This window comes from Perissodus microlepis, chromosome 22 (genome assembly GCF_051167445.1).
Source record: "Perissodus microlepis isolate ML-2025 ecotype Zambia chromosome 22, ASM5116744v1, whole genome shotgun sequence".
Lineage (NCBI taxonomy): Eukaryota > Metazoa > Chordata > Actinopteri > Cichliformes > Cichlidae > Perissodus > Perissodus microlepis.
Window position 1 is genome coordinate 10,070,205 of NC_140481.1, and position 71,482 is coordinate 10,141,686.

A 71,482-nucleotide genomic window follows, 5' to 3' on the forward strand; every position below is an offset into this window, starting at 1 on the left:
GGGTTAGCTGAACGTCCGGTCCGAGGAAGGATAGCATGTGCGCCATCAGTTCGAGAGCCGTACCGCCACCCAGGCCTGAGAGGGAGAGGAGCTTTTCGGCTCGCTTTGTGTCGGAGAGGGCATAGCGCCAACGAAGCAGCTCCCTTGGGTGGGTGGGTCCCGGAGGACAGTCAACGCACGGTGGCTAGCGGGTCGAGAGAGGCCACCACATTGTGATAATTCGTGTCGTCAGCCAAGATGCCGCGAAGGGCAAACTGAGCCTCAATGTGCACGAACCACGAGGGGGGATCGTGAAGCCAAAAGTCCAGCAGCTCAAGCACCACAGCAAACGTAGCTGCAGCAGGAGGCAGAGGGCTGGCGGCCGCTGATGCATCCAGAGTGGAGCCGGTGCCACCATCGGGCACCGGCTCCGCATGTTCGAGCATGTTCGAGTCGGGAGTCACCAATGTGGAGGTAAACACAGACGACACGATTAACACTCCTTGTTTATTACTCATCACCACACAACTGAATACTTTTCCCTCCAAAACACAGCAATAACACTTCCTGAGAACTGGGTGTGAGTGGAGCCCTCCAGCGGTCGACCACAGAGCAATTTTTTTATTTATTTTTTTGCCGATGCCCGAGATTCCGACCCCCACCACGATGCCGCCCTGGGCAACCACCCATGTCGCCCATATCAAAAACCGCTTCTGACGTCAGAGTCAAAGACCGGATAGTGCTGGTCTACCAAGTTGTAACCAGGTCACTAAAAGGCAAGTTAATTAATACCGTTGCTACACTTTAAAAAACAAAACAGGTTAGCTGAACGAAAGCACCTATACTGAGAACAACCAATACATGTCATCGTCCCAGAATGCATTGTGTGCAAAAAAACACGGCCGCTCCCACGGCTCCAAAATAGTTTTAAACAACAAAGATTTAATGAATAACAAAAAAATTGTAGTTATTTTCAAGTATGTTTTTATGTAGTGGAGATAATTTGTAAGATATTTAGAGTAACTTGTCATATTAGTTGGGGTTCCTTTTAAAAACATGTTTAGCATCAGCTTCTGCCACGTGACGGCATCAGGTTGGTAGGCTGGTTGCGGTAAGAAGAGGCGGAGCCAGACATTTTATACACCCGGGGCTTAGCCCTAAAGGGTAGTATCCATGTGGGATGGGGTTAGAAATGACTGAAAGATTTATTTGGCTGTGTTTTGTTTAAAAAAGAATAACTTCATGTAGGAAAAAATATATATATCACATATGCAGGACACCTTAAACTAGTTTTTTAATTAAGCAGCAAGGCAGAACAAAATCAGGGCTGTATCAAGACACAGGGACTAAACCCCAATTCAACCAGACCCAGAACTGATTGGGAATTAAAACAGGACTACAATAGTTCAAAATCAGGATTACTTTAGGACTTAACCAATACAGAACCAGACTCAAAACACCAAAAATCATCATAGACCTGCACTACACTTATTTTTTAATTCTACCAAAGTACACTATTTAGATTCAGAAAAGTTTGGCTCTCGGCGAAGGCGGTCGCACTTTTCTCCTCTCCTCCGTCCCCTTATCTTCCCTGCTTAGCCTCTTGTGTCCTTGTCCTGTCTCGTGTATATTACTTTCCCTGGAACAGTCTCTCACTGTCGTTCTCTAAAACCTAAAAGAGAATTATGGATTTGATCAACTGGTCTCTGAATGCTATTGATACCCTTTTCTCAACGAGAAGTCTGGGCTCGGGAGAGCCCGAGTGCCCTGGAGGGACTTTCCCTGCCGGATACACAATGGACGGGTGGCAGAAATGGAGGGTCGTGTGCATGGCAGGACTGTCGATCGAGGACGCTGAAGATATCTACCTATTCGGAACCATGATAACAGGGTTCTTGCTGATCAGAGCTGGCTTGGCCCTGGCTTATCGGAGAATTAAGAGAGCGGAACCGGCTGTTCAAACCCCCCAAAGGCTGCCCGCTGGGATTGAAACGATGGGACGAGGCGCGACTTCAGCGAAAGCAGCATGGTTAAGACCTTGGAGACGCTTACAGCTGCCGTGAAGACTCAAAATAACACCATTGAGCGTATATTGGGATACATCAAGGAGAGGCCTGCTCAAAATGACACCCTTGAGCGAAAGTTGGATCACATCGCAGAATGGCTCACTGCAGTTGTGGGGTCTCAGAATCAAAAGAATGACAACACCACGGAACGGAAGTTTGATACCATCATGGGGAGGCTCGCGGTTCTCCAACGGGAGATTGAGAGACCAGTGTCGGAGTGTTAAAGAACAGCTTTGAAATTCTCCTGAGCTGCTCGCATAAAAGAAAAATCAACAACATCAACATGCGGATACCTCGGCGCCAGCTGCGGGCCCAAGGCTGGAGCCGAACAAAAACTCCCAGATAACGACTGTGTGTTGACTATTCTTCCCATTCCATGCAAGGCCACCTGGGTTGGCTGGCAGACTGTTTACTTAGCCTGATAGGGCGGAGGACACTGTCTCAGCTGAACTCTGGACACGCACACACATACACTTACACTGATATGCACGCACTCATCCCCCTCCCTTTCCAAACGCCTTCGATGCTTGTTTCCTGCGGGGGAACACGGCGGGTCTGTGTGCCGCGCTGGAATGGTAGCGCTGTGCAGGGCGGCTGCTGTGTTCGCTTCGGATTACTCCTCACCCCCCACCCAATCCTGTGGCTTGTCATGTCTTTCACAAAGTTGTGCTGTGGACATTTATGTGCTTTTTGTGCAGAGGAGTTTTTTTGTTTCCTGTTCTCATGCTGTCCTACCATGGAAACACAGCATGAGTAGAGGTCTCTTTTTTTCCTCTTGTACTTTCCCATTGTTGTGTATATTTTAGTGTTTTTCTGTAACGCTACCGATCTCCGACTTGTATCCCTGTGTAATGTCTGTGTTGTGTCTGTAAGGTCGGGGGGGGGGGGGTCCCATTTCACTGCAGGGCAACCTGCATGTGGCGAATAAAGCTTTGATTGATTGATTGATTGATTGATTGATATAACTATTTAGCCTTGTTATGCAAACAAGCCTGCATAAGTTAATAAATATAGAATTTGAAAAATAACAAACCTAAAAAGATCCACTAGGTACTAGATACATGTTCTGATGAGTTTTTGCAAACAACCATTTGAGTAACACCTGGCTCTTGTTCCATCTCTGTTCTGTCCTCATTCTCATTCTCCTCTCCATCTCCCTCTCTGTTCCTTTCTCTCCCCTCTCCCAATCAAGCCAAACACCAACATCATCAAATATACAGTTGAAGCCAGATATTTACATACTCTTCAGAAAAAAATGGCAATTACATACATACAATACATACAAAAATTGAGCCACACTTATGGAGGTCCACAATTCTTTTCCTGGTGTTTTGTTTGATATCTCTGGATTTTCCCATTTCAAAGAAACAGGCTCTGTGTTTTGCCTTATATGCATCCACAGGTGTGCCACTAATTTACTCAAATGGACTCTACTAACCTATCAGAAGCTTCTTAAGCTCAGAATGGAATCGTCTAGAGTTTTCTTATTAATTAAAGACACAATAAACTTAGTGTATATATACTCCGAAATTTGATTAAAAGTGATAAAAAAAATAGACAGCTCTCTCTCTCTTTACTCTGACATTTAACTAATTCAAAAGATATTTTAATATTTATTTATCTAAAACAGTTTACTCTAAAAGTTTACTCTGAATGGATGTTTAACAGTAAAAAAATGTTTTTATTTTTTCCCTAAAGTGTATGTAAATATCTGGTTTCAACTGTGAATATACTGCTGTGTATTGAAATTCGTCTTGTTTTGCATATTGAACAGCATTCAAAGCACAAGGTAAAATAACATTTACCAGAGTCTTTTCTTTTAAAGAAGCCCCTTATGCCCATTGTTATGTTCATCATAACTAAAACCGATTTAGAGTGCTTTATTTAGCTGTGTAGGGTAATAACTGAAAATATGAAATAAACACACATGTAAGCTAAGACTCTAAAAAAACAGCATTGTTGTTCGGCTTTTCATTTCGCCATTTGTTCATTCACTCGAAGAGCAAGTAACATAATATGGGTCAAGTGATCAGTTTGATATCAATCTTTTGTGATACACCGTCATATTTACATTATTTGTACAGTATGAAAAATTTGCTTTGGTACCTGGTCAAACTCAAGCTCTCTTCTCTCTGCCTGTGCACTTCTCCTACAGCAAACTCGCAGGCAGCAGCTTCTCTCCCCGCTTCTCGCTCACATGTGTAAGTGTTCAGAGTTCATCTTTCCCAGCCAAGAACAAGACACCGTCCTCCAAGAGAAGTGGACTCAATGGCTGAGCAGTTGTCCAGCTTTGATCCAAGGTTGTCCCTGGTTAAAATTCTGCACCTGGAATTAAAATCCCTGAGGGAATCGTGGAGTTGTGTCAGCAGCAGGTGGAAACTGAACAGGCCTGATCCGTCTGAACACTGAACCTGAAGTCTCTGTGGCCACAGTCAGAGCTAGTTAAGTTCTCTCAAAAGGAAATGTGCTTCAGTGCTACCTTTATTACCTCTTTTTGCAGAGGAGACACTAAAGCATCCTTTATTAGAGGAAGTAATTACATTCCATAATTCATAGCGATGCATTATCAAACCATTAATGAAAACCATCGACAAAAGTGATTCACATCATATCAATGTTGATTATCATTATTCCTGTTTTTCATTTCAGTGAAGTGCTGATATGCTTTAAATTTTGAACATCATGCTGATGGAATGAAATCGGATTTGTGTGTGGCTTTGCATGAACAACACAGATTTATAAACTCTTTGAATCCAAATTATAAGATCTATTAAACGGATCAAAGTGTGTTTAGGGTCCGCTCCAGTTTACTTTGTATCATTAACATCTGCATTATCATATATTATTCACCACACTTCTCCTTTCTTCTTTATAAATTCTCATTCACATCAGAAAGTAGGCATTTTTTTTATTCAAACATTCCTTGATACTTAACTTTCACAATGTGTGGAATCTGTGGAATCCTTTAAAAAACAGTTAAAAACTTTACTGTTTAAACAAGCTTTCTGTTGACCAATGCTTTTTACATTTTTATATTTTTAATTTACATTTAAACTCTATATTGTGTATATTGTGCATTTTGCTATTTATCGTACTGTTTATTTTAATCTCTGTGTGCAGCGCTTTGTGACTACCTGTCTATGAAAAGCGCTTAATAAATAAACTTACTTACTTACTACTTACTTAAAGCTTTAGTCTGTATCATACTGTGTGTGTGCTATGTGAAATATTTTAATCTAAACAAAAAAAAACTCTTTACAAAAAGTTTTCTCATATTTATTAAAAAGCATTATCACTCAGAGGCTGTGGAGAAAGAAATGTGAACACCTGGAACCCCGCGGGCACTGACACAGCTGACCTGAATGACTTGTCTGACTCCGCCCCCAACAGAACTTCTCCAAGTTACACTGAAAATGAATCACAGTGGACACTCAGGTGGCATGCTTTATTTTGAAAGGACTTGAGTGGTTCTTCCCTGAGGTGTCAGTTTATTTTTACCAGGACAGTGACTCTGCGTCTCTTCAAACGCCGACAAAGTCCAGGAAGTCGTCTGAAGATGTTTTCCTTGACAGCTGAGGCGATGTTTGAAGCATTTACCTGAGAGATGACAGAAATATTAAAGGTGTCTTATTCTGCTTCATATTCCATGTTTTTTAATCAGAGACTCTGTTAGTGTATCTTGGCATGATTCACAGGACAAAGTAATGATTCTTTATCTTATTCTAGGACTTGGTGCAGCCCCTCAGTTCATACTCTGTCTAAATAACAAGTTTTAGCTCTGCCTCTTCAATCCAATCCAGTTATAAACCACATTTAAAAACAATAAAGTTCGCAAAAGTGCTGTACATAAATATAGGGAGGTCACACAATGAGAATATAATAAAAATACAAAATGTAAAAAAGTTGACACACCTACATAACAAACACCAACACATGACTGTAAATACAAGCAGAAACAATCTAATTAAGTATTCATCTTTCACACTGTGCTAAAAGTAAAACTAGAGACAATTTTTTCCTGGTTGGTGAGCTTCAGATAGCCAGCAGAGGGGCAGCCAATTGGTGCTAAAACCAATTATGGAGACGACGTTGACCATAAAAGGAAATCTGTTACAAATTGATGTCAGCGTGCAATTAAAGTAGAAAAATGTTTGGATCAAATCTATTACTTATTGATTTCTTTATCTTATTTGAAACTGTGCTTAATCAGCGGTGGAAAGTAACAAAGTACAAATAGTTTTCTTGCTGTACTTGACTAAAATTCTTTCAGGTGTCTGTAGTTTACTTGAGTATTATTTTTTCTGATAACTTTTTACCTTTTCTCCCTTCAGTTTAACACAAATATTTTAACTTTCTGCTTCTGACATTTTCTAAACATGCTTTTATTTACTGTAAGTTTGAGTAATGAGTTTTGTTACATTTTACCATCAGTTTTCCTTCCAGTAAACCAATTCGAGCCTAAATGGAGGAACAATAACACAATCCTAGACAATCCTATTGGTGTATCCATCAATGGTGCTTATCACTGAAGAAGAGATGCAAGAAGCAAATATTTTATGTATAATTTATTGTAATATACTGGTTAAAGTGGACTCTAACAGCATTCAAGGTTCAAAAGAGGATAAAAGGGAATAACACTGGCAAATAATTTTAAAGTTACTATGAGCTCAAGAAATCACAGCAAGCACACAAGCTGTTTATTGTGAATTATTCATTCACTCTCACATTCACACACTGGTGGAGGTAAGCTACAGTTGTAGCCACAGCTTTCAAACTTTTTGATTAAACTGTATTCTGCACACCTGGTAGCCACCTGGAAGCCACCTAAAGTTGGATTGTTAGACCATGTGGCACTAACAAGAATAAAGGACAGAGCCATGAAAGAGGCAGAAATGTTGTTACTGCACGGCATCAACGCGTTAGCGCCGTCCAGTCCCGAGCCTTATCTACTACAGTCTTAGAAACACAAAACTCAGCTTGTTATTTGGTGGTTTTGAAACTAAACTTAAACAGTCCTTTTTAGCTGATACTGAAACTCGGCTCTCACAAAAAGAAATGGCAGTATGGTGTACATTTTAGGACATCCGTCAGGTCTCAGACAAAACTCGTCAGGTGTCAGGTCTCAGATGTCAGGGCCTCAATTGTCAGGACTCAGGTGTCAGCTCTCAGTTGTCAGTTCTCAGGTCTCCGGTGTCAGAACACAAGCTATCAGACAGAGAGAAACCTCCTTCAGGTGGCGCTGTTGTCAGGTCCCAGCCAATGACTGTAGCAAACATGGACGACGTGACAGCGTCAGTAGTTCATACGATGCTGTTTTATGTTCAAGGGGTCTCCTTTCTCATACATTTGATTCTAATTACTACCATAATGCTGTGAAATTGGGGTGTGATGTAATTGTAACAGCTTTGACTGGAAGCTGCAGTCACGCACAAACTTGCGTATCTCTGTTCGGGAATGGGAGATAGAACGGGGGTGCAGACAGGAGCTCCAGCGTTTACGTTACAAAACCATGACTGACTGTTTTAACCTGACAGCCTGAGGTGTTCTTCAGTATACTGGACTACCCGACAGAAGGACCCGGCACCCCGCCGCACTTTTTCGGTAAGTTAAATGTGTTTGTAAGCTTATCCGTAACCACCGTCCTTAGCTAGGTCCTGAGACCTAGCTATAGTGATGTTCGATTCGTGAACGAATCATTCAGTACTCGATAATTACTTTACTGACTCGTGAATCATGATTCACAAGCGCAACTGACTCAATGACTCATCGCTGTTGCTGTTAGCAAACTAATTCCATTAGTAGAAATATATCTAGCTTATAATTAAAATTGTGGGGAGGAAAAACAACAGCCAGTTTCTTAACAAAAACATTTCTGTTCTGAACTGGAAGAAAAAACCCTGAGTAGAAGCTCACATCAAGACAATAGCTCCTCGGTTCACAGTAGCATCTCTCAGCTAACATGCTAACAGCACATTTGAGTTACTCACCCCCTCCCTTGCTGTGCTGAATCATAGCGTAAGCCTACGGTGGCCCCTAGAGACAAAGCACGTACAAACTCCAAAACACTTGCAAACTCCAAAACACTTGCAAAATCCAAAACACTTGCAAACTCCAAAACACTTGCAAACTCCAAAACACATGCAAACTCCAAAACACTTGCAAACTCCAAAACACTTGCAAAATCCAAAACACTTGCAAAATCCAAAACACTTGCAAAATCCAAAACACTTGCAAAATCCAAAACACTTGCAAACTCCAAAACACATGCAAATTCCAAAACACAACGGAAGTGCTCCAGGACGCTAGGGGCAGTGTTGAGCTCGATTTGCAAAATAAACTGCAAGTTTGTCTGTATGGGATGGTCTAGTCTCCGTTGCGCTTCCCAGGTTGCCTAGCAACCATGATACTAACCGCTGGAAACTTGTCATACAACTTTGTTTGACAGAAATGAAGGAGAACATATTTTGTTAATTTGTTTGTTTGTTTCTACAAGAGCTTTGTGTGATTTGATAAGTATCTGAGGCTGAGACCACAGGACAGTAAAACATGATTTTTGGGCTTCATTTCTGTACTGAACAGTCATTTAAGATTAGTTAGTAAATAACAATTAGCTAATGTTGTTCATGAGACTAAAGTCATATCACTTTGGTAATGTAAATATAATATGGCCAATATTATAGTTATTATATTAATCATTATTAGCTATTACAGCAGTGAACATGAACTCTGTGTCAAATACTGAGCCTCAGTACAGATTCAAGTTGCAGTTATTTATATGTCTTATCACCTTAAATCTTCACTCAAAGACAAGTATCTTTGACAGTGCATATATAGGTGTATCATATATAAGAGACAAATGTTGTTCCTTCAGTATGTTGGCATTACTAAATTGGGCTCATTGCTTACATATATTTATAAAAAGAAAATGTACAAGCTGTGATAACTGTTTCTGATAAAATGAAGAGTAGACTGATATACTGAATATTCCTTTATTGGGTGAGAAAATCAGACCATGTCTTAACTGCTTTAAGTCATACAGAAAAGATATCAGAGCCTTAAACAGGCTGACTTCTGCTAAATGGGTCAAACTGGGCAGAAAGTATACAAACACATAACATCCTTATAGAATATGATGTAACACTATAGATCAACTTACCTCAGAATATATAAAGCATATAAACAATTACAGCAATATGATGCAACAAACACAGCAGTGCTACTAATGCAAAATACTCAAAGCTTCATAGAACTGAAACAAACATTTATTTTTAGGTCCATTCTGCTGCTGATACATACTTTAGGTTTCTGAACATTAAACTTGTTACTGCCTTTCATAGTGTGTAACTTGAAGGCCCTGAGTACTTTCTCCCACACTGAAAACACTGGAATGATAAAATTATTTGAACATTACCTAATAAGACTGATTCAGGACAGACAATTAGTTATGTTAAACTTTTCTAGCAGTCCTTCACAAACAGGGAACAGTCTGTCTATTCTCTCCATCTGTCAGCTGCTGCTGGCTCTTCCTCCTCCTCTTCCTCACACACTGCTGAGTTTGTCCTGGTGGATCATCAGGGGTGCAAAGCCTCACAGATGATGTGCAGCAGTGGGTCCCTCAGTCTGTCCTCACTCTGGACACTTGCAGTTGTCACACATGGAAATCAAATGTGTGATAAGCTGCAGGATTCAAACACAAGTGTAACTTATAAATACATGCTCATGCTTTTATTACACAATCAGAGAGAAAGAAAAAGAGAGAGAGTGCAGGACAGACAGACAGGTGACAGTCTCAGGTGTATACATTGCTACAAAACAGCACAAAAGAAGGAGGATTGTGTTATTACGAAACAAGAAGAGTTCCCAGATGGTACAGTGGACACATGTGTGACTCCTGTGATTAAAGCATCTTTCTTTCAGCTTAACGAGTGAACCGTCAGCTCGTTCAAACACACGTTAAAGTCCGTTTGGCTCGACACCACCGAACAGAGGCAGCAATATAACATAGCTAACATTAACAGTGCAGTGAATCCTGCTTGTGCCGTGATATTCAGGACTGCAAACCGAGCAGCATCACTGACTTTCAGCTTGTTGTGTTTGTGGATATATGACTGACTTTAATTATCCATAAAATCATCACATTCTCTGTAAGATTAAAGTCAACTATTGAACGGCGTATATTTTGAAGTAAAGGCTTTAAAACCAAGTTAGTACAAACATCGCTAATGTCACATAACTTTCCCGACATGTGGCCAACAGTAATGTTTTAATGTTCTTCATTATAAAAACATTTGCGCATAAATAAGTGACATAATATTCAGTACTTACTTCAGAAAGTTTACTCTTCAGCGGCTCCGCTTCCGCCGTTTTTTTCGGCAAAATTATCCACACCACCGCCGCGCTATGAAATCTGGGATATGTTGGACCATGAAGGCTACACCGACCCATCCTTAAAATTCAGGGAAATTAAGGACGCATTTGAGGGCCGCATTTCGAGCAGCCTTTGAATTGGGACAGCCTTCGTCGTGTCGCTGTGACGTAATCGGCCTTAAAATGCGGCCTTTAAGGCTGCAGACCCTGAATTGGGATACAGCCCAAATCCGGTCATTGGTACTTCCTGGCTTGTGTAGTTACTAGGTAACAAAAGCTCAACACTGCCCCTAGCGTCCTGGAGCACTTCCGTTGTGTTTTGGAATTTGCATGTGTTTTGGGGTTTGCAAGTGTTTTGGAGTTTGCAAGTGTTTTGGAGTTTGCATGTGTTTTGGAGTTTGCATGTGTTTTGGAGTTTGCAAGTGTTTTGGAGTTTGTACGTGCTTTGTCTCTAGGGGCCACCGTAGGTAAGCGAATCACTCAGGACTCACTAACCCCCTCCCTCCTGGCTCACAGGTTCTTCTTCTTCTTGGTTGGCAACCAATGTTAAGGCGCATTACCGCCCCCTGGCTCACAGCTCAGTGCACATTTAGATGAGAAAATATATATTTGACACATTTAAGGAAAATATTAATAAAATAAAATAAAAATAAATAAATAAATGTTCCCTTTAGAATTTTTTTTGCTCTATAAAATAGTTGTTTTCTTTTACAATCATTCATCTTAGCAGTAGGATTTACATTAAAAGAGAAACAAATTAAGTTTGAGTGAAAATATACATTTTTGCACTCTCTGGTCAACTGACTCAGTGACTCAAATGACTCAAGAAACCCGATTCACTTTGGTGAGTGACTCATTAAAACTCGATTCAGTAAAAAGAATCGAATTTACCATCACTACCTAGCTAAGATGAGCACTCGGCTGTCGGGGAAACTTGTTTTGTAAAGTCCGTTTAGCTAATCTGTGCAGGTGAATGAATTTAGCCTGATTAAAGAAATCAAGAGAAAAGCACCGGGCTGCTCAGTCACTAACTGACTACCGTTACTGTACTTTTATTATAGTATTATATATGCTGTTTGCACATTAAATATGTATAAACAGCAGCATGTTTTCAGTCTCTTGCCACATCTTTAAAGACAGTATAAAACTTAAAAAAAGAAGCTTGCACTTAAGTAACCTCTCATTAATCATTAACTATGGATTAAAATAGCAAAGCCTAATATATATGCACTGAAACCAACTACGGCCGTTTGGCAGCTTAAAATTTATGTTTAATTTTTCCACTGATTACTTTTGTTAGATTTGTGTTCTCATGAGTAAATATATTAATTTATCTTACGTTGTGAAAGACGTTTTCTGATTGTCATTTTATTTTGAAAAGGATTTTATTTTGGTGATTATAGATTACTTCACTTCCTGTTCCTTGTGTTCCGAAGCGCGAACTGCTGAAGTAATGTATGGTTTTCCCTCCTGTGTTGCTAACAATAAAAGAAACGGGGAAAAGTAATCAACCAACCAAGTGTGTGCATTATTAAGAGAACATGGCTGAAGAAGAAGAAAACTCTTCGAGCTCAACAAGTTTCTTAGCAGTGACTGTTTTTTTCTTGTAGAGTACTCAGTACAGCTTACATCCTTTGAAAGAAATAATTTGAAGCATTAATGTTTGTTGTCTGCAAAACTGTAGAACTGAAAAAAAAAAGTAAGAATAGAACTTCAGATCCCCAGTGTGAGAGGACAGAGAAGGATCACTTGTATTTCAATTTTGAGGGACAAACTTTTCAGTTTGTGATGATTCTGTTCTCGTTGTGATTACGGGAGCTGCCCTCAGATTCAGACCTCAGCACCATCCAGTGACTGCAGACAGATCATCCAACATGTTTACATGTTAACTGCAAAATTAACTAATGAAAACAGTACAAAGGTTCAAGTACCACATGTGCTGTCAGTGAAAGCTGCAGCTGTTTTTATTGATAAATTTAAAGACAAAAAGTCAAAAGGATTATTCATCCATGTAGCTGTGTCACTATATATCAGCATTAACAGTACCTCAGTTTGGTGTTTCAGAAAACTACTAATCTCAGACCTGCACAGCTTCTGTTTTAAACACTGAATGTACTCAGCTGCATGAAGAGCTCTTGAGATTTTCTCTGACACAATTTAATAAAACCTAATGAAGGTCTAAGGTCATCACTTATATGTTAAACCAAAAACTTCTCATCTGGAATTCTTTCACAGTTTTCTGCCAATAGTGTGTTATTTACCATAAAGTAATTCAGAGTCAATCATACCAGAGTTACCAGAGAACATAATATTAAATATATAACTTTCTACAGGACTAAGTATGATATCTTTATGTAAAAATCCAGAGCCTCTGAGGATTATCCAAGTATTTATCACATTACACAAATCAAAGGTCTCCATCACAATGTTCATGAAATGCTGGGTTTATCCATCTTCTGGGGCGGGCCTACAGTGGAGCTCTGAAGATTTCCTTGAGAGGGAGCTGGTGGTGAAAATCATGAGGTCCTCCTTGATCCCTGCGATGAGCTTCAGTCTTCCTGGTATTTCTGAAATTATGCCTCTCTCAGTGGGTCAACAGAACATCTGGCACAGGACAGCTGTAATGAAAGAAAGGGAAGAAGTTTCTCCAAATCTCTGGACCCAGGAAACCCGGCTTGGTCCTGATGGTCTCCCTGTTGATAATAATGTGGAATCTATTATTACATGAAAAGAACAAATTAAAATTACACTACTATGAAAACTTCTGCTGCTGTCTTTATTTAAAGTTTCCATGTTAGCAGGCTGTGGAGTGCTCTGTCAGTGTAATGGATCTAAAAGTGTTTAAATCTTCAGTCTTATGTTAAAATCTCAAAGGACAGCATTACATTTTTGATATTAACAGTAACTCTGGGCCTCTGTGGAGTGGGCAGCTGATTTCATCTGTGTATAAAACTGGATAACAAAAACTAAGGGGTGCTGAATCATTCAAAATTATGTGTAACAGGTGTGTAGCATCGCTAACTAGCTAGCAACAAGCCTCCAACACACTGTATATGCTAGCAGCTAATCTAGCACAAAAATTAACAACAGAGTGATTTTAGATGTTGTAGAACTATAAGGTGATAAGCTGTGTGTTGTTAAGGAATAAACATGTATTCTTAGTGCTTATTTTCTGATTATATTGTTTTACGTATTTTAGTAATAAAGGCTTGTAAAGCAAGGCCACTTTTGACTCATAAACTAAGTGCTCAGCCAGACTGGAAAACAGGAAGTTAGTGTAGAGCTATACAAGCATATAAATAAAAACAGGAAACCAGACAAAAAGAGGAACTAGTAACATAAAAGGAGTTGTTTGTATCGAAACTATGTGTGACGTGTAAAGTACCAAAATGACACCTATATGAGACACATTTTTAGCTTCTAATGTCAGAGATTCTGCAACTGACTTTGGGCTGTGCAGGGCTCTCTCTTCCGGAAGATGATTGAATAAAGAATTATAAATGTTGTGACCACTCATGAGTCGGGTTTTCTCTGTTCGATCATGGGGATCAAAGAATCGGGTTTTAATAGTGTCTTTTTGATAATAGTGACATGGTTGAATTTACCTTGATTGAAGGAGTCGTCAGTCGCGGTAAACCCATCAGCAGATAAACTGGAGCAGCTGGGCTACGTAAAAAGTGTAGAGGACATGTTCGCGGTCACATCCAGCGGGTGTGTGGACGGGAGCGTCACGCGGACGCTCCACCTCAAGTCGCTACTGTGCAGACTCTGGCTCCAAAAGTGCAACATGGCAGCCTCCACAAGCGGGATATTTTGGCTTCATTTTTGTACAATGGGAAGAAGTGCTGCCGCGTTGTCCATGTTTGCTACATGGAAATTGGCTGGGACCTGACAACAGTGCCACCTGAAGGAGGCTTCTCTCTGTCTGATAGCTTGTGTTCTGACACCTGAGACCTGACTTTTGAGACCTGACACCTGAGAACTGAGACCTGACGACTTTTTGTCTGAGACTTGACACCTGACAGCTTTTTGTCTGAGACCTGGCAGCTTTTTTCCTGAGACCTGAGGATGTCCTATAAAATGTACACCGTATGGCTGGCTTAACACCCACATATACCGTCTTGGTTAGTGGGTACAGAAGAGTCACCGGTGTCAGGCTCAGAAGCTCAAATCCTGGCCAGTTCATTAACAAAGTATGCAGTTTGGGGGCTGATCAGCTCATGAACACAAAAAAGTATCTCCATTATCAAAACCAATGGACACAATCACTTCCTCCAGAGACTCAGGTGCACAAACATGTTCATTACTTGGCTCATAGGCAAGAAAACCAGTCTCTGAAAGGTGAGTGCCAGCCACAGGTAACATAGTTTTATTGTTATCCAGCTTAGAAGTTGAGTTAATTGATTTGTTATCAACTGGCACAGTCTTACGAACATTTCTAACTGACTGGAAAACACTTGAGGATAAGTCAACTGTACTCACGGGGAACAGCAGAGCTGATATGGAGGAGGCAACACCCGTGATCTGCTCTCCCCTCAACAGACCAGTTGGGTCAACCTCTGAAGGGCTAGAAAGCGGGCAACTTGAAGCCCTAACTATATGATTTAGCAAAAAGGAATGTTTTAACCTAATCTTAAAAGAGATGGTGTCTGTCTCCCAAATCCAAACTGGAAGCTAGTTCCACAGAAGAGGGTCATGGAATCTGAAGGCTTTTCCTCGTATTCTACTTTTAAATACTCTAGGAACCACAAGCCCGTTGTCTGAGAGCGAAGTGCTCTAATGGGGTGATATAATACTATAAGGTCATTAAGATAAGATGTGGCCTGATTAATTAAGATTATGTATGTGAGGAAGAGGATTTTTAATTCAATTCTGGATTTAACAATGAGCCAATGAAGAGAAGCCAATATAGACGAAATAAGCTCTCCCTTTCTAGTCTCTGTCAGTATTCTCGCTGCAGCATTTTGGATCAACTGAAAGCTTTCAGGGAGTTTTTAGAACATCTTGATAATAATGAATTACAGTAGTCCAACCTAGAATAAATACATGAGCTAGTTTTTTAGTCTCATTCTGAGACAAGATATTTCTAATTTTAGAGATATTTTGGAAATGGAAGAAAGCAGTCCTACTTATTTGTTTAATATGTGCATTGAAGGACATATCCTGGTCAAAAAAGACTCCAAGGTTCCTCACAGTGTTACTGGAGGCCAAGGTAATGCCATCCAGAGTAAGTATCTGTGTTAGCTATCATATTTCTCAGATTTTTAGGGCCAAGTACAATAACCTCAGTTTTATCGGAATTTAGAAGCAGAAAAGGGTCGCGCGACCTCGGGGGAAGGTGCCTCGATGCGCACGGTCGCTCAACCTTCACTCCTTCCCGCTCCGGTCCAAGCGTGGTCGCCTCCGGGGAATAATACTGAGGAACCGATGCAGCTGGGTCGCACGAGACATACCCCCGAGGAGTGTCAGAGACGTTTTAAGGGGCGGCTATGTTTGTATTGTGGTCAGTCAGGCCACTTTGTATCTGCCTGCCAGCTTCGGTTAAAAGGCGGGGCCCACCAGTAACTGCGGGGATACTGGCGGGTGGCACCTTTTCTCGGTCTCAGATTCCCTGCATGCAGCTCTCCGCTGTTTTGTCTAATGTCACCAAGACCTACTCTACTCAAGCTCTTTTAGACTCCGGGGCTGAACAGAATTTGATTGACAGCGGTCTGGTACGTGTTCTCGGTATTAAAACGCGGCTTCTAGAGGTCCCTGTTTCGGTTGTTGCCCTCAATGGTCAGGCTTTGCCCTCGGTCACCCATGAAACGAAACCTGTCTCATTAATTCTCTCGAGCAATCATCGCAAATTTCTCCGTTTTTTTGTTTTCGCGTCCCCTGATTCCCCTGTAGTCTTGGGCTATCCTTGGTTCGAGCGCCACAATCCCCATATCAACTGGGCCACCCGTCGTATAGAGAGTTGGAGTAGCCACTGTTTGTCACACTGTCATAAGACTGAGGATGATATAAGACTAAAGATTTAAACAGTTTTAGATCCATTACACTCACTGAGCACTCTACAGCCTGGTAACACATAAACTTTAAATAAAAACGAGTGTAATTTGTTCTTTTCATGTAATAACATCGTTCACATTATGATCAACAGCTAGATTCACAGTTAAGTAAACCTAATGAGGGAGACCATCAGGACCAAGCTGGGTTTCCTGGGTCCAGAGGTTTGGAGAAACGTCCTCCCTTTCTTTTATCACAGCTGTCCTGTGCCAGATGTTCTGTTGACCCACTGAGAGAGGCATAATTTCAGAAACATCAGAAAGACTGAAGCTCATTGCAGAGATCAATGATCTTCACCATTTATCTCTACAGCTCCCTCAGAGGGAAATCTTCAGAGCTTCACTGTTGGCCCGCTCCAGAAAATGGATAAACCAAGTTTCATGAACAGTGTGATGGTCACCTTTGCTTTGTGTAATGTTAGAAGTACTCCGATAATCTTCAGGGGCTCTGGACTTTTACATAAAAATATTATATTCAGTCCTGTAGAAAGTTATATATTTAAATATACATTATCCTGTCTGGTTACTCTGGAGCTGTACTTTTTCAGTTTTATGTCAGTAAAGAAGTTCAATCCATACTTCAACTTTTACTGAAGCTTTATTTTAACACAAGTATCTGTACTTCTACTGAAGTAAATACTGCCTGTAAATTTGCCACCTGTGGTATTAATCTGAATAATACGCTTCTGTTTTAAGTCAAAATCAGAGCTGACTTTGGTTGCAGCTGATTAGCTCAGTGTCAGGGTTACTGGTTTTCTTCCCAGCTTGCATTTGTCCTACCTGCAGAGGGGGAGTTCCAGGACTGAAGTTAGGTAAATGGCTGTCAGCTCTCTGCAGAGAGATGCAGACCAGCAGCAGAAACACAGAGAATTTACTAAGCTTCATCTACAATTTCATCAGGTGATTAATAAATCTTGACAACCACAAATGCCTTGTCTTCTTCTGTGAAAACAAAAGGCTGACGCAGACAATAACTGAAGAGAGATTCAGTAATCCTCTTAGCCTGCTTTAAGAGTCACATGACTAGAGGATGACATCACACTGACGCGCCAATCACTGATTGACATGTAACTGTTACTGCATCACAGTCACTGATGGACCTCTAACCCCCTTATTAATCAGTTGCCTACAGAACATCTGTTTAAATAAAGCTTTATTTTAGAAAGAGTTTTTATATGAGGCTCCTTTTTTCCAAGAAAGATGTACAGGTCTATTTCTACACAGAACCATACACCTGTGTGTACCTAGGTGTATGTTTTCTTTCTTATTGGTGTTTTTCTTTATTTGCTCTTTGCTTCACTGCATAATGAAAAGCAGTTTAATTAACTGCATTTTCATTATTTGCTGCAGCCCACTTCTGTGGCTGAAAAAAGTGTGTAAACTTATTTTAAACTAAAAAACTGTTAGTCTTACTTTTCAAGAATCCAGAGTTGTAGTTTTTGTGTTGAGCAGGAGTTCCTATCCGCTGTAACAGTGAACTCGTTGTATCAGCCCCTGAAGGAGTTTCAAATTATCTGACATAATAAATTTGTCCCACTGCTGTCTCAGGGAGTGAATGGTGAATGGTCACTGAAGGCAGCAGTGACTCTGCACACTTAGATCTATTTTGGACTCGGACCACTCCTACAGTCTGCTATGAAATTTATCTGAATGACTGGACTTCACTTCAGTTCTGCTCTTAAACCGCTGAATGTTACAGGACTCAGAGCAGCTTTGAAGTTAATCTCCAAGAATGAAGGGACTAACTGTCCCACAAACTCAGAATACACCTAACATTTAGAAATTTCATGTACCATAATAATAATGTTGCAGTGTTCACACCTATTTACACACAAGGCAAAGTGTCATCAAGTATTTAAAACTATGATTTATTGGTGACACAGAGCAGACTGATCAGCTGACCACATACAGTCTTACAGATTTACACTTAATTATGTATTACATAGTATCAGTCAGAATGTTTTTATCATTGCACTCTGGCTTGTTCACTAATATATTTCTTATCAGGTTTATTGATTCCTCCTTAACTAAAACTTACTCTCTGCAGTAGGGGGTGGGGTCTTAAATAACTTTCAGCATTAGAGATGAAAAAAAAGAAACACGACAAGAAACCCATTAATTGATCCATTAATTACTTGCACATGGTGTTACTATTGTTCTCTGGATCTTCTGGCTTCACAGAGTAACATGAGAAGAAAAGCAGTTCTCACACTCTGAAGGCCAATTCCGTCTTCTCCATCACTTCCCCTTTAAAGCTTCTCTACCCACCAAGCACCATCCACCATCAAATCAGGAGACTGGTGATTATTATATGAGGTAGTGAAAGTTTGTTTAATTAATGTTGAGGCTACAGATGAATCTTTTCTATTCTGTGTGGATTCGCATGTTAACCCTCAGGTCAGACTTACAGCTGAATGTTTTTCCACATTCTGAGCAGCCAAAGGATTTCTCCCATGTGTGAATCCTCAGGAGTTGTTTCAAATTTCCAAAGAGGCCAAATGTCTTGCCACACTCAGGGCAACTGAATGGTTTCTCTCCTGTGTAGCTTTTTTGTAGTGATGGGTCGGTCGCAAACGAAATGGCTCTTAGAGCTGACTCTTTGAAGTGAACGATGCAAGCCGTGGTTTTTTTTTTTTTCTTTCTCTTGCCCTCTCTCTCACTTTTTTTCGCTTCACGCTGCACGTCACTCTTGTGTTTCTGCTGAGCAGAGATGGGAGGGGCGCAAACATAGCTGGACTGGCCATCAGGTATACCGGGCATTTGCCCGGTGGGCCGATGGTAATTTTTCGTTTTAAATGGGCCGATGTTTTGTTGTTGTTGTCTTTTTTTCGTAACCGTGTAAACAGTGAAAGGTGGCGGATTGGACAGATGCTGACAGACGTGTAAAAATAACTCAATTGTTTGGTAGTGGCTATGGTGGAGCTTTCACAGATTCAGTAAAATTAGCAAGTGGTGGAGGCCAGCAGGTGGATGGGGGAAAGGGGAGGCGGAGGTGGAGAGACCCGAGGCGGCCGCCGGTCCGACTGTCAGGTGAAATGAGCTTCAGGTAAGAAGTTATGACCTGCAGTCTATCTGGGTCAGATATAAACCAAGTTTAGGTGTAGTTTATTTTCGTTGTGCTAACTTTTTACAGTCAGTTACAATAACTCGTACTGTGTACTAGCTAGCATGACGGAGTTTCTATACAGTTGGGTGGGTGCTATGATGTTACTGGTGAACTTTATTTTATTCATATGGTTAGTTAGTAGAGTTGCCTACCGTCCTGTAAAAAACGGAATCCTCTGGTATTCAGAGTTAATATTACGTGTTTCGTATTGAGCTGAAAATAAACGCAATTTGTCCTGTACTTCAGCTAGAATAAAAAAAAAAAAGACAAAAAGCTGGAGTTATTCTGTGTCTTTACGCTGTCAGCTGCCTCTTCTTCTCTCACTCTCCCCCCTCCCTCTCCTGCTGCTACTTCAATCATGAAACTGATCAATGATCAGCTGATCAGCGTTTCTGCCCAAGTCCCGTCTCTCTTGCTTGTTTATCTCCCGCTTTGCGCCAGAAAGAGGAAACTAGCGGAGGTCGCGTTAAACAGCAGAAGCGCCTTTAAACTTGATCAGCTGTTGTTAGAATTTATTTAATATTACTTTCTAGTATCAGCTGATGTTTGTTGGAGCCACGGCCATAAAAGCTGCTGGTCATGATATCGGTTTGGTTAGCTGGTGAGAGGGAAACATGAAGATGAAACCAGGAGATGTCCTTACTGAATCATCAGAGCTGAACAGGTGATAGAGAAACAGGTTTACCTTTTAGGTGACATGAATGAGTTGAAGGGAAGTTATGAACTGTTTCTGAGAGACAAATAACACCAGGATCCTTTTTTTATGTATCTGACAGCTGGTAACTGTGCAGGGGCGGGTCTAGCAAAGTTTTGCCAGGGGGGCAGGTAGGGCATTAACAGGGAAAGGGGGGCACAAAGAAATACTTTTCTTTCTTATTCTCATTTAAAATTTCTAGCTTTTAACAAATAATTATCCGAATCTTACAACCAAAGTTTTCATCTGATGTCAAATTTATAGAAATCCATTATTGTACATAGTAAGTTTTTTTCAGGGTCCCATAATTACTTCAGAAGAAAGTACTGTACATGATGCCAGTATTTTCCCACATTTTCTAGATACTGTACTAGTACTTTGTGTAAAATGCCATCAAAAATTCAGTTAAGTTTTATTCTTTCTCACCTGTCTTTCTGTCTCCTTTCACTTTTAAAAGGTTGCCATGTTAGTAAAAATATTTTGCCCTGCCATGCTGTTTATTGATGTGGTAAATAAATAGTTTATGAAAATATCACTAAATCTGTCATTTATTATTTTTAATATTCAGTAATGGTCATGTCTTACCTCTAGTCTTCTCTGTCTTAATTTCAGGTTTCCACCATATGTTGTAGATAGTTCAGGAAGTTAACTCAACCAAGCAGTCTTTGGGTTTTGGCTAAGTACTGTTTAGAATACCAGAATAGGGAGGATGGTGTAGGTTTAAGTTTATTAGATTGATACATATGTACCAACAAGACAGTGTACATCACTGTCACAACGACGTTTGTTTTCATTCAAAGGCTTTATGGTTTTTCCTGTAATACCTGATGGGCCGGTCTCTAGTCAAAATGCCCGGGCTGATTTTTTGTCCCAGTCCAGCCCTGTGAGTCCGGAGCGGAATTAAAAACACGACGTTCATTTAAGGTCATCGCGTGTTTTGTGAGCAAATGCTTTTGCATATTCGTAGTGTTTCCTCCCTTAAATGAAATATCTACTTTGCAAGAATTGCAAGTTGCCGTGTTGTCATCCGTTCTCGTAAAGTATAACCAAACTTTTGAGCATTTGAGCCGCTTAGGCACCATGTTTCCTGCCAGGTAAGCGACGCTCCGCAACGTGGTGACGTTATTCGGGGCGACTGGAATCGATAAGGGAATCGTTTGCAAAAATGGCAAACAATTCCAAGGAATTGAAACAGTGGGAACCGGTTCTCAACAAGAACCGGGTTTCGATACCCATCCCTACTAGTGACCAAATTTTTTGTCCCAGTCCAGCCCTGACAACAGATATTCAGAATGAAATCTGTATTTTCTTTTGAAAACCTTATGCTCATTCTTTTACCACCATGCTGCATCACCTATTCTTTGATCACTGTAAGCTTTCAGAAACTGAGGAAACCACTGATAAAGGTATCATTTTAAAAGGTATACATTGCCCCGTCCTTCAGTTATGGCATAAGAACATTTTCAGAAAACTTGACCTCTTGAGGTTGAGAAAAATCATAATTACTTCTTTCTTGAGTTATCACATTCACAAGATTTACAGAAACCTAAAAAGTGTTTCAGTAAATATATTGTTATTGTGCAGGAGCATCACAAGCATTTAAGCTTTTGAGAAAAACATGTCAAAATGTGAATGTGAGTATGAGCACAGAGAAAGGAGATGATAGTGGACATGAACAAGAAGAAGAGGCCTCGCCAGCCGCTGTTTATCCAGGAGAGTGAAGTGGAGAGGGTGAGCAGCTTTTGGCACCTGAGCATTCACATCAGCGAGGACCTCACTTGGACACTGAACACCACACAGCTGGTCAAGAAGGCTCAGCAGCGGCTGTATTTCCTGAGGAGGCTGAGGAAATTTGGTATGTTGGCCAAGATCCTCAGCAGCTTCTACAGCTGCACTGTGGAGAGCACATTGACCAGCCGCATCACTGCATGGTACGGCAGAACTACTGCTATAGATCGCAAACGCCTGTAGAGAGTGATAACAACTGCAGAGAAGATCATCAGGACTCTGCTGCCCTCTCTGCAGAGCATCTACCATCGCAGAGTCCAGAGGAGACCTGCCTCCACCCACAAAGACCCCACACACCCTCAACACGGACTGTTCACACTTCTGCTCTCGAGACGAACATTTAGAAGTGTGAAATCCAGAATGTCCCGACTCAACAACTCCTTCAGCCCCACTGCTATCAGACTCCTGAACAGCTGACGTAACTCAACTGCAATTTGCACAACAGGGAACTTTGCACACTAAGTTCATTTTGCACATTAAGCTCCTTTGTACATCCATCTACATTGACATCTGCATACCTCACTTGTCTACACTTATTTTTGTACTTATGTTTTTATCTTTCGTTATTTTTATCCTTATTTTTATCTTTATTTATCTTCATATTTTGTCTTATTTTTATACTTATTTTTATCTTGTTCCTTTAACCCTTACCCTAACTTGGCATTTGCGTATGGACAGGAAAGGAAGAATTTCATTGCACAGAGAAATGCTATTTCTTCTGTATACATGACAATAAACACTCTGAATCTTTGAATCTTTGAACAACTCGCTCGAGGAAATGACACACAGTCAGGATTTCTTTGATTCTTTATTTAACGTGAAACATTGCCAGCTTGGGGAAAAAATACAGGGTGATCCTGAGATTTAATGATGAAACAGCAGCTTCAGATAAGACTTTCTGGTAGCTGAGATCAGCACCGTGTTAAGGACAAACACTTTGAGCTTTGTGCGTGTACATTTTTATCCACAACGTTTTTAAAATGGGGCAAAACCCATCAGAGTATGGATGACATGTAACAGTAAAAGACACTGAATTTAAACAAATGTGATTAAACAGAAGATTTCCAACAAAGACATAACACAGCCACAAAAATAAAAGGGTTAAAGTATTTTTAAAAATTCAAAATTATGTTTAAATACAGCTATTTGTATCAAGTTATGTCACATTTTCTCAAATAAAATAAATATAAGAAAGTAAAATAGGCATTAATTCAAATAAAAAATGTAGTATAAAATATAAGAAAATGTTTGGTTTGTAGTGCCACCTTTTGTGTAGGAACACATGGTGTAAAAATGTCATTGATCCAGCGTTGATGAATCATATCAAGAAGTCAAAGCCTTTATGCCGTAGACTTTATGGAAGCAGCTTTTTGTCGTTAATTTCTGAACTCTTGTGCTGCTTTTCCCTAACTCAGTAAGCCGTTGTAGAAATGACAAAATAAACTAAATAGTGCACAGCGTGCGGTTGCTTTTTGTTACACACTGATCACCGGTTACAAGTTGACTTCTTAAATTAACCTGTTTTTATTATTATATCAAATGTCATGTATCTGGTTTTTTCTCAACTCTCCTGTAGATTTCAGACATAAGAACCAACATTTCACCATAATGTATACTTGTTCCACTTTACCTACTTCACCTCAATGCCGCGACCCGGATTCGAACCGGGGTTGCTGCGGCCACAACGCAGAGTACTAACCACTATACGATCACGGCTGGTCAGCTGCAGGCTGAACGTCCATGTAGTCAATCACCTCCAATCCACACGAGTCCATTTTAAACCCACTAAGCAGGACTGTACGTTTTAAGTTTGACACGTTTAGGTCGTATCAACATTAGAACTACAAACATTTCGTGCTTTTCACTGCCAGTTACAGTCTGGATCTTGCTTTTTTTTTTTTCTTATTTCACCGTAAAAACTTGAATCTGCGTGTTACAGCTGACCTGTACGATGTGCAGAAGAACACCAAAATGTATGTACCATCAGACCACGCGAGGTCCCTGTGTTAATGCAGATAGTGTTACTGCGCCACGTGAGTAAATGTGCGCACCGTAGACACAGAGTTTGAGATCGATATGAAGGAAAAAACACAATAAAGATTGCAGATGATCATTTTCTGAGCAGCCGTGATCGTATAGTGGTTAGTACTCTGCGTTGTGGTCGCAGCAACCCCGGTTCGAATCCGGGTCACGGCAGAGTGGTATATGATTTCAGTTTGGGGAGCTTCACACTTTAAGTGGTGACTAGTTGTTTGTGTGTGTTTCCATTTTTTGTCTTTTGTTCTCTTCTCACTCTACGTCCTGAGTACTGAGTCAGGATGTAGAGTGAGTACTCAGTACTGGTTTTTTGAGGCAACGAGTTTCCAAACATTTTTTAAGTTCTGGGAACTGATTAGACTGTACCTTTTTATGCCTTTACCGACCTCTTGTGGTAAGATGTGATCATGTGTTTGCTTTGCTGAATTATTTGTCACTTAATGCCTTTAGGCTGCACTGATTGACTGATTCTCCACCTGCTCCAACTCCTTATGAAACATGTGTAATTGAATAATGATTGAAACTCTAATCATTATTCTGATGACAATACAAAACTTCTTTCTTGCGTTGTCACATTCACAAGAATTACAGAAATCTAAAAAGTGTTCCAGTAAATATGTTGTTATACTGCAAGAGCATCACAAGCATTCAACATGAAACCTTCCCAGCTTGGGGAAAAAACACAGGGTGATCCTGAGATTTCGTAATGACGAAACAGCAGCTTCAGATACGACTTTCTGGTAGCTGAGATCAGCACCGTGTTAAGGACAAACACTTTGAGCTTTGTGCGTGTACATTTTTATCCACATAGTTTTTAAAATGGGGCAAAACCCATCAGAGTATGGATGACATGTAACAGTAAAGACACTGAATTTAAAGAAATGTGATTAAACAGAAGATTTCCAACAAAGACATAACACAGCCACAAAAATAAAAGGGTTAAAGTATTTTTAAAAATTCAAAATTAAGATAAAAACAACTATTTGTATCAAGTTATATCACATTTTCTCAAAAACAATAAAAGTAATAAAGTAAAATAGTTATTCAAATAAAAAAATTAAGTATAATGTATAAGAAAATGTTTGGTTTGTAGTGCCACCTTTTGTGTAGGAACACATGAGTAAAAATATCATTGATCCAGCGTTGATGAATCATATCAAGAAGTCAAAGCCTTTATGCCTTAGACTTTATGGAAGCAGCTTTTTGTCGTTAATTTCTGAACTCTTGTGCTGCTTTTCCCTAACTCAGTAAGCCGTTGTAGAAATTGCAAAATAAACTAAATAGTGCACAGCGTGCGGTTGCTTTTTGTTACCCACTGATCACCGGTTACAAGTTGACTTCTTAAATTAATCTGTTTTTATTATTATATCAAACGTCATGTATCTATTTTTGTCTCATCTCTCGTGCAAATTTCAGACAGGTGCTTTAAAAGCTTCACCTCAATGCTGCGACCCAGAGTTGCTGCGGCCACAACGCAGAGTACTAACCACTATACGATCACGGCTGGTCAGCTGCAGGCTGAACGTCCATGTAGTCAATCACCTCCAGTCCACACGAGTCCATTTTAAACCCACTAAGCAGGACTGTACGTTTTAAGTTTGACACGTTTAGGTCGTATCAACATTAGGACTACAAACATTTCGTGCTTTTCACTGCCAGTTACAGTCTGGATCTTGCTTCTTTTTTCTTTCTTATTTCACCGTAAAATCTCGAATCTGCGTGTTACAGCTGACCTGTACGATGTGCAGAAGAACACCACAATGTATTTACGGTCAGACCACGAGATGTCCCTGTGTTAATGCAGATACTGTTACTGCGCCACGTGCGTGAATGTGCGCACCGTAGACACAGAGTTTGAGATCGATATGAAGGAAAAAACACAATAAAGATTGCAGATGATCATTTTCTGAGCAGCCGTGATCGTATAGTGGTTAGTACTCTGCGTTGTGGCCGCAGCAACCCCGGTTCGAATCCGGGTCACGGCATGACTTTAGTTTGGGGAGCTTCACACTTTAAGTGGTGACTAGTTGTTTGTGTGTGTTTTCATTTTTTGTCTTTTGTTCTCTTCTCACTCTTCGTCCTGAGTACTGAGTCAGGATGTAGAGTGAGTACTCAGTACTGGTTTTTTGAGGCAACGAGTTTCCAAACATTCCAACAAAAGTTCTGGGAACTAATTAGACCGTAACATTTTAAGCCTTTACCGACCTCTTGTGGCAAGATGTGATCATGTGTTTGCTTTGCTGAATTATTTGGCAGTTGCTGCCTTTAGGCTGCACTGATTGACTGATTGTCCACCTGCTCCAACTCCTTATGAAACACGTGTGTAATTGAATAATGATTGAAACAATAATCATTATTCTGATGACAGCACAAAGACAACAGATATTCAAAATGAAATCTCTATTTTCTTTTACAAACTTTATGCTCATACTTCTACCGCCATGTAGCATCACCTGTTCTTTGATCAAGCGTTCAGAAACTGAGGAAACCACTGATGAAGGTATACATTTAAAAGGTATACTTTGCCTCATTCTCGAGTTATCGCATGAGAACAATTTCAGAAAACTTGGCCTCTGACTTTTACCTCGAGGTTGAGGAAAATCCTAGATTAACACAGGGATCTATATGAAGGAAAAAAGCACAATACAGACTGTAAGTGCAACTAAAAGCCAAACGTGTTTTCGTGTTGTAGTGTACAGGTGACAGGTTGCTATGCAGCCATGATCGTATAGTGGTTAGTACCCTGCGTTGTAGCCACAACAACCCCGATTCGACTTCGGGTCACGGCAGAGTGGCTGTGAGTTCAAATTGGGGAGCTTCATGTTTTAAGTGATGACTAGTTGTTTTCATTTTTTAATCTTGTAGTACCCAGGATTTAGAGTCAGTACTGAGTACTGTTTTTTTCAGGCAAGGAATTTCTAAATTTGTTCTGGGAACTAATTCTGTACCTTTTCATGCTTTTACCAACCTCTTGTGGTAAGATATGATCATGTAAATACTGTGCTGAATAACTTGTCAGTTACTGCCTTTAGGTAACACTGAATGTCTATATATTTGTTAATTATGGAAATATTTATTAGTTCTGGTGGTACATTTTTATTTGCCGCAGACAGTGACTGAAACTAATTTACTCCTGACTCCATGGGCCCCAACGTGAACCTTGGAGTGCATACTTCATGGTTTTCATGTTCAAATTTCCTACATAGACTTTGACGCTTTAGAGTAATCTTTCAGAAATTAGAAGTACAGTAATTATAGTGAGCAAAAAGAGTAAAAAGACACTTGAAGAGCAGTAATATTTCTGTGATGCTTTAGATATGTTTAAAAGATCATTCATATAATTTTATTCTACAGAACACCTAAACTCTTCACCATGGTCAGAAGTTATATTGAACCCCTTAAAGCAGGGTTAGGGAACGTTAGTCCTCGAGAGCCGGTGTCCTGCAGGTTTTAGATCTCACCCTTGGTCACCACACCTGACTCAAATGATTAGGTCATTACAAGGCCTCTGGAGAACTGCAAGACATGTTGAAGAGCTAATTTAGCCATTTAAATCAGCCTGCAGCACCGGCTCTCGAGGCCTGGAGTTCCCTGCCCCTGCTTTAAAGAGAAGAAGCAAGAAGCACAAACCTCCAAACAGGAAGTGGTGATAGGTGTTCCACATATCTTGCAGGGCTTCTGGGAGTTTCCTCCTCGCGCCCTCTTGAACATGTCCTCTCAGAGTCTGAGCAGACTCTCCACCAGTGTCACAAAGACCCCTTTGGATCGAGTCTTCAAAACTCTCACAGCAATGGAGAAAAGGCCGTCTTCTCCCGCTCCATATGAAATGACACAGTCCAGACCATCCTGACAAAAATCTGAGAGAAATATCCACAAGAAACTCTCCTCAACAACATTGCAAACTTTGCACCAGTTCTGCTCACTACAATCAAACCATCAGAGGGGCAACTGTGCCACCCTCCTGGGAAGAGCTGACAAGAGCCCCAGACAAGGGGTCACCCAGCACCCACGGAGCAGAAGCCAGAGAGGGCTGTAGTTATGTGCCTGCGGGCTCTGCCGGAAGTCAGCTGTGCCAGAGTGGACCGAGCCCCAGCCCCAGAGCCCACAGAAGGGGCCCGACCCACCCCAATAGCTAACAGAGAACAGGGGTGTGTGAAGACCCCATAACTCCCTCCGTCTAGCGCAGTGTTGCTGCACGCTGTTCTAAAGTGCATTTAAAACATATTAAAATAATAACATTATTATTTTTAAGAGAATCTGAACTTATTCTTACAGTTAACATATCAACAACAGTAATTGAAAAAGGTAAATAAAAAAAGTTTCCAATAACAAAAACAATGCTCCACATGTTTGTTTTGTAAGAGTCCACATATAAGTTTCCAGATAGCAGGATTTTAGTGTTTATGAGTATTCTTCAGGACTTAAGAATATTAACAAAAGGAGCATCTTCACGCCACAAAGCTGATCGGAACCACACATGTCTTCCAACATCCACAGATCTGTGTTTTACAATTAAAAGGAAGTTTGCATGATGTTTTCCAAGTGCTCAAATCCTCAGAGGCCTATTTAGGAATAGAGTTGTACTGATCCGACATAAAAAAAAATATCAGCATAAATGGCTGCATTACAAAAATAGTTATTTAGATAAAACATAACTTTAAATTTTCATTAATGGTTGCTCATGCATATGTGAAATAGAGTGCCAGATAATTTGGTTTATTTATTTCTAATTTATTACTTCAGCCAAAGTTAAAGCTTCTGTGGACAAAAGCAATTTAATCTTTCACAATCAAGCTCTTCAAGTGAGAAAAGGAAACCCAGCTGGGTAACTGCAGATTACCCAGCTGGGTTTTCAGTACCTGACCAGAAAAATGTTGGATGTAAATTACATCATTTAAATAGCTGCATTACTGGATTGTGTTATTGTGGCATTTCTTAGGCATATGTTAAAAGCGAGAGTAAAACAATTTCTTAATAATTTTTACATCACAAATACGTTAATGTAGTAGAGAGAAATTATGCAGGTCACAGCATAAAAAAGTAAAATCTAATTCCCTGAACTTAAAAACAAAAAAGGAAACTCATTGCCTCAAAAAAATTGTTTTCTCTACTCATGTCATTATGAGTAGGCCTCAGTTTCCTGCTTTTCAAGAATGGGGGTTTAATGAATTAAAAGAATTTGTGTGTCTTGTCAGTCACAAAGTAAACATGCTCTTCTTTTATTTTTAACTCTAAACATTTTATTAAATAGGACTTTATCCATCTACAGGCCGAGAATGCCACACAACATGAAGGGGATCAGTTAGAAATACAAATACCTTACGTTTCACACTCCTTTTATTATAAATAATCAAATTGTTACATGTTTAAATTTACAAAAAAAAATGTCAAAATCAGTGTGTTAATGCTAGCTTATTTTAATAAACACCACTGTCATATTACAAAGTAGAGTGGCACTAGGGGTGGCACATGCCACCACATGCCAACACAGTAGAGCTGCCTCTGATATCTAGGACAGGTGTGTGTCATGGTGGTCCATAGGCAAATGTCAATAAACACTATTCCCCCCACACCCCGCTCCTGTCCGCCCACTTCACTAATCTGAGCCATGGTCTTAGTAACCCCTATCACACAGGTCACTCACACACGGACTCCATTCAGACCAGATCTTTTCTTTTTACTACTTCCAAGCACTTTACAACTTGTTGTCTAATGTGTGCCTTTCGATTGATTTTGTATTTATGTATATTTTTTTCTTTTGTTTTGAATAAATTTCTCCTGTGTGCTATTTATTCTTGCGCCTAGTATTTATATTTTAATCCGGCAGAGGTGGTGTGGAGCACCCAACATTTGGTTGTACATGTACAATGACAATAAAGGTCTATTTTATTATATTCTATTCTGTTCTATTCTTTTCTATCTAAGTAGGAGAATGATACGCGGGTAAAGCCAACACCGTAACAATTCTCTTCTGTTACGCTTTTTATAACATTGTAGTCTATGTCTGCATTTTGGAAAACGCATGAAAGTTTCTCTGTCACTTCCAGGTGACTCCATCGTCTGCAATAAAGAAAAAACGACTGCGCATGTGCCAGAATGAACCGGAAGCCGTATGTGCGCCAGGCGGAAGCTCTAACGTCCTTTCTGCTCCCGGACTGCCATCATGGTGAGTTCGCCATGAGAGTGTCAGCGATTTAATATCTTTTTTTAATGTAAATATGTAATTGTTGTGGAAAGAAATGGGGCCGTGTGTGCTTTTAAGGCACTAATACACACATCTATGAAGTTTTTGTACAGTACTGTGTCAGTTTTGCGTTTTTAATGAGGTATTTGTAAGATGTCGGCAGTTCCCCGCAACACAACGTGGTCTATCAGGCTGAGTGGGCCTGAGAGCTGAGAGGGGAAGCACGCTCAGTTCGTAGACTTAATTCGCATAACATAAATCTCGCTGGTTGGGCGTAGTGTGATCTTTAGGTAACGTATAAAAAACTCTGTTCAACGCACCCTTGTGTTCGGTGCCTACCGTAGTTAGCAGAAACAGTGGCTAGCTGACGTTAGCTAATTGGTACAATGCATCGCCAGGTAGTCACACAGTCTCCTTAAATGCCCCTTATATATAAAGGTTTTCGTATGTTCTGCTTTTAACGTTATATTTATTTAACAAAGCTTGTAAAGCACCTATCTAACCAAACGAAAGGTGCCCAGCTTCCTCCTCAGCCTCTCGGCACTCTGATGAGCAGTGCTCTGCTCTCTTTTTCTGCTCCAGGTGTTCAAGCGCTTCGTTGAGATCGGCCGTGTGGCCTACGTCTCGTTCGGACCCCATGCTGGCAAGCTGGTGGCCATCGTGGATGTCATTGACCAAAACAGAGTGAGTGCTCTGGATTATAGCTGGTAGGTCAGTGTGGGCCCCTACATTTGACTTATTGATGTGAACTGTCTTTTGTGGTTTCTAGGCTCTTGTTGATGGTCCCTGCACAGGGGTGAGGAGGCAGTCCATGCCCTTCAAGTGCATGCACCTCACAGACTATGTCATCAAAATTCCCCACAGGTGAGTGTGGACACTGGTATGATCTGTGCTGCCAGAATCTAAATTTTTTATTTTTTTTATTTTTAAAGTTAAGATAGCTGTTAAAACGAACACGCTTGTGAAAGCCTTCTTACTGATAGCACATGCCTATAAAGTGGTGGCAGTAGATGCAGGTTCAGACTTTTACTGTAAAGACCAGAACAAGGGGCTTAGTGAGGAAACGTCAGGTTTAACCTGAAGATATGACTGTGGTTGTTTCTAACAGTGTACATCACCATGGTTATTTATGCTGGAGAATTTAAGTGGTTTATGGAGACTGTTGAAAGTCTACAGATTCTTAGAGTGGCTTATTAAATTGTTTTTTTGATTTTTGTCTTATTTGTTGCAAAGACTTTTTAGTCCTGTGTTCAGCACTTTGGTCAGGAGTTGGTGGGCTTTATAAATCAAGTTGACTTAGCTTCGATATTACTTATAGACAGAACAGCTGCTTTGACTTTATAGCTTGTATTACGTGTTTAATATCTTTTATATTTTTCTAATAATATATTTTGGTGTTCATTTTTAAACTACACTGCTCCTGTCTGTTTGGGATTGGTCATACGCTGGTGTTTGATCAGGCCTCTGTTCAGGTGATTAGTGATCATATTTAGTAATGGATATTCCAGCTATGAACAGGGCTGTAGAGCGCCGATGGGAGCAAGAATCTGATTGTGTTTTGGTGCTGCTTTAGGTGTATATAATGTGAAACCGTAATGATCACCCATGTTATCAGTACTTAACATTTGTGGTGGTCCACAGTGCTCGCCAGAAGTTTGTGAGGAAAGCCTGGGAGAAGGCCCAAGTCAACGAGAAGTGGTCGGAGAGCAGCTGGGCCAAGAAGATCGAGGCAAGACAGAAGGTAAGGCCGTATTTCACTTTCTAAAGTTTTTAAATTGGTGTTATGGGAGAAAGGGGGACACTTAAACACTGAATTAAATAGTCTTTGATATTGTTTTAATGGCAAATCCAAAATAGTTTTGGAGGGGGAAAAAAAGGAGGACGCGGATGTGAAAACCCATCATTAAACATCTCACGTCTGTCTGCTGGGTTGATAGATGTGATTTCATTATTTGTGATTTATTGATGGTGAAGGCATAATCTCATTAAACGTGTGACCAGTGTGGTCTAAGATGCTGCTTTTTTGCAATATGATTCCAGTTGTTTGTTGTACTTGTCTGTTCTGATGTTTGCAGTGGTAATGACTCACCACCTTATCAATAGCTGTAGAAAATACTGAACTGGTTACCACATAGTTCACATAGACCAGTCTGCCAGCACCAGTTTCATACACAACTTTTTTTCAGTCAAATGAAGCTATACCACATACAATATACAAAGAAAAACTATCACAGTATTTTGGGTGGTACTTGCCGCTATACAGAACTGTTTCCAAAAGGTTCACGTCTGAAGACATAAGATTACACAAATGCCTCTGAGGGTTTAACAGCAATGTTGTGATACCTTGTAGTAGAGCAGGGCGATATGACCAAAAATATTTATCACGATATACATTTGAAAATTTGCAATAACGATATAACTGACGATATAATTGACACTAGACAAAATACTTTACAAATCCACAACTTTATTAGTGCAAAAAACCCCATCAATGTATTTTCACTTAAACAAGCAGTTGTTTTATGTGCATTAAAGTTATATAAAAATTTATCAGTGCAAATTCCTTGCTGACAGTTTAACCAAAAGACATTTCCAGTGGAAATTGGCCGACATATCCTCAGCATAACCATGTATAATATCCACAAAACTTAAAAAGAGGTTATACACACACAATACGGTAATATTATGTTGAAGCGCAGTACGTATCACTCCGTGAGGCTCCTGCCTACGATAGCCGTAATGCTCCGACAATCCATCAAGCGGTGCGGGTTCGTAGCTTAGCAAAGTCGTACTGAAACATTTGACAGATTTTCGAGCGCCGTGTACGACATAAAATCGTTTCGAGGTCAGTAAACACAACCAGAATTGATACATAAGGCACACGGGATTATAAGGGGCACTGTCGATTTTCAGAAAAATCAAAGGATTGATTTTAAGTGTGCCGTATTTTCCAAACAACACGGTAATAACGACGGCCCACTAGCATGCTCTACCAAAAATAGTGCTTTGTTGTGTATCTGACGGACGAAAGCTAAACCAGTTCCACACCACTGAAGCTGCAGCATTTTTACAAACCAATTCTGGTTCATCCGTTTCCTTCAACGATCCACTTTTGCTCTTCTTATTCTGCGTCGCTGCCATGTGCGTATGTAAACAAAGGCACTGCGCATGCGCGTTTTACCCATATTCTATCGCGATATTTCATTTTCCTATCGTTGCCCAAAATTACACCGGTATTACCGTGAACGGTATGATATAGCCCAGCCCTATCTTGTAGCTCACTTAGTGTGCACCTTAGAGGTTAAGGTCAGATCTGTCAAGCCAGTTGCTCAGTCATCTGTCATTACTAAACAAAAGTTAAAAAAAATTGCTGTGTACACTTCATTTTTGCGTGACTGTGTAACAGACTGTTCTAGTCTAGTTGGTCACGACAATGCAGAAGATTATATATATGGCGACATATATAAAATGGGTTCATTACTAGGACACAAAGTATCTGCAGTGCAGATTGGAATTACTTCAAATGCTTAAAATAATCGACAGTATGATGAATAAAATGTGGCGAGCAGAGTATTCACACCTTAACCAAAGTTCATGAAGTCTCACATCCAGATCAAGGATGTTTCGGTGAGCCTGAGAAGGGTTGTGGAAAGTATCTGCCCTTACTTTCTTAGACCCTGGAGCCTGTGATGGGAAAGGTTTCGAGCCTGGTGGAAGTTGTGATGGAGATTCAGTGTTGGTACTTTGAGTGTTTTACTTTCACCTGTTTGGCCGTCTGCCACAGCTGAATGGATTCTAGTCAGTCACACAAAAAAGCAAACCACCCCCAGGCGCTCTCTGACCCTTGCCTCTTGGATTTCTTTGCAGAAGGCCAAGATGTCTGACTTCGACCGCTACAAGGTGATGAAGGCCAAGAGAATGGTAAGTGTGGCAAAAACACAAAATGCCTCAAATATGTGAGCCAAGTAAGCAAGTAGAGTGGCTTCAGGTTATTCCTGAGGTTCAAACACTGGAACCCTCAGCTCTGATATTTCCTGCCTGTTAAACATGCTCTTTGAGGCTGCACTGTCACTATATACACACATGGTTAGAGCTTCTGAGGTTAGTGGATAGTGATTTAGTTAGTGATTGTGCCAGTAAGCAGTGTGCAGGTCAGTAGTGTTTATCCTCCAGCAGTCACTGAATATTTTTTAATGCATTTTTTTTTCTTTGCAGAGGAACAAGATCATCAAGCATGAGGTGAAGAAGCTGCAGAAGGAGGCTGCAAAGAAGTGAACAGTTTCTACAAAATAAATGTCCTGTTCAATTGTTCTCCTGTTGTCTTCTCTTCTTTTATCATCAGTTTGAAACTGCTTTAGACCTTTAAACCTGAGCTGCTGGTACATAGAAATACCAAAACCCAAATTTTGATATGAGGACATTATCCCTAAAGTTTCCAAAGCTTCTGTGAACTCAGAAAAGTAACTGATGTAAAAACATAGAGCAAAGTAATAGAGTAAATATTCTTAAAGTATTAGGTAAAATTTGTAATCCCAGCTTATTTGAAGCTTTGAGACTGGATGTCTACAACACAGAGTTGGCTGCTTTCATAAAGTTATTTTTTTTGTAATTATAATATCTGTACTGACCACCTTTAAATTAAATATTTCATCTGGGCATATGGCCTCCTATACAGTAATGCTTAAAGTACTGAAATGAACAACCAAACTGTAAACTTAAGAATTCAAAATAAAATGTTTTTTTTTAAAAAAAAAAAAAAATAATAATAATCAAAGATCTATAATATCTAGGCTTGTGTCTGTAACCAAGCTGGAGTCAGTCATAACACTGTTAACATGAGCAAAATGCAGGATGTGCAGGACTATAACTGTTACAGTCAAATATATATGGACCTGTGAGCAATGCCTAAGTTTGTTTTACATTAAGCTGATGCAGGAACATACTTATAATACACAGTGGTGCAGTGGCGTGCACAGACATTTTGGGGGGCAAGTGCTCCAGGGGGAAAAAAGGGCACTTTTTGCATATGTGGAAAACCTTTTCTTTTTATAATAAAAAAATCGCACAGGTTAAATGCAATTTGACTTTTATTTCAAAACATTCTCTAAAAATCAAAAATCACACCACAAAAAGATAAAATCTGTATCCAACTCTAAACTATATACATACATATTCTCAAGTGTCCATTAAATGGAGTGTACTGCTCTAAAGAAGCATCCTTCTTGGTGCCATGTCTTTGTAGATGTTGATGACCTCGTTGTAATTGATCTCCACATCTTTCTCAATGGCCAACAAGAGGAGATCAGACAACCTTTCTTCTCCACACAAACTTCTTAGTTTATTTTTTATTATTTTTAGCTTTGAAAAGGATCTTTCAACTGTCGCAGTTGTCACTGGTAGTGTTGCGTAGATCTGAATCATTTTGACAAAGGCAGGAAAGATCAGCTGGCCATTGTTTTCCCTCAGTATCAGAAATATTTCTCTGAGGTCTTTTGAACTAAAGCTGGAGTGGAAGACCTTTAATTCTGTTTTGAGCTGGTCCTCATCTTCTCCATAGAATTCACAGAGGATGTGGACAGCTTCAATGGCTTCTGGGTTTGGTGGGCCTACCCAGTTAGCATGCACAGTTAAGGGCTGGAAGGACTGAATGATTCTGGCCGTTGGGCTTCCAGTATTGTCCCCTTTGAACCTCCTGTTCAGTTCCCCAGTCATGATGTCCAGAAAGGTGAAATATATACCACTCCTGAAATATGCCTCCACTGACTCAAACTGAGCACCTACTTGAGACACTGTGGTGCTGTGTTGGAAACGCACTGGAACTTTCCGCTTTCTCTCCTGACCAGGCACCACGGTAGGTACTGGAATGTTGAAACTCTCTGCCTTCTCTGATGCACATCTAAATATCTCTCCAAATTTCTCCTCAGACCTCATGGTTTGCAATGTGTGAAGCACACCATCAATTACCTTGTAGGCAGTGGAATGGTCCAACCCTTCTTCCTGCAGAGAATCTGATGCCAAAGCAGTGACTTCGAATACTGGTGTGGTGATTTCCATGCAGAGAATGAACATAAAATTAATGGCATTTCTGTACATCTGAGCATCACCTTGGGCCAGGTTAGGTGGGTCACTGTCACTGATGTCATCAAGGAGCATCAAAATGGCTTTCAAATTTCTCTGAAGTGCCTTCAGTGCTTTTTCCCTGCAAGCCCATCGAGTATCTGACAGCTGCTGGAGCTCCATAACACGTTGTCCAGGAAAGAGAGACTCCTGAAATTTGACCAAGGCAGCATGACGCTTTGGGGAGCCTGAGCAAAAGGCATACAATTTCTCCACCAAGTTGAAAAATGTCACAAAATGCTTGCTGGACTTTGATGCCTCCACTAGTACCAAATTGAGGCAATGGGCTTTGCAGTGCACATAGAGGGCCTTCTCATTGTGTGCACGGATTCTAGCTTGGAGACCTTTATACATGCCACTCATGTTGGCTGCTCCATCATAGCCTTGACCATACATGTTCTTCATCTCTAGGCCATTCTTTTGCAGAAGCAAGAACACTGTATTCTCCAGCTCCTGGCCTGTAGTTGTATCAACATTGCACACTTCGATGAATCTCTCCTTTATTTGCATATGATGAAAATATCGCACAACAAATGACACTTGCTCTTTGTGTGAAACATCAGAGGTTTCATCAAGTAGAATGGAATACATATCAGCCTCTTTTATTTCACATTGTATCTCCTTCCTGATGTAAGTTCCTAGTGCTGCAATGATGTCATTTTGACTTCTGTTGGAAAGCAGTGACACCTGGGGCCTTGTCTTGGTGGCTTTAACTGTGGCAATTTTTTCCAAATGCATTTTCAGCACACTATCGTAGCGGGAAAATACATTGACTAATTCACGAAAATTGCCACGGTTATCACTGGACTCACTCTCATCATGACCTCGGAATGCTTGTCCCTGACGTGCAAGATACACTGTTAGGTCAATTAATATTGTCAGGATTTCTTTGTTTGTCTGCCTCTCTCGCTCTCTAACTTCCACCCCTTTTACGTCTGAAACATCAAATGCAGACTGAAGGGCCTTTTTCTGGAAATTGATCCATCTAACCATGCTTGTCATGTGCATCTCTGCGCTGGAGTGTTGTTTGATTTTTTCAAGAGCAGTACTCCACTTTCTGATGCCATCAGTTGTCCAGGCTGTTCTGCTTTTATATTTTTCATCCGAGAGGAAAAGCCGACAACTAAAACAATGCATTGAATTAGCAGTGGGTGAGTATTCCAGCCACACATTAGCAGAAAACCACTGTTTCTGGAATGATCTCCCCTCAGTTTTTGGGTAAGGTATATCAGGCTGACATGGGCCCACATTGCAGCACATTGAAACGTATCTGTCATTGCGCTTTATTTTAAATGTATGGATGTGTGTTGGATCTGTTGGGTATTGTAAAGCTGCTAACTTTGACATTATGTGATCGATCTGATCTTCCTCATTGTGGTCTTCAGAGAGCACTACATCAGTGTCTGTAGGCCTAACTGAACCTGTTGCTGCATTGGTCGCGGCTTCATCTGTTTCTATATCTCCCTCTTCTGCTATGCTGGTAGATGGCATAGAGCTGCTTCCCTGCTGTGACTGACTACAGTGGAACAATAATAATAATAATAGTATTATTATTTATCATAATAATAAGCTTAAACAGATAGTTTTAATAATAACCCATACTGCAAGTCTTGTAACATAGAAATAACTTTCGTAGGTACAAAATAATAGTTAGCTCAATGCCTGCTGATTAAGTTCATTAAAAACTAAGTGTGAACAGCTTTTAAGATTTTTCAATAGAATTAACTGCAAGGAGCAGGTTACATTAAAACATTAAAATAGAACCTGACTCTGCCCTTGACTCTGACCTTTCATCTTCATTTTCCTTTGCTTTCATCCAGGAGAGCAGAGAACTGCTTCCCTGGGCTGCCTGTTGTAGATCCCTTTCTTTCTCCTTTCTCAGCCTCTCTTTCCTAGGCATTATGCTTGCTGAAATTAGTAAATAAATAGACCAAAATGTATGAGAACGAATAAGACTGACTGTGGTCATTACAAGAACAGGGCAGAATGGTCGTTTTCACAGGCAATTGGGAACTGCCTATTTTTCCTTTAGCAAATTAATGTGTTAATGTTGCCAATATGTTACACCAAAAAAAATTAACATGTCTAACCAGTGCTTCTCAAAACTTTTAACATGCACCACCCCCAACACCGTACCCTTCAAACTACCAATAACAACGTCACTGTTCTGTCACAATCAGGTCACAACACAGTGCGTAAATGTCTGCGAGCATCGCTGAGTCAGTAACAACCAGTTAGGCTAAAGACTGCATCTTTAGACAGTTGGACGGTGTTCTAACTTTCTCACAGGAGACACCTACTAAAGACAGTCAAAGACATTAATTTCAATCTTACCAAAGTAGGACAGTAGTTGACGTTAGTTATGGAAAGGCTAATCCACAAAAACGGAGAAACGTCCATAATTCTATTATTCATAATCATGTCAAGGTTTTAGGTTTTTCTGCAGTTCCATCTCTAAAAAGTGTGATGTCTTCCCGTCACTGACTTCAGTTTGAAAACTTTGTATTTATTCACAGATTTCCGTGAGATCATCCTAAAATTTGTAACGAAAAATGGGCTCAAAAGAGCCCTCTGCCTAACGGCATGTAGCCTATAGCATAACGTGATATTTTCAATAGTGTATGCAAAAAGGTCGGAATTGATGGAGAGTGGGGTTGCCTAAATGGTTTAGGTTACATTTTAAATGTGTCCTTTTTTTGTTTATCCATATGGATGGATGGATGGATGGAGGGGGCAAGCTGGCAAAGTTTGTCATGTGCAGTTTCTGACAGGCTACTTCACAACAAAACAATTGCAGGTTGGTCTTAGAGGGCAAACAGAATAATTTCACTCGATTCATGGGTTACCTGACTGGTTGGGAAGGGAAAGAGCTGCCGTGTTGTCCGCCGTGGCTCCCAGTCGCTATAGTTAGCCTACTATGCCTACTCCAAGTAGTCCTATGTCATGCCGCTGCTACACGCCTCACAACAAATGAACTGCAAGCGTGTTCACGTGACACGGTGACAGTGAAAAAGCGACAGGGTTCGGGTGTCTTTGAAGAAGGGGCACAAATCAAGCCATTATTTTCACACCTTTTTAAATCGCGCAGCTTTAAAAAAAAAAATAAAAATCACGTCTTTCAAAAGGGCACTTTTTTGGACTGAGGGCAAAAGGGCAAGTGCTTCAGCACCACCTCGTCTCTATCTGTGCACGCCAGTGATAATAATCACTATAAGAGTAATAAATGTACAAAAGGTCATTTCTGCCCAGTGTACTTTAATCTGTATATAATGTCTTACTTATAGGCTATCTATTATACCTGGGATCAAGGCTAACCTATCCAACCACACTTAATATCACAACTGACAGTCAACTAATCATTTAACATAAATACTTCAGTTTTTAATTACTTCGTGCTTCCTAATTTAGCCTCAACGTGTCGCTAAAGGGATCGTTGGTAGTAAGAGTGTAAGGCAAAAACAAACAAACATAAAAACCTAGCGTCAAGAACCATTTTGTCACTTGGCCACTAGATGGCAGTCTTGGTTAATCTTGGCTGATGTAGTGGAGCATAGCCTCTTTGTCTCTATATTTACTTAAAAACAAGTGATAGTTTTTCAGATGTTTAAATCTGAGCCACTAAATGCAAAGCTGACGTGCGTCATTTTGCTCAGTAAATCATTTGTTTAAATGACACTGTTAGCTGTGAGATGTTTAGTATGGTAATTATGTGGTAAAGCACAGAGCAGCTTTGCACCAATTCTTTGAAACACATTCCCTACTTTTCTTTTTAAAGAGCTTTTTTATAGAGCTCCCCAGTCCTGGCTGAAATAAGCCACCATTTTGGGAGATGCTGTCATCAGCCAAACAGGTTCCTCTTCAAACCTCAGAGAGGAGCTTGTAAATATTACATAACAGCGCGGTTGAACGTCTCCCAGCTGGTTGGGTGCACAGAGCAGGGACACGGAGATAATGCCAGCATCATGCGCCCGAGTACTGAAGGAGGCCTGCAATCGGAGGTCCGATTCACAGCTGCTCTGGTTTTTACAGTATCATTAAAGCACAAATAACGATGATAACGAGCCTTTGTTCTGTTTTAGGGCCGAGCCGCATTAAACATCCCGGGATATATTTCACCCTGAAAGCGTTAAATGACTAATGCCGGGCTGTAGAGCAGGAGCACAGGTCAGTTAATAAGAAATGAGATAAAGTATATTTAGTGTTGTTATCGTGGGCCCGATAAACACGCTTTTCTCTGAGCGTAGCTCTGACGTCAGAGATGAACGGTACCAATGCGCAGTGATCATGGAGCCGTCATTTACCCGTAACAAGACCGGAAACGCTCTCTAATGTCTTTCAAAATATAAGCAAAGTAAAGCTCCATTTTACGTCAGGCTTCCTCTTTATTTCCATTAGAACAGCAAAAATCGGAGGCAATGTTCAACATCTGAAGGGAGACAATAAAAAAGAAAGATTTCTGTTAATGGCATTTTTTTTTCTTTAATACTTTGTGAAATTTTAAAGAAAAAAACATATTTTTTGTTGTCATACATTTTAGTACGTCACATATCTATAATGCAAAAGGATTAAGCACGTTTGCTGACTTGTCCCTGTGAATGTACTAGTTTAGTTGCCCTGATACAGATTTCTTCCTCAAAATATTATCAAACTTTGTAAGATTTGGAAAAAATTAAAATAAAATAAAAAATAGCGAGAAAAACCTGCAAACACTCGAGCCCCAAACTGTGCCAAATCCAGAAAGTTCAATTCAAATCAGATTGACTTATATGGCGCCAAATCACAACAACACCCACCTCGAGGTATTTTATACTGTAAGGTACAATAATAGTGAGAAACCCCTAAAATCAAACGACCCCCTTGTAGAAGGGACTTGGGAAGGGACAGTGTTTAACAGGAAGAAACCTCAGGCAGAACCAGACTCAGGGAAGATGAGACGGGATTAAAAAAAACACATTAATCTCTGAGGAGAGTCAGAGAATGAACTAATGAAACTATTAAATGTATTTTAAATACATGTATCCGAGTGATTATTATTTTCCCGCAGTTTTTGAATATGTTTTTTAAATTCTGTATTATTTGTTTATCTATTTTCGCACATTTCCCACACTAGTTCCTTTACGCTTTTATTTTGAAAGCCACACGCCCTCGGTCGGCCTGCCCTCTGTGTTTACTTCACGCAGCTGAAAGCTCGGGGAGGGAGAGAGAGATCCTGAGTTGACAGTGTGACACATTAACACGGGGACTCGCTGGAATGATCCGTGGCCGGTGTGCTGTCCTCGGTACCGGGATTTTCACTGAACTGCGGTCTCGTTAAAACCTTGCGGCTCACCGTCCGGAGCCCCGCGCGCTCCCGCAGGTGTAAATGTGCCAGAATGGACGCTGCTTCAGATTCCTCTGTGGTGAGTAGGACTGCTGTAGTTGCGTGCATGCATGCTGGTGGTGTTTTGAGGAGGGGGGGGGGGTCTTGTGTAGTAAAGGTGTGTTAAGTCAGCTGGGCCTCCTTTGGGTTTGAGCTGGGGGGCACTTTTCCCCTCACTGCGCATCTTTCGGGTATCATTTTAGCATGCTGCCCGTGTCCGCTCGCCTCTCATATGTGCGCCGTTTGCGCAGGCTGCTCTTCTCCGCACTGTCATGTTGTTGTGGATGCAGCCAGCAGGCATGTTGACAGTTGGCTGGTCCCATATGGGCAGTAGCACCTATGCGGGTGTAGGAAAAAAATAAAAATGTGAGAGATAAAAGGCAGGGTGGTCATCTAACAGCTTTAACACAGAAAACCGCTGAGACTGATGAATCCGGTGTGAGGGGCGCATGAAGTGTTTCCCGTGGTATAGGGAAGCTAGTTTACAGGGATGGAACTTTATTATACACCTTCAATAACATACAGAGGAGACATGGAAGTGCGGGTTACAGAGCTGAAGGAGGCTCATGGTGTTGTAGTGTACTTCTTATATGCATTAGGGATTGCTGGCACTCTAATGTTCCTGTTATTTCTGTATTAGTTTATTATAAAACCACTGTCATTTACTGGCACAGCAGGAACATAAAAACGAAAATTAATGCAGATAAAGTAGAGCATCAGGGTCAGGGATTTATCAGAGCTGCGTTGGAGGTTAAATTGCGTGTCTTTGACCCTGAAGCAGGAACTCTTTACTATCAAAGAGTTTGCATGTGAACAATGGTGCTTATATTTAGCCTATTGGTCTATACTTTAATCAAATGTACCAGGAAACTGATTTTACTATTAACCATAGATTTGATGACCCCACACCCTCTTCCAGTTTATCTCGAGTCTCACAGGCTGGGAGTCTGGAGCAGCAATTATAACAGGTCCTTGGCCTCATAATCTGCGTATGTGTACTTTTGTGCACGCAAGTACACATGCGCGTGCAAACCTTGTAAATCAATACTCCACCATCACCTTGGACCGGTTACACAACCAATGTCTTTGCATGCATGACTGGTATACAGTTGTACAGTATGTTCACATGTCGCAGAGACTAGAGGGATGGCTGGCTTTGTTGTTAAAAAACAAACAAAATAATAAAAGAGAGCAAACTTCACCAAAAGTGCATTTTTGTACCTTGTTGTTGTTTCCATCACCAGGCGTTAGACTGGTCTCAGTCTGCTGAGATAAATATGAGGTCTAGATTTAGATGGGCTAATGTTAATGCCCAGGGTTGCTTATCAGCACACAGCAACGCACATTGACCTCACCTAACTTGCCCTATCATCAGACGAGTGCATCAGTGTGTGCGCTCTTGAGAGGACTGTGTGTGTGTCTGTGTGTCTCCTTTCTTTTCTTCAGTGTCTTGAAACATTAACACCTACATGTTGTCATTGTCAAAGAGGCAAAGAGTTCAGCTCTGTTGATATTACTTTGCGTCTGTGTGTGTGAGTGAAAGAAAAATCAGAAAGATGAAGATGTCAGCCTCCTATTATAAGAAACATGACTCACTCTTTTCTCACAGGTACATTTCTCCCAAAAAGCCCAAAGAGCGTTTTAGGCTTTCATAGTCTGATTTAAGCAACTGCAGACTGCTACTAGGTTAGAGTGGCTTTTATTTTGCTTTTATTACTGTATTTAGTTGATAGGTGTGTCCCCTGACAACACCTGTTTGGATCTGTGTTGTCTTTTAAATTCAGGTGAGTTGGACACACCTAGGCGAGGATCAGTACACAGGAATGTTCTTGGCCTGCAAATTGTGTGTTTTGTGTCGTCGCCATGCTCCTGGTATGCAGGTTCTTGGAAGCGGAATGGCATGCCTCCCCTGCAGGCATTGTTTCGTAACCCAGGGCCGTGAAGCAACACACTGCATGACGTGAGAAACTTGTGGCAATCGGGGCAGGGGCGTCTGACATAAGCATGTCGGAATTTGAGATGAACTAGTTTAGTTTGTCATCTTGGGCAGGCAAAAGGTGACAGATAGAAAATCAAAATGTAGCCTGTACAGTATCATTCCTGAGCTAATGTGAATCAGGAGAAATAATTGAGTGGCTTGCTAGAGTGACGGAAAATGATGTGGCAGATGCTTTAATCTTTAATGAAGTTTGTAAAATTGTAAAAAAAAAATATATTTGGTGGTTAGTATAACAGATGGACACCGCTACCGTGAGGTAACCCATTAAAATTTAAAGTCTCTTCTTTGCTTGTTCTGTAATATAAAACTCAATTAACATATTGTTTGAAAAATAATGAAAGTCTCAAAATAAGCATTTTTGCTATAACCATGTTGGGTTTTTTAATTTAGGGACTGGAAGATCTGACTGGGAAACCCAGCCCTCACTAGCTGAGACCTTAGCCAGAGAACATATGTGCAATCCTCCGTTGTGATCATGATTTCCAAAATGAACTTACTGTAGTCCAGTCTCTCATTGGGGTTGATCAATAAAAACCATTTGGATTTGAATGAGACCCTAAACTAATCAGGAAAAGTGTTTCCACAAGTCAGGGCTCAGGGAGTTTTCGCTCATTGACTGCTGTAGGACCAGAAGTCTTTTTGCAACCACTGGGTTTTCCCCCTGGTGGTTATTAAATGCCACTTTAAGGCACTTCCTTGTTGGCTTTTTAGGCACAATTTCTTACAATATGTAAAAGGAAAAACAAAACAAAGAAATAACCTAATTATAAAAAAATAATACAAGTTTTTTGAGCCCTTAAAATAACAGTGCATATGTCCTAGCCTTTTATCCTGCACAGCTGTGTCACTGAGACAGTAATGCAACTCAGAGTAGGTGTAGTGTTTGTCTGTTGGCCAAAAACTACAGTGAATGTAACATACAAATGTGAGTCAAAACATGATCAAAAGTCAATCTCTAAATATCCTCTCTGAATATAAACTTGTCACTATATTTCCTAATGTATTGTGTTGGGTTCTCCATATTTTATTGCTATTTTCTGTTTTCATTTTTCAAATTTCATAGCAAATAAAGACACTTTAAAAAAAAAATTGATATTATAAATGTAGTTGATTTTGCTGTTTAGTTATACCTTAAATACCTTAAGGGCGACCGTGGCTCAGGGGGTTGGGAAGCGTATCTGTAACCGGAAGGTCGCCGGTTCGATCCCCGGGCTCTCTGTCCTGGTCGTTGTGTCCTTGGGCAAGACACTTTACCCTACCGCCTACTGGTGTTGGCCAGAGGGGCCGATGGCGTGATATGGCAGCCTCGCTTCTGTCAGTCTGCCCCAGGGCAGCTGTGGCTACAACCGTAGCTTGCCTCCACCAGTGTGTGAATGCGAGAGTGACTGAATAGTGGCATTGTAAAGCGCTTTGGGTGCCTTGAAAAGCGCTATATAAATCCAATCCATTATTAAAATATGTCAGTCTGTTAGTTTTTTCTGACTCTGGCAGACAGCAATCCCATAGTCTATAATAGAATATAGAGTTTTGGATAGGATGGGCTGTTGAACACTCATGGTCTCTGCTTGCTGTTCCCTGATGTTACTCTTAGTTCAGAGTTATAATTTATCCAACACTAGTTTATGAACAAATACCTACAAAGCTAATGATATTGGTTTTAGTTATGCTTTGTTTTTTTTGCACAATGAGATGTTGACCATGACAAACCATGACTCTTCAAGTTTTCTCCAAGCACTGTTAAAGATAACCTTACATAACAACTGGACTTTAGACTCTTGGCTCACTCTCTGCAATTCGAGCTATTATTATTATGATACTGTGGCCTTGGTCCAGCTAATGCCAAAGTAATGAGCAGTAATGGTGAGCAAATATTAGTTCATCAGACAGGTTCATGATCCATTGTTTAGCAGAGTAAGTGACTATTATCATGAGTGGTTGTGTTTTGGTTTCTTGTATCTCTTACTGTTTTCCCCGTTCTCACCCTCAGATCATAGCGAAGTGGGACTGAACTGAGTGGAGCACTCAAAACCCGAAATATTTGCCACAACCAGTTGAGTATCTTGCTATCAAATCTACCTCAAGGAGATCAACAGTTAGCCCAGAATTAGCTCAAACACCACCACCACCAACCTCACGTACGTTCAGCCTAATCAGGAGAAGATGAAGGACTGACAGCTGAAGACCGGCAGGTGACAGAAGGCAGCTCCGACCTCCCCATCCGCCAACAGCCATGGCGGGGCTGAAGCGCCATCATGATGGGAAGATTGCAGGGCTGTACGACCTGGACAAGACTTTGGGTCGTGGACACTTTGCTGTGGTCAAACTGGCCCGCCATGTATTCACTGGAGAAAAGGTATCCTCGTCCAAGTCTGTATATGCAAGTTCAATGATTTGTTGGCAGTTACTAGATTTCTTCACTTTGAAAAAAAAGTTTAAAAATACTTTTAAAGACGTCACCCTTGTTCTTAGAAACAGGCATACCAAAGAAGGGTGACTGGGAGCACTGATGAGACTAAATATTTCTGATAGTGTGATTCTGTTCTTGGTGGACATCAGAACATCTGTACTAGCTCTACTAAGCACCTCTAAGTGAAGATAATACAGTCTCACTGTTTCTGTGCAAGTGCTTCAACAGCTGCTGACGTTACCAGCGCTGCTATTGTTCTAACCAGTTCTAACTTCTGTCTTTCAGGTTGCGGTGAAGGTGATCGATAAGACGAAGCTGGACCCGGTCGCACGGGGTCACCTTTTTCAGGAGGTGCGATGCATGAAGATGGTGCAACACCCCAACGTGGTACGCCTCTACGAGGTCATCGATACGGCCACAAAGCTCTACCTCATCTTGGAGCTGGGCGACGGAGGAGACATGTATGACTGCATCATGAAACATGAAGGAGGCCTCAGCGAGGAGGTTAGTGGGGCTAATGAACATGCAGAGGTGTCCTTCATGCAGTCTACCAAACCTTGAGTTACTTCTTTGTTTCTGTACTTGATCTTGGGTACTTGAAGAAAGAACCTTAACACATTAATTTAGTTTATCTGGAGATGGGAAGGGGAGCATTTTTTAAAAGAACAGAATTTGGTTGCATTGGTTTGGTTTATTTCTAGCTAGTATGAAATTGTGAGGAAATATAGTGAAGAATAGTTCAATGGTAGCCAGAAGCATTATATATGCAGATACTTGGAAGCTAATAAATTCTAGACATAAGTAAGCAACAGTGATGCTGAAAGCAATAACACTGTAACTAAACGAGGGCAAAAGGAGTCTTTATTCCATATTTAGCGGCGAGTTGAACAAAATTCCTTTGCGGATGCAAATTTTGTTTATCACAACATTGCATACAGGCAACATATGTTCAATGTGACATGTGAAAGAAAGATGATAATCACATTTGTAATAAATCTTTTATAAAAACATATAGTTGTTAATAATCACTGTATGTTTGACACTGGTTGTTCAAAGTTCCCTTCATATTTTCTTACCTGTTTAAGAAGAGATGGGGTCGTGCCTAAAGGAAATAAAAATTCTTCATACAAGCACCTCTAAAACTCACTAACTGCATAATAGTTATATTGTCTGTTTTATCAGAAAACAAAAGTGGAAAAACAAAGTGTTTGCCATGTTTCTGCGATCGTTGATTAGCTATTCCAGTCTTCTTGCTAAGCTAGCTAGCTACATGTACTTTCTGGTCACTTCAGAAAAACAGGAACAAGTTGCAAACACCACACTAACATTAGCATTCTGTTGGAGTTAAATATTCAAGTTCGAGTCAAATTTTCCCGCTCTTAATTCTGCAGGTCCTGACTCTTTATCTATTCCAAACTTTTCTCAAGCTAACTCTTGCTAACTTCTTTTTAGTTTGCTGTTTGTTTTCTGGGTTTTGGAGCATTTTTATTGTATTTTTTTTACATTTGTCTCTCCTCTTTAAGGTGGCTAAGTGTTACTTTGCCCAAATCGTCCATGCCATCTCCTACTGCCACCGGCTACATGTGGTGCACAGGGACCTGAAGCCTGAAAACGTGGTGTTCTTCGAGAAGCAGGGTGTCGTCAAGCTCACTGACTTCGGGTTCAGCAACCGGTTTCAACCTGGGAAAAAACTAAACACCTCCTGCGGCTCACTGGCCTACTCAGCGCCTGAAATACTGCTGGGGGATGAATACGACGCTCCTGCTGTGGGTAAGTCTGAGGAAGTGACAGAGAGTAGCTGCTGGGGTACATCTGTGGTGATTTATTTTAGTTCCTACAGCTTTAGCTTTACTAAAACAGGACACCGTCTGAGTTGTTAGTGCAGTGTTGTATCAAGCAGCAGCTCACATTCACATTCAATCACTGTCTCAGCTGTGATAGCTCTGACCAAGCTATATGGCCTGCAATGGTTTGTAAGGAACCTGTAGACCTGCTTGGCACACTGCCGGTATTATCAGGCAGCTGATAGAAGGAGAGGAGCTGTTCAAAGTTCAGAGCATGATAGCGTACCTTGAAGCCTGGAAATGAGATGATCCACAGCCCTGCAGTCCTGCACCTGCAGTTTATTTCTGTCTGCAATTTGCTTTCATTTGCCTCTCTGTGAATAACAAAATCTGATATCAGATCGGGCTGAAATTGGTTTCTCAGCACTCTCTTCTTCTGCAATTGGAGCGCGCACTCACCTCACCATCAGTGTCACCACCACCACCCCCCCACCCCCACATCGTCTCTCCCATCAATGGTGCTCCCAGTTCTTGCTGCTGAGGCACGGTTAAGATATTGAATTATATTGTAACGGAAAACAAATCAAACATAATTGTGCAGAGTGAGGGAAAAGAGGGCAAGAGAAAGAAAGGGAAATAAGAGGAAAACTGACAGAGCGAGAAAAAGGCATCAGGAGTCCCTCTGTCTACCCAGAGGCCTCTCTGTCAGGAGCAGGAGAAAAGCATTTTCTGTTTTTCTGACTGAGTGGATTTGCAGTGGCTATTTTCTTCTCTCTGCCTTCACTGCCTCTCACTCTCTTTTGTGCCAAGCGGCGTCCATATTTTGAAAGCAATAATAGTCTTATTTGACTGCGCGTGTGTGTTTTCGTATGGATGATGTGTGAGTTGCTGAATGTGTGGGGCCTGTCTGAGCACTTGTTAGTGGACATTTTGCGGCGTGTGTGCGTTTGTTCTCTGGACCGTGCATACTGCCTGTGCACTATTGCTCATTCAGCTGAGATGATGATGTTTTGATTGCAGGGATTATCCACCCAGCCGGGATGTAATATTGTGTGATTGTATCAGCAGTGCTGTCTGATGGGCGAATAGGCTAAATGGAGGCCAGCAGTCCTGACATTCAGGTCTTTGAGGAAACCTGGGCTGGGATTACACTGCTGCCAGGCTACCTGCTGACAGTCTGTAGGGCAACTGAGCTTTTCCGGTGACTTGCCACGTGGCAGTCGCCCCAGTTTGTTGCAGAGATAAGAAGCTGTCCTCGCCTGGCTTTCTCACTTCGGGCCTGCTTGGCATTGGTTTTTGTTTTTTTTCAGGAAGTGCTGAAAATATTTTGAGATTAAATGTGAGTCAGTCCTGCAGATTGTGCAGAAGGAGCCAATTTGCAGGAGGCAAACACTCCAAGCTTCAAGCAAACCACATAAAAACTATAATTATTTATAAATGGTGTCACATTGCTTCAAATTTAACTTCTTCATCTCTTAGCTCTCACAGTTTTTCATTAGAGGTTAGTATGCTGTTTATTGTTGCTTGTCACTTAATGAAATATCGGAACATAGTGAAAATGCCCATCAAACCTTACTGCTGTATAAATGTAACTAACAATCACTCTGTATTTAAAATACTTGTTTTTGTCACTCAGTGTAGCGATTTCAGCCTTAAGTTGAAAAATGAATGGGTCATGGCAGACTAGAAGTGAAATTAAAAGGAAAATTGAGACCCAGATATGTGTGCGAAACTGTATTCTTCAATGAAAAACTTAAAATTAAATGATTTTGTTGGACAAATGAGTCCTCTCTGTAAATATTCTTCGGTGTGTGGGCTCCCTCCTTTTTGTCTTCAGTAATTGGAAAGTTAAATATAGATTTCCTCTTCCTCTTCATGAAGCACAACCTGCACCTAAAAAAGAAATAACTTACCTAATAGTGATTATTCTGGGTACATGCATACTTCAAAGCATAGCTATGCATAATGACCATACATAAATGGAAATGTTTATTGATTGATTTAGAAAAAGATGTTGTATAAAGATGAGTAGGACAGGATGCTTGAGTTGGCCCACTCAGTGTTCAGGGTTAACCCTGGGACAGGAACTGGTTATCCTGTTGGTTATCATTGTTAAAAAGGTGTTCAGGGCAGCACAAAGGATGTTTACACTGCCAGCTGTCACCAATAAAGAGTCGGCGTTGTTAGCGAGAGAGATGCTGATGTGCGCTGACGCGAACGGTGTTATCCAGAGATGTGTGAGCCATCTGGTTTATAAATAAAGTTATCGAGGAAGGAAGTTTGGCCGACCGCTGACGCAAGTAATGAGGGAGCAGGGTCGCGGTTGCTAGGATACGTTGGTTGGGGGTAAGGTGGCAGTGGGGACTGCAGCAGCATTTGCTCCCTCCATCAGCAGTATGAAGCACTCTTTCACTGCCTCAAAGCAATAAATCCTCACCACCCACAGTAAACTGCCACATTTACTCCACCAGATTGAACTCTCCTGCGTATCCTGGCAAACTGGAGTGATATGAAGACGTATCACCAGGGGTCCCGAGCACTGTAAACCCACTTCCAATCTGTTTACCTCCTTTTTTTGGGTCTTCTCAAACTTCCGAGTTAGAAGAGCACAGGTTTTGTTCAGATAGTAATTGTAGCATGCTGTACCATGTGCTGTTCCTTTGAGAAAACCATGGACTGTATATAAAAGATGGACATAGCTACAGCGACATATCCCATTGCTTTTGCACTCCCATTTAAATTTTTTTCATTATTATCTTTTTACGGTTTGCTTTTTTGTCTTTTTTTTTGAGCTAGAAATTGGCATATTTGGGCGCGAGGATTGAGTGCTAGCAAGCTTGTTTAGGACCTAGCTACCTGCTATATAGTCACACAGGAACTCACAAAATGACTGTGTACTGCAAAATCTGGTTTTATTACATTTATCATCACCACTCTTGTCTAAGTTCTCAGTCATGCAGGTCATGATAGTCTAAGGAACTTGGGAAGAAAACAACTGGACTTCTTTAAGTTTTGTCCAAGAAGCTTCTTCAGTTCTAAAACCAAATGGTGGAGAGTCCCAGGTATTAAAACCCTAGTGGGGGCTGTCCCTTAGGTGGTGGTTGTCCCGCTATTAGTCATGTGTGCCATCACATTAACCAAGGTGTGAAAAAAGGTGTGGGTCTTTACCACAGATCAGCTAGATCAGCTAATGCAAGATGCGAGTGGGGGTTGAGGCACCTGAGAAGGAATTTTAAGACTCCATTGTAGGTGGGAGACAGTTGGTGTTGTAAGCCATGCCCACTGATAAATGATGGTTGTTCACAGTGGTCATAAATAGCCTCCTTTACTCCTCTTTCAAACCATTTGTCTTCTCGGTCAAAAATGGAAACATTGCATAGCATCTTCGACCTCTGCTAGGGTTTAAATACCCGGGACTCTCCACCTTTTGGTTTTAGAACCGAAGAGGTCTCATGGCTGAGCAGTGAAACGTCTTCAAAACTTAAAGAAGCCTAGCTGCTTTCTTTCCAAGTTCCTTAGGTCACCACTCTTCTAAACACTGATGTAATGCCTAAACACTAATAGTGAAAATTAGCACCTAGCTAGCTAACAAACACAATGAACTAGCTAATGAACAAAGAGTATCTCATAGCTGACAAGGGCCCAAATTTATCTCAGGAAAGTCTAAAAAGTAATCTAAAAGGAGCGAACAGCTTGCAGCTTGTTCCACCGTTGCTAGTGGCATAAAATAATTTATTTCAGTTTGAAAACCAGATGCTAACTAGCATCTCTTTAGCTTTCATAATGTGACTTATTTCAAAGTAAAATGGAACATGTTTGTGGGGTTTAATGTAGATGTGGGCAGATCGATCCAAATATCGACAGTATCAATACCAGTGGTTGTACTGATATCATATTGATATTAGTACTAAAGGACTGATACTTTATTTCTATCCTCCAAGTTCAGTTTTTGGTTTACCTAATAAATTAGTTTTTTCTGGAAATGAGAAGATGCCTTTTTGTGTTGACTGTCACATCTATTTTACTTACAACCTATTGATTGCACATTTAAACAACACATGTCGACCCGAAGTGCTTTAAAGACAGCACATTTACATTTCAGGTCCAAAAAAACACAGTTTCAAAATGCATGAAAAGCAGAAATGTGTGTTTTGTTGTTTAAACTAATTATTGTAAAAAGTAAAAACCTCAGTAAAATTGCAAATTGATGATGATTCATCTAATCATGACACAATGGTCTCACCTACATAAGCTGACTTTAAGTTAAAAATATCAGTATCAGTTTTGGTGTTGGCAATACTGGCCCTGTATTTAGTGGGTATCGGATTAATGTCAAAATTTGAAGTATCGCACACCACTAGTTTAATGGTCAAATGCATTTTATAGATGTTTGATTAAATCATTTTATGGTTAAGAAATGATACAGGTACTAAATTAACCTGGATTTTGTGTTTTTTACTTAAGTCAATCTTAAGAGCAGACAAAGCTTACTATGAAATTTGCTGAAAATGGGTCAAAACCGTGACTAAGACCGAGTCTGCTTGCTTTTATGTCACAGCCTCTGCTTGCAGTCTGTATATGACAGCAGAATGTGTGTCAGTGGACCATCCTGCTGACCCGAGCAGCAGTGGAAGCCCTGAGCAATAAAGTTGCTCTTTTGAATCAGACCAAGAGAAGCGTTCCATAAAATTAGCATTTGTATGAAGCTTTGAGGGATGAACACGTTAACCCACTTTCCCTGGACGGCGCGTGTGTGTGGAAGCGCGTGCACCAGTGTAAGTGTGAGCATGACGCTGGCGGCAGGCAGCAGCACTGAGCTTCATCCTCGGTTAGACAGATGTGTCCTAAGCTGGCACACATTCATGGAAATGGCTCTGATCAAATATGATTCATGCTTCATTTGAACTTGGGGAAGAGACAGCTCTTTGTTTCACTAAGCAGACAGAACATACGGGCTTCACTTAGTTGATCAGTCATCTTTATTTTCTGGCCTTCTTACAAAAGCCACAGTTTTTTTCTGACCATAATGACTTGTTCAGTATAAACAGACCACATTCTCTCTCTGTGTCTCTGCAGATATCTGGAGTCTGGGCGTGATCCTCTTCATGCTGGTCTGTGGTCAGCCCCCTTTTCAGGAGGCTAATGACAGCGAAACGCTCACTATGATCATGGACTGCAAATACACGGTGCCGTCGCACATCTCCCATGCATGCAGAGAGTAAGTAACAAGCGCACGCACATAGCCGCAAAGATGGACAGAGTACTCTGCAGGTGCTGCATATTTCATGTTTGTAGATGTGTGAAGAAAAGAGAGCAAAGAGAGAGGTGCAGTCTCCCTTCGTTGTCCTGCTTTCACTCAGTGCTGCAGTCAGCTGCTCCACCAGAGATGCAGTGCTGCGTTAAGTGTATCTAATGCACCCTTTAAAATTGGACTTCTATTTTTAACATTGTGAGGGTTTAACGATGAGTCAAAGCAGAGCTGGGCGAAATAGTTGCAGAATACATTTTGAACGGCTGAAGCTTTGCAGACACATACTGTTAGTGAACATGGCTTCATTGGGTCAGGTTGACTTTCACAAAGCACCCCAAATATTGGCACGTAGCCCAGTTTGTGTGATGTTTATTTGAACCCTCATCCAAATCTATTGCCAACGTGGGCCTGATAAAACAGCACTTCTACCTGTTTGTTTGGGGGATTTAGCCAGTGGATTTAGTATATCTTGCTAAGCCAGAGTGCAAAAAATAAATAGCTTGTATGCAGACCCAAACAGGGTTCTTTCAATGCCAGTACTGCTATTGTTTGGAGGAGAAACACGTGCAGTCAGATATTATAAGCGCTAACTTCTAATCAGTCTAGATTAGGTGCATTGATAATTTGCAAGAGAAAACGCATCGCTTCATAATCATCCTGGCTCGTTTGTTAGCTGTGCGGCTAGCAGCTGAATAGGCAACACCCTGTTCCACTCGTGTGTAGGTGTACAGCATGCACAGTTTGTTGGAAGCTCTGCATGCTGTACACCTACTTGTATTACAGGCCTGGAGGCTTGAACTCGTGCCAGGAGGTTAGCTGTTAGGTTAGCTGATAAAGATTAATAGCCTACTGTTGCTATGAGCTATTTTACACATATAAAAACAATAAGTACTTAGAAAAAGAATAAAGAACCAGACAAATGAGATACCTTAGTTCTGTCCCATCTGTAAGTCTGTTCGGTAACATGGCCAGGTTTGGACAAAACCCTGCAACTGTAATGAATTAAAATTTTCTATTACCATCCATTCTTATTTCATTCGTAACACCAGTTTCTGCCTTTTAAACATTCCTACATCAACGACCAGATGTTTCTCTGGTGTGTCAGGAGTACTTACCTCCACTGTGATTCCCTCCAGTCTTATAGGCCACATGCTGCAGAGAGACCCCAAGAAGAGAGCGACCCTAGAGCAGATTGAGAGCCATCAGTGGCTTCAAGGTGTCGACCCCTCCCCAGCCACAAAGCTGTCTACTCCTCTGGTGTCCCATCGCAGCTTGTCGGAGGAGGAGCATGGCTCCATCATCCAACGCATGGTGCTCGGGGGCATCGCAGACAGAGACGCCATAACTGAGTATGTGTCCCTCTCTCGTACAATCACACATAAGTAAAAATCAATGCAAAGCTGTTCTATCTTGTGTAATCTCCGAAAATTCGTCATGGTTCACTCGTCCCACTGAAGTGTAATTGAGTGTCTTCAGCAGTTTAATTGGCATTAACAAGCAGCTGGCAGTCAATCCTGAGCTGTCAAATTAAATCTCCACTCCCGTCACTTCCCTTTTTCCACTCACGGGTGGGGTGAGGCGTTGATCTGTGTTCCATATATGCGTGTGCGCGTGCATACTTTTGTGCATTTTGGACCTCAATTTGATTTCTGTCTCCTCCGTCACAGGGCTCTGGAGTCTAACCAGTACAATCACATCACAGCTACCTACTTCCTGCTGGCCGAGAGGATGCTGAGGGAGAGACAAGAGAAGGAGCAACACAGCCAGACACGATCACCCAGCCCCAGCAAGGCCCAATTCAGGTACACACACACCCCAGCGCACATACACAAACATTTCCTGAGACAGACAGAATGCTGCCTCTGCAGTGCTGCGTACTGTCAGTTTACGCAAAACAAGTCTGACAGAGGATGGACAGACGGAGCCCTTTTTTTTCAGCAGGGATTGAAGGACACACTGAGAATAGAAGAGAGGCTGCAGATCAGCAACACTGTGAGGGATGTGCTACCAGAAATATCCTGCAACAGAACAAAAGCAGCGACTTTTTATTTTCTCTTCTGAGAGACTGAATCTAACATTGAAGATTTAACTATGAAGTTACACTAAACCTCTAAAATAAAGAGAATTTTATATAATTCTGTGAAAATATTAAGTAAATGAGATTAGAAGAAAAAAGTAATATAGATTAAAGAATAATCTCACTGCTTGTTTTGTGGATTCGACATATTTAGCTCTATTGTCTTGCATCACAATTTTAAGGCCAGTCAGAGTTGGAGAGGAGCATCATATTTCCCAAAGTGCCTTCAACCATCTCTCATAAATTCCTAGCAATATAGCACTGAACTTAAATTCAACCACTCCAACAGAATTAAATATTAACAGCATGGCCATTTACCACTCTTATTCTAATGTAGGATAAATGGAGAAAATAATGTGGCTGTTACTGTTAGAGAAGTAAATAATTCAGCATTTTGAGAAATTTTCTTTGAGTCTCAGAACAAACCAGTGAAGCATAGCTAGCGGCTAGTTAGCTTAGCTTGGTGTAAACTGTTAAAATACGTAAAATAGTGAGTAACACGAGGTGGAAGAGAGTCATTAACAAACACCTGAAGATCAACATTTTATACATGGTATCACTTTTTTACATTTACATGGTTTTAATGCATGCACAGGTTTTAATTAATGCACAGAGCCTGGAGCCAGTTAGCAGATAGCTTTGGTTTGAGATTATAAATATAGAAAATTGCTAACTTTTGATAAATTGGTAGTTTACGGTATATTTGTGTACTTCATATATCTTATATATGCTATAAAGGGGGTTTATTAGGAATCTTCAGTGTTTTATTTAGCTTTATATTTTTAGTTATGTTATACAGAACCAGGCTAGCTGCTATAAGTTTTTATGCTAACCTTTCTAGCTGATTACAGCTAGGTATTTACTCTATTTATTTATCAGTTTTTTTGTCTCTTGAAAAAAAAAGTAAACGTCATTTTTTTGCCACCATTGAAATAACTTAAGAATCGTATGTAATTTATTAATTCTCAACATTGTATTTGGCCCTTTGCAGGCAGTCTTGGCCCACCAGAGTGGATGTTCACCAGGATGTCAGCGATGGTTTAGGGGGTCCAGCTATCTCCCACCCTGGAGGGCCGCAGTCCCCTGCCCGTAGTGCTGAGAGCCTCCACAAAGGCCCCAGGCCTAAAACAGCTCTGCTAGATGTCAGCCAGCGGCAGGAAAATCACACTCTAGCATCCAGCCAGCAGCAGCAGGCGCCACAACAAAACCAGGAGAGAGGGCTCAGACCTCTGGCAAAGCCCCACTCCAACCCCCTTAGGTTGGGCTCTCTTTCTTCAGTGGGTCCTGGAAAACCTCGGAGTCCCAGCCTTTTCAGCGTGGAAGAGGATGAGGAAGAAGATGGGGCAGAAGACAAATGTTTGCCCCCCTGTACACTGCCTTCTCAAGTGGTGCTTCGTTGCAAAGCTTCCTCCTCATCGTCGTCTTTGTCCGGTAATCGGCTGACATCTCGTATGAGTGCTCCAATTCTCAACCAGATCCACGAGGAGGATAAGGAGGACGAGGAGGAAGAGGAAGAGAGCAGGGAGTTGCAGGGACTTGGCCCGCCCAAACCCAGCCTCAGCCTCAATCTGAACTCTAGGATACCTTCACCTTCAACACTCATGTCCTCACCTAAAACTGTTGGTGCACTGGCACCAGTTGCCACGTTCACTCCTAGCTCAGAGACTAGCGATGATGATACAGAAAGTCACTATAAACCTGACACAGCAAGTCTAGATGAACATGGGGTTGAGAGAGGAGGGAGGAAAGAGGATGGAGAGAAAACGGGGGCAGGACAGGACAGTCCTTCCAACTGTGCCAGTCCTGGATCAGGGTCAGGCCAAGGTAAAGGCACAGCCAAGGCTGCCAGCGGTCTGGTGGAAAGCCTAAAGCTGATGAGCCTGTGCCTAAGCTCTCAGTTCCACAACTTAACGGGGGGAGGAGGGGGAGGTGGCGGAGGTGTTGCTGCTGGCAGTGCCGGCAGTGCTGGTGGAGATGCCCAGGACCGTCCCATGTGGAGAATGTGCATGGGCGGATCCACTGGTAGTTTAGATAAGGTCTCGCTCCTGGGTGGCCCCTCGCCCAGGGGCAACCTGTATCACCAGCCCCCACTGGGAGACGCACTGGCAGATCCGCTGCTGGAGGGACCCTGCTCGGGCCGATTGAGGCTGGGAGAGCTGGATCTGGCCCGGGAAAACCACAGGAACATGAAGAACCGTGTGCTGCAGATGCCTCTGAGCGACAAGACTCTGTCCGTCAACATTCACCGGAGCCCCAAGGAGGGTCTGCTCTGCACGCCAACCCCACACAGCTGCTGCCAGGTCATCTAGAGCACACCTCCACGCTCCTCCGCTCATATTCCTGCGACCATTATTATTCTGCTTTCATTTCAGTGATGTCACCACATGAATGCGCATTGTTTTTGCATTTCTATTTCTTCCCTTTTATTTTGACACGCATTGGTGAATAACTGGGAGGTCCAAATGCCAAAAATTACACATTTAGAGACAATAAGTCTCCACGGAGGACACTGGGTGCAATGCCAAGTATGTGAAGCACTTTCAGCAGATTCAACAAAACACGGAAGGGGGGGAGGTCCTAACCGGCAGGTGTGTTTAAATGATGATACTGAAGGTGCTCACTCTTTCACACTCTTAAATACCGTATGCGCACAACATTCACACCGTCAGCACTCTGGTAAGCCGATGAAAGGGAAAGCTGTAGATTTTTTTTAAAGTATCATGTTACATATCATCTTTTTGTTGTGTTTTGATGCTGTTTTTTAATATAATTTTTAAATTATATTTTGGACATTTTATCTTTTTTTTATTTTAATGCTTTGACTGAAAGAGTTAAGTGTTTTCACTGAAACAAGGACCAATACAGGGTGAAAATGATGACGGTGGCACACAATATTTTGTAGTCTTATCACTGTTTTATTTTTCTATCTCGAACATGCTCTATAGAAAAGGAAATGCACACTCGCTCGTCAAGTCTCTGCAGGTGAACAGCAGAGTTTGTACATATGTGAATATACCTAGCAGTACTCTGTACCTGTAGTATTAACGGTAATGTTGTATTGCGGTAGAAACCTGAATACTAGATCCTAACGCACCATTATTCGTCATTCCTACTGGATATCCAAGGTTTTGGTTGAACCCAGAGCTCTAAAGCTGTTTAAAGAGATCAGAAATCTCCACCGACACATAATCAAATTATTAAATGTGCAATGGCAGCTTTTTAAAGTGAAGTGGCCCTGTTTCTATGTCCGGTGGAAGGAAGAAAAATTTAAAACTGGGGCAAACCCAAACCATGTTCATCCCGTAGCTGTCCAGGATCACAGTAGCCACTGTTGTAGCGTATTCCAAGACAACAACAACAACAACAATCGAGGGGTTTAAATGGAAAACAACAACACCGCCCCTTAAAGTGTCAGCCTGTGTAACTGGATGTGTGACCCACCCCTAGCGGAATATATAACTTGACAGTGCATGTGTTTTTGCTGTAGCAACCTTACTCTTAACCCACTGAGGTCAAGCCACCTATTGTATCTACCTAAGTAACAGATTCAAATGGTCACTTTACTGTAACCTCACAGCAATACCAGCGACTGCAAAATGTACAACAATAATATATGTGCCATAAGATCTGTCTTGAGCATATTGTACTGTATGTATATGATAGAGATCTATTAAAATAAAATGATGTGAATGGAGTCTCATGTCTGTTTCTCGAATGTTGTAAATGTTTTCTCTTTTGCCATCAGTGTATCAGAGGTTTAAAGCACAGGTTCTATATATAATAGCCATGGTGATGTCACCCGTTGGTCAATGAGGTCTAATAGATATTCTCTTTATTGCCTAATGGCAGTTACTATAAACCTGATTCAGCAAGTATGGTTGAATGTAGTTTCTGAAGTAAAGTTTTTAAAATAAGTTGTCTATGCACAGCCAAACAAGCCATGATTTTCAGTCTTTTTCTAATTTTATTGTCATCGACTTTAACATTTAACATGCTAACTGAAGCCTGCAGACTCTGAGCATTGCACTGTGTGATCTTGGGGTGAATTTGCTGGGACATCCACTCGTGGGAAGACTGTGACATTGTGTTAACACACCTGAATGCTCCAGACATGCAAACTGCTAAAACCTCTTTTATGATTATGCTCACACTTGCTGATGATCTGTTAGTCAAGTAAATTTGATTAGCAGCAACTGGCTAGTAAGGACGGACTTAGTTTTTCAGCAGACTGCATAAAGTCCTGTGAAACGTTTCTTTTCACATAATATATGTGAGGATCCACTTGGGTCCATGTGGCAGACATTTTCTCCTCACAGTGAACACAGGGCTCTCTGTGGAGATTTCTTGTGCCCTCCAAATGACTGCAGACTCTTTCAGGCTGACTATCCGGCTTTAATTTTAAATATTAAAAGAATACTACTCATCCATTGTATATCTAGCCTCCTGCATTTTCTCAAGCATAATCCCTATCAAATGTACTCTCAGTGGGCCAGTAAAAATAAACACTTGTGTGAAGCAGGACTTGAAACAAAGATTTGACAAAGTCTTGAGCAAAGTGTGTATACATGCAATAAATCATGCGAACAATAGGGAAATTTTCCACTTGGCCTCTGTACAAGCATCAGCCTCCAATGCTGAACAATGAAGCCAACAAGGTTGTGGCAAAACTGCAGTTCTTCCAATGACCACTTGAGTCTCACTCCAAAAGGGAGACAACCTGTGTTAAAAATGACCAAATAAAGCTTGAAAGCTTGTGTTTACTGCCTGGTATAAAGGCTTGGCTACTGATGAGCCATAAAGTTACATGGATTAAATATGAAATTTTATTTATTTGTTTTATTTCAGTCACTCACTTGGATCTCTCTGCCATGGGGCATTTTAAACGAAATTATCTGACAAATTACATGGCTAGCTTTGTGGTATAGATGGTATAGCCCGTCCAGGAAGTCTGGGTTTCAGTCAAATTCTTGCATATTTTTTATAAATATTTTGTTTTTTAGGAAAGCTCACTAGCCCTAGTTGATAACTTATCTCGGCCACCCTTTGTCCAAATATGGTCATTTCTGGGTCCCAGAAATAAACATGCCCCCAGCCAGAATGATAAGACTGATGCTTCAAAAATGCAGACTGAAAAAGCCAATGACTGATCTCCATCTTTTAGATACAGTTCATGCTTGCTTCTTTTTTTTAATATAAGAATTGGCGACCCCTGCTGGTCATCAGAAGAATGAATATTTTAGACACTCCTTGATGCATTCTCAATCATCCAGGAAAGTAAATCTCCAAAAGTTGATTCTGTTCATCTGGACGTAGCGTTTTGTGGGAGAAATGTTTCGTCACTCATCCAAGTGACTTCTTCAGTCTCAGCTGACTGCAGGTTTCCCCAATCTTATAAACAGTACATTTGCATAATGTCTGAAACCAGCCCACTGAAGGAACAATGGGCTGGGAGCAGTGGCGGTCCTAGCCTGTTTGCCGCCCTGGGCGAACACTCCCTATGTGAAGTAGGTGGAATGAAGACGCAGTTCCAAAAGCAAACACACTTGGTCGATGCTGAGAGTGGTCCTGTTGTTGAGGTTGGTGTCATCCTGTAATCTCTTAAGGACCTCCAACGCTTCCGTGACTGGGATGCAAGTGAAGAGAGATGTAACGTCGTACGAGACCATGGTTACATCTGCCTCCATAATGACATCTCTCACCTTCTCAACAAAATCCAGGGTGTTCTGGATGTGGTTTTCAGAGCTGCCCACCAGCGGGTTGAGGATCGAAGCCAGAAACTTGGAGATGTTATAGGTGACAGAGTTGATCAACTCTGTCACCTATAACATTGTCTTCATTCCACCTACTTCACATACAAGGGTCAGTTCTACAGGCAGAAACATGGGTGTGCCATTGGTTCCCCAGTTTCACCCATCGTGGCCAATTTGTACATGGAAGAAGTGGAAAAGAGGGCTTTGCTATCCTACCCTGGAACACCACCAAGCCATTGGTTCAGATATGTGGATGACACCTGGGTGAAAATCAAATCTCAGGACGTTCCACATTTCACGGATCACATTAACTCGGTGGAGCAACACATCAAATTCACCAGGGGGGATATGAAAAATGGCAAGTTAGCCTTCTTAGACTGTGAGATTTCCATCATTAATGGGAGACATCTAAAAGCTGATGTGTAATGTAAACCTACACATACGGATCAGTATCTAAGGTTTGACTCTCATCATCCACTGGAGCACAAACTGGGTGTCATCAGGACGCTACAACACAGAGTGAACACCATCCCCACTGGCACAGCAGCCAGGGAGGCAGAAGAACAGCACATCAAGAAGGCCCTGAGTAAATGTGGTTATCCCAGCTGGACTTTTGTCAAAGCTGGAAAGGCACCTAAAGAAAGCTCCAGCCAATCCAGGAGAGAAGGACAACCGCTGCCCAAGCGAAAACCTGTAGTGATCCCGTATGTGTCAGGAGCAGTTGAGACGCATTTTTTCTAAACACCGTGTCTCTGTGGCTTTTAAACCCCAAAACACGCTGCACCAAAAATTGGTCCACCCCAAGGATCGGGTCCTCCGACACAAACAGAGTAACATAGTTTATGCTGTTAAGTGCCAGGAGGATTGTCAGGATTTATACATCGGGGAAACCAAACAACCTTTGGCGAAGCGGATGGCACAACACAGAAGAGCTACCTCGTCAGGCCAGGACTCTGCAGTCTATTTACACCTACAGGCCAGTGGACACTCTTTAAAGGATGAGGATGTACTCATCCTGGACAGGGAGGAACGCTGGTTTGAGCGCGGAGTCAAGGAGGCCATTTACGTGAAAAGGGAAAGACCATCTCTGAATCGAGGAGGGGGCCTAAGGGTACATCTTTCGCCATCTTACAAGGCTGTGATGGCAGCCATTCCCCAACTCTCTGTGAATCGTACTCATGGTCATTGATCAGTGGGTTTTGGTCAGTGGTTGTTGATCAGTGGTCATGAGAATTTGCATAATTAAGATTAAGGAACTGACCTCCCAGCCCATTGTTCCTTCAGTGGGCTGGTTTCAGTCATTATGCAAATGTACTGTTTATAAGATTGGGGAAACCTGCAGTCAGCTGGGGCTGAAAAAGTCACTTGGATGAGTGACGAAACGTTTCTCCCACAAAACGCTACGTCCAGATGAACAGAATCAACTTTTGGAGATTTTAGACACTTCCATTTTGGCTTTGTGCTCATCTTTTACAATACAGTAAGTATTAAATAACTACTATGCAGCCATGTTGTTTGCTAATTAAGGTCAAAAGATGCGATAAAATTCAATGGTGAATGCACTGTTTGGCCAGCGCTGTGCAAACCATTCAGGAGAGTGGCACAACATCTGAGACTCTTGCTTCACGTAGTACTTATTTTTATGACTTTTGCCTCCAAAGCTGCCAAACCAAGTCGACTGTGGTTTAATCGTTCAGTTTTAGCACGTGTTCCACTTTTCACACATAATTTCTCCTAGGTAGGTGATATAGCCTAAAGTGCCACACCATGGGACGTGCACAATTGATGCGACATGTTTTGTGCTTGTTATCTGATGTCTAGAAACAGAAAGAACAGGGAGTTCTGTCTCTGTGGAAGAGGCTTGATTCATCAGAGTGGGCCTGTGTGCGCTAAAAATTGTCCCATTGTGTTTATTTTCCTGAACGGCCACCACCCCTCCACAAACACAGCAGGGAGTTGTAATCTCTGCAACATCTGGGCTACTGTTCCACATCAGCCAGCTGTGAGGAAATCAGATCAGACCAGATGAGCTTTCGGGTCGATGCGTGAACCCGTGCGACCCACAGGCTCAGACACACAGACACACAGACACTCATACACTCACGCAGTGATGCCAAGCACAGCAACAGTGACACACGAACAAGCTGCCACAGCAGCCATGTAGGATAACGTACACGCAAATGAGCAGGTGACAAAAATGTCATACGGGGTTGTTTTTTTTTAAAAGAGTGAATGGATCGGTGAGGAGAGTGTGTCAGAGTGAGGATGTCACGTGTGCACCGAGGCACGTGCTGGATTCAGATCCTATCATCTACCCACATCGTTCTCAGCAGTGAGAGACGTCACTGCCATCTGATTTCTCTCAATATCTTTCTGTATATTCAAACTCTATTAGTTCCTTCACTAGTTTGTTTTAATATACTGAAATCACTAAACATCTAGAATATGATAATCATGATGTAGAGGCCAAACTTGAATGAGTTTTTCAAGAGTATATCGGGGATCAGCCAGGCTGACTTGCTGAGAGGAACTATCTACACTAACAGCAGCAGATAGATTATCTGGTGATAACCTTTACTGTGACTCTTTTTAATGAGAGTATTCCCCATCCTTGAAGCTCAAATGCTAAACATTTAGAATGGAAAAAAGACTGAAAGGGACTGCTCCTAATGATGAACAGCATTACAGCATTGCCAGAATACACCCCCCCCCCCCCCCCCCCCGTCTTTTTTGTAGCACATTTCTTTCACAGCTCACAGTGTCATTTCTTGGCTGCAGCAAGCACTCTAAGCGCCAACTGTACTTTACCTGCCCAGCACTAAACAGCAGTCAAACTCAGTTAGCCACCAGCTTGTGAACAGTGTTAACTTAGTGGAGCATGCAGCTACTAAAGAGACAGATATTTCTCAACAATACAGAGCTAAAAGGGAGTAATTATTGAATTTATAACCATCAGGTGTGGGTCTATAACTTCTGGGGTGTTATAACTGCCTCCACATCTGGGGTGCAATACATCGAGGCGCTTCCAGCTTATTGTTTCATTAGTATTAAAAATACATCATTGCACTTCTAACATGAACTGTAGTTTGAGTGGTGAAATACACCTTCGTATGTTTGTTTCTACACTCTCTTGTTAGCTTTCTGCACATGTGAACACTTAAGAAGTGTCTGAAATGCACACTTTCGGGTTTAATTAAGGAGGTTTTACAAATATTTTTGCATTAACAATTTAGGAATTTACAGTTACTGTACACAGTCTCCATTTTCAGAGGCTCAAAATAATTGGACAATTCACCAAAGAGCAGTTTCACAGCCAGCTGAGGCTTGTTCCTTTTTTATTTCATGGCAGCGGGACCAGACATAATACCTGAAGTTGATTTTTTATTTTATAGTTTTTTACCATCATTTCACTTATGAAGCTGAAAGACATTTGAGTGCAAATGAGACTGAAAAACCTAAATAAACCCATCAGAAAAAGAGTAAAAACCTTAGTAAAGGCCAAATCAGCAATCTGGCACAATCAACATCAAAAGGCCAGAATGACTTAACGAAAGGGCATGATGACAGAATTATTTCCATGGAGAAGAAAAGCAACTTCACAACATCAAGCCAATTCAAGAACACTTTCTAGGACATAGGAGTATGTTAGGAGTAAGGTCATTCACAGCAAGGTACAAACCACTGGTTACACTCGAGAGAAAGAAGCCTGCACTGCAAAAACAACTAAAGAGATTCTCAAGGCAAAGAATTGGGATGTTCTTCGATGGCCAAGTCAATCTCAATCCAACAGCGCATCCTTTTCAGTTATTAAATACAAACCCGAAAGCAGAGAGACCCCCAAACAAGCAGCAAATAAAGAGGGGTCGAATAAAGGCCTGGAAGAGCATCTCAAAGAGTAAAACCCAGACATTTGGTGACGTCTGTTAGATCTACACTTCAGGGAGTCATTGCCCCCGAAGGGTTTTCATCTAAATATTATTTTAAAAATCCTTACGTATGTTAGCTTATCAAATTATTTTGTGTCTCTGGAGGACTGTGTATGAAAATGGCTAAACAGTATGTCCATCATAATGTAAATGTTTTGTTAAACACATTGAATTTAAGCTGAAAGTCTGCCCTTTGTTGAATGTGATTTTGAACAAAACAATTATGGAGCTAAGTGTGTAAAGTCTTGATTCAAAGCAACAACAAAACACAACAGTCAATTGATTACTAAACGAGTCGTTCGGTATGGGTGTGGCCGTGTGTTTTTACGATGTACGGTCTCTGTGCGGCTTAAGCTGCAGACTGAAAGCTGTATCTGTCAGCGCATTTAATCTGACTGTCAGAGGAGCTGAATGGTGAGGCTGAACTCCTGCCACCGAGCTGTCAGCGGAGCGGCTGATAAAACTGCTGCAAGAAACAAAGTCCCTCAGTACACACACATGCACAGACGCACAACGCAGCACACAATTTCTGTGAGCCAGACGGACACCTCTTAGGCTAAGTGCAGCCTGCTGAGACACTGCACTCCTCTGTTATTTTAAAACTTAATTTCTTTGTGACTATTCCCAACCAGCAGCACACACACACACACACACACACACACACACACACACAGACACACACACACACACACACACAGCAGTTAATCTCTGAGTACACACACGCTGTTTTGCCATCTTTTTTTATCTGACATTGAGAGTGATGTGTTTGTGTCTGTGTATATGTGTGTGTGTATACTTGCTCGGCTATCTTTGTGGGGACCAGTTTCAGTTTTCTACAGCACTGAGCAGTGAGATTTAGGTTAGAGTTAAGCCAAAGGTTTGGGCTAGAGAATGTCTTACATGACATAATTTTACAGTCTTATACAGTTAATGTCGTCACAAAACTAACCACGCAAACGTGTTTGTGTTCATTTGATAAGTGTATTCATAGTTTAGCAGTTTTGTTTGCTCATGTCAACCATGCAAATTCAAGGACTGCCAGGCAGGAGGGAGAGCGAGAGGGGAAAATTCAATCTGAATCAATTAAAGGCAAATTTCATTAGCCGTGACAGCATGGAAAAGGGGAAACGGGAGGAAATTGCTACTGAGAAAGAAAACTTATCACAGATATTACACAGAAGGTGCCACAGGCATTCTCGCAATTTAACAACAAATAAACCTGTGAAACTCAAATTTTATGAGCAAGAAACAGAGGCGCTAACAGGATCCAGGAAATTTATGTGGGGGAAGCTACATTGGAAGCAGAGATAAGGCTCTAAGTGTTGGAAGAGTAGTCCAAAGATGCTTAGAGTTGGGTTGACAATGCAGATGTTACTGTTTGCAAGGACATCAGTGGGGATGGCAGACCTCCACTAGAGCCACATCCTGTTGGTTATGAAAGCTGTTTTAATTGATCTTAACTATGACAAAGGCCTGTTGGATGTTACCCAAACCCACAGAGAATTCTCAACCCGAAGGCAGAAATTCTGGCAAGAAAGCCCTTTGTGTCTGAACATAATTAACAATAGTAGCCTGTGGTCTGTTTTCACATATGGTATAAAGAACCTGCAGGGGAATGATAAACACTCATTGTTCAGTTTTAAAGTAGGACTCCACTCATTTTACAAACCCAGGCCAATTTATTAGTCATGGTGAGAACTAAGCTGTGCATAAAACAGATATATAAAGTCTCATGTGCACCAGAGAGTGCAGCTCGTGCTAAGAATCAAGCTATTTTTAAAAAATATAAAACTTTATTTTTAGGTATGATGTTTGGAAGCAAATTCATAGACTGTGACGGCTGTAGCCACTCAGGGTTACCTGTTGGTTGTGAACTCATTTGAGGCCTCAAGTTCTGCATTTTGACCATTGCTGCTTTGCAAGTGGATGTGCCATTTAAAGGCTGATCTGATTGAGAAACACCGGGGGACGCTGCATGCAACTGGTAATTGAAAAATTAACCAACTCCAAGGCATGCCCTAAATGATAAATGATAACCCTGCCATTTGTTGTAGTTGTTGACTTGCTTTTAGATCTTTATTGAAGACAGAGTGTCTGTGGACAGTGAAGAGACAAACGAGAGCAGTGTGACTGAAAGATGGTGAAATGATCGCTAAAACTAAAAAAATATAGAAGAGTTCAAAACTGTTTCTTCATCAAAGCATTAATTTAAAGTAAAATTGCATTAAAGAGATTGAAACTTTTCTTGCATCAGTTGACAAGTGCACTATAAACCCTTACATACTATACTATTCATAGCGCATGCCTTCACAGTGTAGCTCCGGTCAAAATCTATGCCAAAGTTTGAACTATAGGTTGATTTACAATGTTTAAATAGTCTGCTTTCTGAGCAGTGGTAGGAAACCTAGCATGTGTGGGATTTTCACATGTGTTTTCCACCCTCATTATAATCTCATGACTTTCCCGACTCCTCTTTAAATATGTGTTTTAATCTCAGTTGGCTCAGCGTAAATAGATTACATTTTTAAATATATTTGCATTCATATAGTGTTTTTTAGTCTTAGTGGCCTCTCGAATAGCTTTTTACAAGTCAAGGTTTAAACAGTTCATCTGCCTCTCGACCGTGGCACCTTCTGACCTCCACAGAACTGCTTTTCCTCATGTTCACCATACAAGATTGCTAGTGTGCTGTTTTACTCTTCCTGTGTTTTGAGATTTCTCTATGATCCTTCAAAGACCATCAAGTGCCTGTCTCCGTGGGAACCTGGGCACATGTGGCGGGAACACAGGCAGTTCACACGACAGTGTCAAAAGTTCCCCTGAACTGTGTCACTACTGTCCAATAGAGCATATCACAGACATGACACATGCAGTTTCACAGTTTCAAGTTTTACTAAAATCACAGTTTTTCTCGTTTTGACCTGTAATTGTGAATAAAATCCAGGACAAATGAATCACACACTGACATGGGTGAAATTTGACCTGGAACAGCTGGAACAGCCATAAGATTTATGTTATTTTTACAGCAATCCAATGTCATAAATGGACACATTTGACCCAAACAGTATGTAAAGGTTAAATGGCTTTGCGGTTGCAATGGTCGATGTTCATATTAAACATGGATTAAACCTGAGCCCAGAGGCCCCACCCACCTACTGCCAATCAGAAGAAAGCTTGTTTGAACCAGGTATCGGGAAAAAATACTCCACTAGAGTCAAAGTATAAAAATATGGAACTGGAATTGGACATAATCAGTCCCCTTATGCAAGTCAAGGGCATTTTAAAGTGTATATATGTTTACTTCCCACTGTGTTAGCCATACCTGTTATCTAATATCTAAAGCCAATGTCAGCATGCCAGCAATTTAGACATGTAGACATGGTCAAGATGACTCCAAAAATCAGTTTTGATTTCACAGGCCTACACTCAATATTATGAGTGTTTATGTTAACTTCTATTTTACTACTTTTCAAAGTTTTATTTTGCCCTTTTCACTGCCTAAGGACACTGTACACCTGCATAGGTTTTTATCTTCTGTGTTAAACACATTGAGTTTAATGAAATGTATATAAATAAAACTGACATTGTCATTGCTAAACATCAAACTGAACATCAGAAAGGGAAAGAAAGAAGACTTTGAACATAGTTTTGTTGTTGATGCCTGATGGGTCGGTCTGAGTATTTCAAAAACTGCTGATCTACTGCAGAAAATATCCAGTGAGCAGCAGTGAAAATACCTTGTGGATGTCAGAGGTGAGGAGAATGGACAGACTGCTTCAAGCTGATTGGAAAGCAGCAGTAACTCAAATAACTTCAAGGTGTGCAGCCTTCCTCTCCTGTCAGCTAAGAACAGGAATCTGAGGCCACATTTCGCACTGGTTCACCAAAATTGGACAACAGAAGATTGGAAAAGCACTGACTGGTCTGACGAGTCTCGAGTTCTGCGGCCACATTTAAAAAGTAGGGTCAGCATTTGAAGTAAATCACTTGAAATCATGAAGCCATCCCACCCCACATCAAAGGTTCAGGCTGTTAATGGTGGTGTAATGGTGTGGGGGATATTTTATTGGCACACTGTGGGCCCTTTAGTATCAGCTAAGCATCATTTATAAACCACAGCCTACCCAAGTATTGTGGCTGACCATGTTCTAATGGCTGTTTCCAGCAGGATAACACACCATGTCTGAAAGCTCAGATCATCTCACACTGGTTTACTGAACATGACAGTGAGTTCACTGTACTTAAAGGCCTCCACAGTCACCAGATCTCAATCCTTAGACACATACCTTTGACTTGATGCTACCATTTCAACATGGACCTAAATATTTAAGAAATGTTTCCAGCACCTTGTTGAATCTGTTCTTGAGCTAAAAGGAGAGTCCAACCTGTTAACTGTAGCAAGATGTACCCAAGAAAGCAAACGGTGACCAGTGTATAGCCCTCTGAAGTATGTGATTTGCTGTTATTTATCAGGGGAGTGGCCTAAAATGAGTACCAATGTTGCTCCACCAATTTACACACATGGGGATGGCAGGTTAGGTCAGGGGTGTATTGTGATCATGTCCCTCCACTTAATCCGTTACAAAGAAGCAGAGTGATCCAAATAAACATACATATGTTTACAGCTTTGACATGGGGTTATAAATAATCAATGTTTAATTTAGTATTATTATTTAATATATGATAATAACCACAGATTATGCATATATATGTGGGTAAAGAAAGCTTAGCTGTGCTTTAAAATCAAAGTAAACCAGCAGCTGGGACGAGCGTGGAAATCTGCTTGGTGACAGGAAGTAGCTCTGAGTCCAAATTTAGTTCTGCAGGATCAATAGTTTCAGTGAAGAGAGATAAATTATCACCTCTACAGGATTTTATGAATCAGTAGCACTGCTACTTCAGCAGCAGTCCCAGTGATGTCACTGCTGATGATCCTTAATATAAAAAGTTTTAATGCCTCTTTGGATTCCATTCAGTCCTTCTGCGAGATGAAGAGAAGTCATCACATCACCAGCTTTTGTGCCACACGCGTGCAGAGAACAACCATCCAGATGGCAAACTCGGGGCTGTGGCTCTGTTAGTCTTCCCTGAAGCGCTCAGTCAGAATTTAAGTGCTGAGATCATTAAGTTCTGGCGCTTTCCGTGTAACGTGAGAGCCGCGATGTGCTGTGAAGTGCTCTCGCTGCATAAAGGCTGAGAACATTATGGAGTTCTGGGGAAAAAAATCAGAGCACCCTTCAGATCTTTGATATTTCAACTCCCTAGACAGACAGATAGAAAGAAAGGAAGGAAGATATTACCTTTTTTTATTCTACACTGATTTCACTCCGCACAATCTTTTCTGTTGTGCAAATGTCTGTCTGGCTCCTACTTCTGTGGCTAAAAATAAACGCCCAGACTGTAAATATCATCAGTCACCGATGGGCTAACTATTATTGTTCGGATTGTTTGGAGGGGAGTGGAGCTGCCTGTGAATGATGCATGTATCTAATTACATTGTTTGATTGCCACATGAAAAATTAACTTAATTGTCTGTCAAAGTGGTGATTGATGCATTTAGCTAAGCAGATGTTTTGGACTTTAAAAAAATCATCCTGGAAAACTGTCTGATGGATTAACTGCACATAAAAAAAAAGAAATGTATGCAGAAAAGTGTTCGAGCATTGAGCAAACTTACAGCTGTGCGACCCGGAAATAGTCAGAATAATATGCAACATTACTGCAGTCTTGTAAATAAATGAAACACCAATTTTCCTGATGCTTTGGCAGCTCCAGCCTGTGTGTGTTTCTGCTGATTAAAGCGACACCGAGAGCCAATGGCTGGCGGCAGCAGTGGCACAGTGTGCACTTCTGTAGGCGCACACCTTTTATGTGCAGTTATTTCAGGCCCTCAGGCTTTCTATTATATCCAAACCCAGTATGAAAGCTCCTGTCACTTCTCTCACTTGTTTCCCTTTTTTGTAATGAAATGATTTCATGTCCATGTGACTGAGTGGGTGACAGAGAGAGACAGAGACACGATGAGTAAGCCTCCAGGTCTATTAAGCAAGTGAGGACAGTGGTCTGTGCTCATGGTGTGTGTGTGTGTGTGTGTGTGTGTGTGTGTGTGTCCTCAAAAAAAAAGCAGTGCACGTGGAGCCCCTGCTGAACGGTCCTCGCTTCTTTGATGATGAGCCATCCGACGTCTTCAAGAAAAACAAACAACCCATAATCACCCCGTCCAACCACAGCATCGCTTCCTGCAGGTCCACAATCTAAACGACTCCGTCTCTGTGGCTACCCTGTTGCCAGGAGACAGTTCGGGTGGGCCGGGTTGATGTCTTAGTAATGATGGAGACGGGCAGAGCTAACAGAGGGGTTACATCGGTAAAGGCCACGGCGCTCAAAGCTCAGAAATAACATTCAAATAATCTCCTGCTCAGTCTAGTGAAGTGCAACCTTCAGTGCCAACTTTCACCTTCAGCATGCCGCTACAGCATTAAAGTTTTCTTGTAAACAAAACTCAGGCTATACTTTATATTTAGCTTCTAATCAAAGATAC

General features: G+C 41.2%; 4 protein-coding genes and 3 non-coding genes across 7 annotated transcripts; 4 read left to right on the forward strand and 3 right to left on the reverse strand.

The window, feature by feature from the left end:
* Nucleotides 1–3,800: 3,800 nt before the first annotated feature.
* LOC146362580 (uncharacterized) lies at nt 3,801–17,423 on the reverse strand. The gene is made up of 3 exons (XM_084919796.1): nt 17,243–17,423; nt 5,544–5,642; nt 3,801–5,452 (listed from the first exon to the last, which is right to left on the reverse strand). The coding sequence occupies exons 1-3, from the start codon at nt 17,345–17,347 to the stop codon at nt 5,342–5,344; spliced, it is 315 nt and encodes a 104-aa protein (XP_084775922.1). The 5' UTR covers nt 17,348–17,423; the 3' UTR covers nt 3,801–5,341.
* Nucleotides 17,424–23,694: 6,271 nt separating this feature from the next.
* On the reverse strand, nt 23,695–23,766 carry trnah-gug (transfer RNA histidin (anticodon GUG)). Its single transcript has one exon. It is a non-coding gene; the product is annotated as a tRNA-His (tRNA).
* Nucleotides 23,767–24,174: 408 nt separating this feature from the next.
* trnah-gug (transfer RNA histidin (anticodon GUG)) lies at nt 24,175–24,246 on the forward strand. The gene has a single exon. It is a non-coding gene; the product is annotated as a tRNA-His (tRNA).
* Nucleotides 24,247–26,000: 1,754 nt separating this feature from the next.
* On the forward strand, nt 26,001–26,072 carry trnah-gug (transfer RNA histidin (anticodon GUG)). The gene has a single exon. It is a non-coding gene; the product is annotated as a tRNA-His (tRNA).
* Nucleotides 26,073–30,169: 4,097 nt separating this feature from the next.
* On the forward strand, nt 30,170–34,582 carry rpl14 (ribosomal protein L14). Its single transcript, XM_084919551.1, has 6 exons — nt 30,170–30,253; nt 30,854–30,955; nt 31,041–31,135; nt 31,913–32,012; nt 34,139–34,192; nt 34,487–34,582. Exons 1-6 carry the CDS (start codon nt 30,251–30,253, stop codon nt 34,544–34,546), a joined length of 414 nt encoding a protein of 137 aa, XP_084775677.1. The 5' UTR covers nt 30,170–30,250; the 3' UTR covers nt 34,547–34,582.
* A 438-nt stretch (nt 34,583–35,020) lies between these two features.
* Nucleotides 35,021–39,529, reverse strand: LOC146362585 (zinc finger MYM-type protein 1-like). Its single transcript, XM_084919550.1, has one exon. The coding sequence runs from the start codon at nt 37,877–37,879 to the stop codon at nt 35,477–35,479; it is 2,403 nt and encodes an 800-aa protein (XP_084775676.1). The 5' UTR covers nt 37,880–39,529; the 3' UTR covers nt 35,021–35,476.
* Nucleotides 39,530–41,542: 2,013 nt separating this feature from the next.
* LOC146362586 (SNF-related serine/threonine-protein kinase-like) lies at nt 41,543–58,959 on the forward strand. The gene is made up of 8 exons (XM_084919389.1): nt 41,543–41,787; nt 45,734–46,099; nt 46,439–46,657; nt 47,677–47,923; nt 53,014–53,155; nt 54,325–54,537; nt 54,856–54,990; nt 56,257–58,959. The coding sequence occupies exons 2-8, from the start codon at nt 45,977–45,979 to the stop codon at nt 57,572–57,574; spliced, it is 2,397 nt and encodes a 798-aa protein (XP_084775515.1). The 5' UTR covers nt 41,543–41,787; nt 45,734–45,976; the 3' UTR covers nt 57,575–58,959.
* The last annotated feature ends 12,523 nt before the right edge of the window (nt 58,960–71,482 follow it).

Coding starts and splice junctions, on each gene's coding strand:
- LOC146362580 (XM_084919796.1), bottom strand. CDS start 17,347: ATGAAGCTTAGTAAATTCTCTGTGTTTCTGCTGCTGGTCTGCATCTCT. Junction 5,643..17,242: donor CTGGAACTCCCCCTCTGCAG/GTAGGACAAATG, acceptor GTCATCTCTCAG/GTAAATGCTTCAAACATCGC. Junction 5,453..5,543: donor GACGCAGAGTCACTGTCCTG/GTAAAAATAAAC, acceptor ATTCATTTTCAG/TGTAACTTGGAGAAGTTCTG.
- rpl14 (XM_084919551.1), top strand. Junction 30,956..31,040: donor ATGTCATTGACCAAAACAGA/GTGAGTGCTCTG, acceptor TGTGGTTTCTAG/GCTCTTGTTGATGGTCCCTG. Junction 31,136..31,912: donor GTCATCAAAATTCCCCACAG/GTGAGTGTGGAC, acceptor GGTGGTCCACAG/TGCTCGCCAGAAGTTTGTGA.
- LOC146362585 (XM_084919550.1), bottom strand. CDS start 37,879: ATGCCATCTACCAGCATAGCAGAAGAGGGAGATATAGAAACAGATGAA.
- LOC146362586 (XM_084919389.1), top strand. CDS start 45,977: ATGGCGGGGCTGAAGCGCCATCATGATGGGAAGATTGCAGGGCTGTAC. Junction 53,156..54,324: donor ATCTCCCATGCATGCAGAGA/GTAAGTAACAAG, acceptor GATTCCCTCCAG/TCTTATAGGCCACATGCTGC. Junction 54,538..54,855: donor GACAGAGACGCCATAACTGA/GTATGTGTCCCT, acceptor CCTCCGTCACAG/GGCTCTGGAGTCTAACCAGT.